Below are 70,899 nucleotides of genomic sequence, written 5' to 3' on the forward strand. Positions count from 1 at the left end.
TTTTTCCGTTTCAGTTTTTTGTAATTTTTTCTTGGGGAATTTTGAAAAATGTGAAAAAAATTCAAAACTGTCTGTGAAAAATGCTTGGTATTTTTCACCCACCTCTAGTTTAGGGTGAGGTTGTGGCTGGTGTAACAAGGAGGGCTGTGGTTCTGGCTTTAGATGAGATTTGGCAAATTCCTGGGGCTTGGGCTGGGGTTCGGGCTGCCGGCTCCCCCGCTGACGGGGGCGGGGCTCGGGCTGCCAGCCCCTACTGCCTGGCCCCGCTCTCCCTGGGGCTCGGGCTGCCAGCCCCGCGCAGAGCGCTGGGGTTCAAGCTGCCGGCTCCCCTGCTGACGGGGGCAGGGCTCGGGCTGCTGGCCCCAATTGCCCGGCCCCGCTCTCCCTGGGGCTCAGGCTGCCAGCCCTGCGCGGAGCGCTGTGGTTTGGGCTGCCGGCTCCCCCACTGACCGCCGGGACTCGGGCTGCCTGCCCCAACTGCCCGGCCCCGCTCTCCCTGGGGCTGGGGCTGCCGGCTCCCCCGCTGACAGGGGAGGGCTGGGGCTGCCGACTCAAACTGCCTGCTCTCCCCAAGGCTCGGGCTGCTGGCTCCCTGGCTGACAGGGGAGGGCTCGGGCTGCTGGATCAAACTGCCCGGCCCCGCTCTCCCCAAGGCTTGGGCTGCCGGCCCCCCCGCTGACAGGGGAGGGGCTCGGGCTGCCGGCTCAAACTGCCCGCTCTCCACGAGGCTTGGGCTGCCGGCTCCTTGGCTGACAGGGGAGGGCTCGGGCTGCCGGCTCAAACTACCCGGCCCCACTCTCCCTGGGGCTCGGGCTGTCTGCCCTGCAGCTGGGTCCCAGCAGAGTCCACTGGCCGCCATTAATGAAATTTTTCTTTCGAACCCCCTGAAACGTTCTGCGAACCCCCAGGGGTTCGCGAACCCCACTTTGGGAACCACTGCTCTAGAAAGATTAGTATGATTTATTATTAGACTAATATCAGAAGGAGGGAGAAACAACCCAGGAGAGGAGTAAAGACAAAGCCGTATCTGCTCCTGTGTTTGTATGGCACCTCGCATGTCAGGGGCAATTCCTGGCTGGTCCCAAAGCACTTCCATGATAAACATGAAGCTAAATCAATAAATAATGCTAATAATTGGTACTGGTTTCCTTATTCCTTCAGGTGCCCAATTCAGGATCCCCTGTCCCTGGCAGGTGACTATCTCCATCCCCACCTGAGTCCGGCACACAGCTATCACCTCCTGCCAGCGACGGACTTGTCAAGCATCACCTGGAGAAATGCTTCCCCTCGAACTCGGATCCCAGAGTGCAGGAAGCCTCCATTGCACATGATCCCCTGGGGCTGGAAGTGACAGACCCTGCAACACACACCGCCTCCTGCCTAGTGGGAGACTGCCCCCTGCTGGAAGGTGATGCCTATTGGATGTAACAGCAACTCCATGTGGAAGGTTTCATCCCTTTTCCAGTGGGGCTGCTGTTATTTTTGATAGGCTGTCAGGAGCGTCGCATGGAGCAGGGGGCAGGAGGGGGAACTTCAGCTAGAGAGTGCTTGTGGGGGGTAGGAGATGCTGGGTCAAGCCCCACCCCCACCCCCAGAGGGTGTATACCAGCTAGAGCCTCTAGGTATTACTGTAATACTCAGAATAATGCACACACCATAATGGGGATCCTGAGCTCAGTTGGGGCCTCTGGGTGCTACCATAATATTATTAATAATGCACACATACTAGAGCCCCAATCTCAATCAGGGCCTCTAGATGCTACCATTCTACCACTAATAATGTGCACTCCAGAAGAAGACCCTGATGTGGGTTAGGACCTCCTGCTGTTACCGTAATACTGCTAATAATGTGCACCTCACAATGGCATTGGGCCCTCTAGATACAACTTTTATACTACTAATGTGCACCCCCTAATGGGGCCCCGATCGCAGTTGGGGCCTCTAGGAGCTACCATAATATTATTAATAGTGGGCATGACATAATTTTGTTCCCCCTCCAAATGGTACTGTAATACTGCTAATAATGCACAAGCTTTAATGAGGCCCAATCTCAGTTATACACTTAACACAGGCTGACAACAGCCAGTCCCATGCTGGGAGTCAAGTTGGAGATTCAGAGGGCTCTGGCCAGCTCTCCCTTGTGTGTTGTTCTAGCCAGTGGGGCGGTGGAGCCAGTTTCCCACCTGCAGCAGGGCTGGAAGGCGGCTCTGGGACACAGTGGCTTTAAGACCGGATGGGGGAAGGGCAGATAGGGAGCAGCCCCCCAAGACCCAGTGCACAGGACTATGACCTATGAATTGACAGCCAGTCCTTCTGCCGCGCCCTGGCTGTCAGTTCTGTAGGGCACAGGTATGTTCACGTCCATGACCTCGGCATGGTGACGGGCGGGTGTGCCAGGGTGCGAGGGGTTACGTGAGGCTGGGCTGGGAGGGATGGGGGATGATGGGGTGGACGGGGAAGACCTGAGGAGGGGAAATAAACTGGATTCCCAGTAAAGACGTGTGAGGCTCCTTATTGGCTCTACAATCCGTGCGGGAGGCTGGCGGGAGCTTTTCACCAGCGTCTTCCGGGCACCACAAGGTTAATGGTATAGCAGGAGTCCCTGATACCAGACCCCTACCTCATTAGCTGCACACTCTGGGGGATGGGCAGGGGGAGCCAAGCTCTGAGCCCCTGAGGGAGCTCATATGGGAACATAAGCATCAACACCCATCCCAGGACCACAACTACCTGCCCCAGCCTGGAACCCCTCCATCCTGAGGGCTGGTGCCAGGCTGAGGGGTGTGCCAGGAGCTATGGGTCAGGCCAGGCTTGGTGGGAGTGTGTGCTAGGAAGTACAGGCGAAACCAAGCCTGGGAGGGGTGTGTGCCAGGAGGTCTGGGTCAGGCAAGGCGTGTGTGTGTGTGCGCCAGGAGGTCTGGGTCAGGCCAGGCCTGGGGTGGGGGGTGTGCCAGGAGTTTTGAGACAGGCCAGGCTGGGAGGGGGTGTGTGCCAGGAGGTCTGGGTCAGGCCATGCGGTCTGGGTCAGAACAGGCTGGAAGGGGGTGTGTTCCAGGAGGTCTGGGTCAGGCCGGGCTGTGTGCTAGGAGGTTTGGATCAGGTTGGGGGGGGGGCAGGACGTCTGGGTCAGGCCAGGCTGGGTGTGTGTGCTAGCTATGGGTCCGGCCAGGCTGCTGCTTGGAGGGTTTCCCCCCCCCCCCCGTCATGATAATCCGGTTCCCCCTGCTAGTGAATAGAGTACACCAAGCCCTCCCTGCAGTAACCAACTGTATCCACCAGGAGGCGCGCTAAACCCGCTTTTGGACAAAGAGCTGAGGTTAGAACCCAGGCCAGGAGTCCTGACTCTCAGGTGCCCCTTCTCCCGCTCTGACTCACTAGACCCCACTCCCCTCCCAGAGCTGGGACTAGAACCCAGGAATCCTGCTGTAAGCAGTGGGGAAGGCTCCCTCCCAGGTGACACAAAGGGGACGTGGCCCCCGCCCAGGCTGGAGTTTAGCTGCCCCCCCCAGGCGTGGCTGGTGCTCCCTGGGATGGGAGGGTTCCCCATGGTCAGCGGAGGCTGTCTGGGCTAGGCACGGGGAGGAGGATATGAGCTCATGGGGTGTTGGCTGCTCTCTTCTGCCAGCTGCTTTGCAGTGAGCTCAGCACTGGGCTATGACAGGCCATGGCCCCGGGGATGGGCGTGGGGAGGGGTTTCATATGATGGGAGGAAGGGATTGGGGCTGGGGCTGCAGCTGCTCAGAGGCTAATACACGTGGCTTCCTCCTTTGGACTCCAGCCATGCTAGGGAGTGGGGCCTAGTGGGATACAGCTGTGGCTCTCAACCTTTCCAGACGACTGTGCCCCTTTCGGGAGTCTGATTTCTCTTGCGTACCCCAAGTTTCACCTGACTTAAAAACTACTTGCTTACAAACCCAGACGAAATACAAAAGTGTCCCAGCACGCTATTACTGAGAAATTGCTCACTCTCATTTGTACCATATCATTCTAAAATAAATCCGTTGGAATATAAATATTGTACTAACCTTTCAGTGTGTCGTATATAGAGCAGTATAAACAAGGCAATGTCTGTATGAAATGTTAGCTTGCACTGACTTCGCTAGTGCTTTTTGTGTAGCCTGTTGTAAAACTAGGCAAATATCTAGCTGAGTTGATGTACTCCCTAGAAGACCTCTGTGTACCCCAGGGGTATACATACCCCTGGTTGAGAATCACTGGATTAGAGCAGGGGGCTGGTAGTCAGGACTCTTGGGTTCTATTGCCAGCTCTGGAAGAGGAGTGTGGTCTAATGGTTAGGCCGGGGGGGGCTGAGAGTCAGAGCTCCTGGGTTCTGCCCTCAGCTCTGGTGGAGAAGTGTAGTCTAATAGTTTGGGGAGGAGGGGGGAGGCTGTGAGTTAGAAACTAGGATTGCCAACTCTCCAGGAATTAAAGATTATGTCATGTGATGAAACCTCCAGGAATATGTCCAATCAAAATTGGCAACTCTAGTCAGGACTCCAGGGTTCTCTTGCTGGGCTCATGTGAGTATGACCATGAGACGAACTGGGGGTGAGTAAAGATATTTGTGTAAGTGTTTGCAGGACCAGGGCAGATTTGATTTAGCAGAACATATGGTAGTATCTAGAGCAGGGGTAGGCAACCTATGGCACGTGTGCCGAAGGCGGCACGCGAGCTGATTTTCAGTGGCACTCACACTGCCTGGGTCCTGGCCACCAGTCCGGGGGGCTCTGCATTTTAATTTAATTTTAAATGAAGCTTCTTAAACATTTTAAAAACCTTATTTGCTTTACATACAACAATAGTTTAGTTATATATTATAGACTTATAGAAAGAGACCTTCTAAAAACGTTAAAATGTATTACTGGCACGTGAAACCTTAAATCAGAGTGAATAAATGAAGACTCGGCCCACCACTTCTGAAAGGTTGACGACCCCTGATCTAGAGGCCCTGACCAAGATCAGGGCCCCCATCAGGCCAGGCACCACATAGCCAAGATTGGGGCCCCTATTGTGCCAGGCACTGTCCAGAAACACAATCTCTGCCATGAAGAGCTCACAGTCTAAGCAGACAAAGGCAGGATTATTCCACCCCATTTTACCTCTGGAGAAATGGAGTCACAGTGTCTGACCCAAGGTCACACAGGTAGTTTTTGGCAGAGGTGAGACTAGAACCTAGCTTGTTTAACTCCCCATCAAACACCATAACCACAAGGTCATCCTTTAATAGCCTGGGCATAGGGCTACTGTCCTCTGCCGGTGCTGACCATGGGATGAAAGCTGTCCTGAGAGATCATCTGGAGCCAGGATTTTATGGAGGAAGCAGCCATTCTGCTGGGCAAACTTCCCAGCCTTGTTTACAAGGTGTAACCAGCCAGATGGGCTATTTCAACAGCTGGGGAGAGGGGGCAGTAGAAGCAGGAGCAGAGCCAGTGAAACTGCTGAGAAGAGGTGGGTGCTGCAATGGAGAAGGCTCTTGCACCTTGCTCTGTGCTAATACCCCCCTCAGACCCCTCTGCATGCACTGTAGTGTCCCTGTGCCCCAGGGCCCTTGATCTTCCTCTGCTCGCATATCAATGCTCTCCACTTTCTCCATCCGCTGCGCGCAAGAGCCCCCTTCTCTGGAGCTACAGCACTTCATGCTGGGGAAGGAGGGCATGCAAGAGTTTCTTTCGCTGCAGCCCCCACCCTCTTTCTCTGGGATCTGGATTATTTAACTCTGAGAGGAGCTGTGAGTTTGGGGCTCTGCCAGCATCACGATAAGGGTTAGGGCTGGGTCCCTCCCGTTCCCAGAGAGGAAGCATATTAGCATGTTACATGAGCAGGGGAACATTTGCTGTTCAGGCAAGGAAGTTTCCTGGTTTTCAGAGCTTGTTAGGGAGTCTAGATTCCTGAGTTCTGCCCTCAGCTCTGGGAGGGGGAAGCGTCAGGACTCCTGAGTTCTATTCCCAGGTCAGGGAGAACACTGCTCACCCCCTACTGAGTGCATATGGCCTGCAGGAGCCTAGCTTCTGAGCAGATGTTGTAGGGGTCGGGACTCTGCCTAAGACCCTATTGTCTGAATCTCACTCCATGGCCATTTTCTTATTAGATGGAGTCTTCCGTCTCCCCCCGAGCTGGTACTTTCCCCCACAGGTGGGGACGTTAACCCCAAAGTCGAAGCCAAATCCTAACACAGTTCCATGCTGCCTCCCTTCAGTTGGACACAGGGTCATCCTTCACTTCCCGTCTCAAACTGATGCTGCATGCAGCAGCCCCCTGTCCCCCACCCCAGAGGCTGCTGCATCTCAGCATTAGGTGAGGGGCCCCTGTGTAAACAGCCCCCTGCATCCCACCCCAAAGGTGGCTGCATCTCCTCACTGGGTGAGGGAATCCCTGTATAGTCACAGTGCCCCACCCCCACGGCTGGGATCCCTTTATAAACAATGCCCCATGCCAGAGGTGGGTGTATCTCAGCCTCCAACAAAATTCAGCTGGATCCTTGAGGGGGCGGGAGAGGGGAATGACAGGGCATGAGAACTGCAAAAGCCTTTTGCAATCCCCGAGGGGTCAGTGAGAAGCACAAACAGGGAGTGGTCAAGCCTGAATTCTTTGGCTGGTTGGAATGTGAGCCAGGAGGGTGCATGGCTGGGCAGGGTTTGAGGAATCAATGCCATGATCCTCTCCCTGCGAGTCCTTGCTTTTTATTGCCTGCGTCTCCCCTCCTTCCCCAGCTCTGCCATGAGCTACAGTTTTCCTTTGCTTGGGAGCCCAGACAGCAAACTTTTAATAGCGGAAAAAATGAGGCGCTGGCCCCTTAAGGGGAATCCGCAGCCTCTCTCCTCCTGTTCTCCCTTATTTGGGAGGACAACTGGCCTGATTTTGTTCTGGTTTCTTGGCTTGGGTACTCAGAGGCATTTTTAGCCATCGGTATTTAATCCCCAAGCAGCCCAATGGCATCCCCCATTCCCACAGCCGGCTGGACAAAGGCTGGTGCAATGAGAGCGCTTTGGAGTAGGGCTTTGCAAAGAGCATTGCTTGCAAAGCTAGTCCTTTAATGCGGTTAGAGACATGGATATGGCTGGGCTGGATCAGACCCATGGGCCCACCCAGCCCAGTAGCCTGTCTCCAACATTAGCCATCATCAGACGCTTTGAGGGAAGGTGCAAGAAAACTCTCTAATGCACAAGCATGGAGCAGCTGGCCCCATGGGCCAACAGTCAGGTCAATTCTCTTTCCATTCCAAGGGACAGTAATAAATGTAACCCCAGGGTGGGCAGTGGAGTGGGGAGCCCCAGCACAGGATTGTTCTATATATCTATCCCTCACGCCTCCCGAGAAGGGCAGTGTAGTCTAGTGGGTAGGGCTGAGGTTTGGGACACCTGGTTTCTATTCCTGGCTCTGCTGTGCGACCTTGAGCAACATTCCTTTTCCCTTTTGTATCCCCTCCTGCTGGTATTGTAAACTCTTCGGGGCAGGGACGGTCTCTCCCTCTGTTTGTGTGTGCAGTGCCTGGCACAGTGGGGGCCCCGATCTCCGCCAGGGTCTGTGCCGTGCCTGGCACAGTGGGGGCCCCGATCTCCGCCAGGGTCTGTGCCGTGCCTGGCACAGTGGGGGCCCCGATCTCCGCCAGGGTCTGTGCAGTGCCTGGCCTGACACTACTCCAGTCTCAACTGAGACTTCTAATTACTACTGTGATAGAAACAATACTATAGTAATGTAATTATCATGGACCAGCTTTCTAGTACCAGACCAGGGCATTTCCAAGAGGCTTGACCATCTTAGGTCCACATCATCAAGCATGCAAGAGTTACAGATCATTGCATAATAACAGTCTGCTCCCGTGCCCCAAGTCTGATTTCACCCCTTCTGTGAGTATGAGGTCTGGTCACCATTTCAGGTAAGGCAGAGTCCCTCCTGGCTTCTCTTCTCTCCAGTCTGTTCTGATTCCTGGCAGCCATTGATGGTGCTAGGCATAAGCAGACTAAGCAATTGCTTAGGGCCCCAAGCAGCTCAAAGAAACCCCCTATTCATGTTTTTAGTATGTGTTGGAGAGGCGGGAGGAATATTCCTGCTTAGGGCCCCTAGCGCTGCCCCTGCTGGCAGTGGATGGCCTTTTGAGGATATCCCTGCTTAAATATAGGCTCTGACCCTGTGCCCAAAGTAGGAAATTCCAACCCCCAGCCATGCCTTTTTTGACCTACACAGTTAGCCAAAATTCAGGTTGTTTTGGTTAGGCGGAGAAATTGATGTGGAGTCAGGTGTCTTTGATGCAATCTTGTTTATTTACAAAGAATGTACAAAGTCCTGATCCCCCGAATCAAACAGCAGGGGGCAGTTTCTTTGCTCATAGTTCCAAGCCTTTTTCCAGCCAGTCCTCAGCCCAAAAATCTCTCTTCTCTCTCTAGGCTTTTACTCAGAGCCAGGCTCCTAATGCGTGTTCTGTCTGTCTCCTGGCCTTTTCTGTCTGTTCTCTCGGCTTCTTCAAACAAACAAACTGGCACATGACACAGCTGCAATCAAATCAATTCCCCCACCACTGAATTTTGTATCAGATCTTAATGGAACCCCAAAGTATTGTCTCCTGAGGTGGGGTCAGTTGAAAGTCATTCAGAGTTGATGGCCCTTGTTGGCTCTCTCATTGATAGGTAAGGTTAAGATTTTGTCATGTTTATTTTTAGTACAAGTCAGGGACAGGTCACGGGCAATAAACAAAAATTAATGGACGTCCATGACCTGTCCCTGACTTGTACTAAAAATAACTGTGACAAAATGGGGATGAGAGCCCGAGCCCTTTGGCGTGGGGGGAGGCAGGGGGGGAGGTCCAGCACCCACCGCCACTGTGGCTGACAGCTCTGGGGTCCCCCAACCTGCCCATGGCAGCTCAGAGCTCCGGGTCCCCCACCATCCATGGTGGCTGGGAACTGTGGGGGCTCCAGGGCCCCGCCGGCTCACAGCTCCATCCCTGCCACCCCGGGGCTGAAGCAGAATATGTCACAGAGGTCTCTGGAAGTCACGGAATCCGTGACCTCTGTGATGTAATCTTAGCCTTATTGATAGGCCTCTTCAAGAGGCTCCATATCTCTCCATCTGGAATAGACTGGCCTTGTCAAGGTTTCTCTGGCTTTTCAACCCATGTGACGATGTGGTTCTGGCGGAACCCAACTGAGAGTGCCAACTCAGGACAAATTGCTCAAACAGGGCAGTTACAGCCCAAGGCTGGGGTTTTTCCACCTCTAAGGCAAACCAAACCAGCCAGACTAAGAGGACTTCGGTCTCACCCCACTGGCTAACCGCAAGTCTCACAAGCAATCTCCTTAGACACTCCAGTTTCCCAGTATCACCACCAGTGCCACTCGTTATGGGGACAAATGGTTATGAAAACCAAGACCCCAGGAAAAGAAAAAGGTTCTCCTGATCCCAAAGGACCAAGCCCCAGACCCAGGTCAATATACAAATCAGATCTTACCCACAAATCACGCTGTTGCCAATCCTTTAGAATCTAAAATCTAAAGGTTTATTCATAAAAGGAAAAAGATAGAGATGAGAGTTAGAATTGGTTAAATGGAATCAATTACATACAGTAATGGCAAAGTTCTTGGTTCAGGCTTGCAGCAGCGATAGAATAAACTGCAGGTTCAAATCAAGTCTCTGGAATACATCCCCCGCTGGGATGGGTCCTCAGTCCTTTGTTCAGAGCTTCAGCTTGTAGCAAAGTTCCTCCAGAGGTATGAAGCAGGATTGAAAACAAAATAGAGATGAGGCATCAGCCTTATATAGTCTTTTCCAGGTGTAAGAACACCTCTTTGTTCTTACTGTGGAAAATTACAGCAAAATGGAGTCTGGAGTCACATGGGCAAGTTCCTGCATACTTTGCTGAGTCTCAAGGCATATTTGCCTTCTCTCAATGGGTCCATTGTATAGCTGATGGTCCTTAATGGGCCATCAAGCAGGCTAGGCAGAGCTAACACCAGTTTGTCTGGGATGTCACCCAGCAGCATAGCATAAGCTTGAAATACAGACAGTATAGAGCCAATATTCATAACTTCAACTACAAAACTGATACACACATATAGACAGTCTAATCATAACCAGTAAACCATAACCTTGTCTTAGACACCCCATTTGACCCCCTTTATACAAGATTTGCGTGCCACTACAGGACCTTGGTTGCAACAATGATCTATATGGTCCCAGATTATATCAATAATGTCACAACCCAGAACAACAAAATGGCTGTTAGGATGTAAAATGGGAACCAGGCTATAAAAATGGAAGTCATTTCACAAAGCAGACTTCACAATGTGATCCACCCTGTCAGTCAGGATGCCTGGGTTCAGTTCCTGGCTGTACCCCAGACACTTATTTTGGGCCAGGGTTTCAAGGGCTTGGGATTCCTCAGTCCTGATCTTTATGGAAAATCTGGCCAATTCTTTTGGTGCCTAAAGGAGAGCCCATAATTGCTCTGTGCCTCAGTTTTCCCTCTCTGCAAAATGGGGATAATGGTACATCCCTGTTTCACAGTGGGGAGTGCAAGGATAAATACACTAACAATGGCAAGGTGGTTAGATGCTACAGTCACGGGGCCATATAAGTACATAAGAACGGCCATACCGGGTCAGACCAATGGTCCATCTAGCCCCGTATCCTGTCTGTGACAGTGGCCAGTACCAGATGCTTCAGAGGGAATGAACAGAACAGGGCAATTACAGAGTGATCCATCCCCAGTAATTCAGTCCCAGCTTCTGGCAGTCAGAGACTTAGGGACATGGGGTTGCATCCTTTACCTATCCTCCATGAGATTATCGAATACTCTTTTGAACCCAGTTATAGTTTTGATCTTCACAACCTCCCCGGCAACAAGTTCCTCAGGTTGACTGTGCGTTGTGTGAAGAAATACTTCCCTTTGTTTGTTTTAAACCTGCTGCCTATTAATTTCATTGGGTGACCCCTAGTTTTTGTGTTATGGGAAGGGATAAATAACACTTCCTTATTCACTTTCTCCACATCATTCATGATTTTATTTATCTCTATCATATCCCCCCCTTAGTCACCTCTTTTCCAAGCTGAACAGTCCCAGTCTTTTTAATTTCCCTTCATACAGAAGCTGCTCCATCCCCCTAATCATTTTTGTTGCCCTTTTCTGTACCTTTTCCAATTCTAATACAGCTTTTTTGGGATGGGGTGATCAGAACTGCATGCAGTATTCAAGGTGTGGGCATCCCATGGATTTATATAGTGACATTATGATATTTTCTGCCTTATTACGGTTCCTAACATTCCATTAGCCTTTTTGACTGCTGCACATTGAACTATCCACAATAACTCCAAGATCTTTCTTGAGTGGTAACAGCTAATTTAGATCCCATCATTTTGTATGTATAGTTGGGATTATGTTTTCCAAAGTGAGTTACTTTGAATTTATCAACATTGAATTTCATCTGCCATTTTGTTGTCCAGTCACCCAGTTTTGTGAGATCCCTTTGTAGCTCTTCAGAGTCTGCCTGGGTCTTAACTCTCTTGAGTAGTTTTGTATCATCTGCAAATTTTGTGACCTTACTGTTTACCCCTTTTCCAGATCATTTAGGAATATGTTGAACAGCACTGGTCCTAGTACAGATCCTTAGGCGACATAACTATTTACCGCTCTCCGATCTGAAAACGGACCATTTATTCCCAACCTTTGTTTCCTATCTTTTAACCAGTTACTGATCTATGAGAGGACCTTCTCTCTTATCCCATGACTGCTTACTTTGCTTAAGAGCCTTTGGTGAGGGATCTTGTTAAAAGCTTTCTGAAAGTCCAAGTACACTATATGCATTGGATCACCCTTGTCGACATGTTGTTGACCCCTCAACGCATGCTAATAGATTGGTGAAGCACGATTTCCCTTTACAAAAGCCATATTGATTCTTCCCCAACAAACAAATCATGTTCATCTATGTGTCTGAAGTTAGGCTTACTGGCCTCTAATTGCTGGGATCACCTCTGGAGCCTTTTAAAAAAAAATAAAAAATTGGTTGTGATGGGTTGGGTCACAGAGACCGCCTTGGGACTGCCAACTGATGCGCTGAGACTACCTCTGAGCCTATTTTCCCTGGCAGCTTGGGACTTCAGTACCCTGTCTTGTTGAGCCAAACACGCTAGCCTGCTGCAAACACAGACCCAGGTCTGAACCACGTCCCCCAAAAGCTGCAGACTTAATTGAAAACAGCTTAAGAAGTGCTCCTGTCTCCAGCACCCAGACACCCAGTTCCCAATGGGATTCAAACCCCAAATAAATCCATTTTACTCTGTATAAAGCTTATACTGGGTAAACTCATGAATTGTTCACCCTCTATAACACTGATAGAGAGATATGCACAGCTGTTTGCTCCCCCAGATATTAATTACTTGCTCTGGATTAATTAATAAGTAAAAAGTGATTTTATTAAATATAAAAAGTAGGATTTAAGTGGTTCCAAGTAATAACAGACAGAACAAAGTAAATTACCAAGCAAAATAAAACAAAAACATGCAAGTCTAAGCCTAATACAGTAGGAAACTGAATACAGATGAAATCTCACCCTCAGAGATGTTCCAATAAGCTTCTTTCACAGACTAGACTCCTTTCTAGCCTGGGCCCAATCCTTTCCCCTGGTACAGTCCTTGTTCCAGCTCAGGTGGTAGCGAGGGGATTTCTCATGCCTGCAGCCCCCTTTGTTCTGTTCCACCCCCTTTTATAGCTTTGGCACAAGGCAGGAATCTTTTGTCTCTCTGGGTCTCCACCCCTCCTTCTAAATGGAAAACCACCAGGTTTAAGATGGATTCCAGTACCAGGTGACATGGTCTCATGTCCTGTGAGACTCCAAGCCTTCATTCTTCCCAGCCTGACTCACAGGAAGGCTTGCAAGTAAACAGAGCCATCTACAGACCATTGTCCTGGTTAATGGGTCCATCAAGATTCCAAACCACCATTAATGGCCCACACTTTGCATAATTACAATAGGATCTCAGAGTTATATTTCATATTTCTAGTTTCAGATACAAGAATGATACATCCATACAAATAGGATGAACATACTCAGTAGATTATAAGCTTTGTAATGATATCTTACAAGAGACCTTTTGCATGAAGCATATTCCAGTTACATTATATTCCACACTCATTAGCATATTTTCATGAAATCATATGGAGTGCAACGTCACACCCTCCTCCTGAACTTACTGCCAGAGACTTGGACACTGTCCATGGCGGAGGCAGTATACCTAAAATTCCTCTTTGGGCTCCCCTCTGGGGCAGACACTCCTGTGTCCCCCAAAAGGGAAGGTGACCCTGATCTAGCTGTGGGCTCACAGCTACCAGCTATGACAGATCCTTCTCTGGCCAGCAAAATCCCACCCCCCCTTCACTCAGGTTGGGCTTGTTTTCAAGTACTGAGTCCTTGGGGTCTGTTCCCACCCAGGGCCGCCCAGAGGGGGGGGGCAAGTGGGGCAATTTGCCCCAGGCCCCGGGCCCTGCAGGGGCCCCCACGAGAATATAGTATTCTATAATATTGCAACTTTTTTTATGGAAGGGGCCCCGAAATTGCTTTGCCCCAGGCCCCCTGAATCCTCTGGGCAGCCCTGTTCCCACCACAGCAGTCACCAGGACCCCAACTTCCAGCTCCAGTATACATGTCTCTGTGCACCTCTTCCACTTCATTACAGCCAGTTCATGCTTCTGGGTCTCAATTTGTGCTTGTCTCTGGGCCTCAATTGCTTTGTCTTTTAAGTCCAGGGTTTGCTGGTGGGCAGCCTTTTCTTTTTCCAGGGCAGCCTTTTCCCGGGCAAATTGCACATCAATTTCTATTTGTCTTCCCTTGAGACCATCACTCGATGAGCTGGGATACCATAGAGAACCCCCTCCTGCCAGAACAGGCGCCCCTCCACTCCTGTCTTGCTGAGTTAGACACTCTAGTCAGGTTCAGCAGAGACCCAGAGGTTGGGCCACACCCCTCTGCAGTTCACTGAAACTAAGATGCACTCAGCTCAGGGGTTTCTTAGGCCTGGTCCACACTACCCCCCCACTTCGGACTAAGGTACGCAAATTCAGCTACGTTAATAACGTAGCTGAATTCGAAGTACCTTAGTCCGAACTTACCGCGGGTCCAGACGCGGCAGGAAGGCTCCCCCGTCGATGCCGCGTACTCCTCTCGGCGAGCTGGAGTACCGGCGTCGACGGCGAGCACTTCCGGGATCGATCCCAGAACATCGATTGCCTGCCGCCGGACCCTCCAGTAAGTGTAGACGTACCCTTAGTTAACAGAGACTTTCCCAGTGCTCAGCACTCATATGGAGTGCAACGTCACATTGGTGTCACGTTAGCTATCCTCCAGTCTCCTGGTTTAAGTTATAGCTTACAGATTAGTATTTGAGTTCCTTCAGAACTCTTGGGTGAATACCATCTGGTCCTCGTGACTTATTACTGTTTAATTTATCAATTTGTTCCAAAACCTCCTCTACTGACACCTCAATCTGGGACAGTTCCTCAGATTTGTCATCTAAAAAGAATGGCTTAGGTGTGGGAATCTCCCTCACATCCTCTGCAATGAAGACTGATGCAAAGAATTCATTTAGCTTCTCCACAACAGCCTTGTCTTCTTTGAGTGCTCCTTTAGCACTTCGATCATCCAGTGGCCCCACTGATTGTTTGGCAGGCATCCTGCTTCTGATGTACTTAAAAAATATATATATTTTTGTTGTTAGTTTTTGAGTCTTTTACTAGTTGCTCTTCAAATTCTTTTTTAGCCTGCTTAATTATACTTTTACACTTGACTTGCCAGAGTTTATGCTTCTTTCTATTTTTCTCAGTAGGCCTTAACTTCCAGTTTTTAAGGATGCCTTTTTGCCTGTAACTGCTTCGTTTACTTTGTTGTTTAGCCATGGTGGCACTTTTTTGGCCCTCTTTCTATGATTTTTAATTTGGGATTATATATTTGAGCCTCCATTAGGGTGTTTTTTAAAAGTTTTCATGCAGTTTGCAGGCATTTCACTTTTGTGACTGTAACTTTTAATTTCTGTTTAACTGGCTTCCTCATTTTTGTGTAGATGCCCTTTATGAAGTTATATGCTAGTGTGAAGTAACTATGTAGACGGTCCCCAGAAGATGAACTAAAGGCTTGATCCAACACACGTTGACTGATGATTCCCAGCGACTTGATGGGACTCTTTTCACTGGCTTCAATGGGCATTGGATCACACCCTAAGTGAACTGCTTCCCCTTTGGAACAAGCAGTTTGCCAACACTTGGGGCCTTGCCAGGCTGTTTCTGAGAGTAGGAGGAAGAAGAGGATGTGAGGCGGGTATGTTCTCTGATGCAATCTTATTTATTTGCAAAGAATATCCACACTGTCCTGTATCCCTGAGCACAGCAGGAACAAACAACCAGCAGTGTTCGTGCTCACAGTTTCCAAGTCTGCCTCTCCAGTCAGTCCTAGAAGATCTGTCTCTTTGCTGCCTCCCAAGGCCACGCTCACCTCTGTTCCTCTTGCTGTCTGCTGGCTCTCTGCCTCTCTCATATGGTCACAGACTCAGCTTTCCAAGCAATCCCCCAGCCCCTGCATTTGCAATCAGTCCCAGGGAAACCCCGCAGCCAACATGGCTTAGCCATGCTCATGCTTTTCCATGCAGCTGTTTGCCTTGGGTGGTTTCTGCTGTCTCCAGCTCTCCTGCTCTATGGAACTTAATTGCTCCTTGTGTTTTTCCCGAAAGAAGGGTGGTTCGCACGGCCAGTGGCTTTAATCAGGCTGCCATTGATACCTGCCAGCATGAGTAGAATTGTCCGGGAGGAGGAACTGAAAGGAGCTGGGTGATGGGGCATAGCAGCAAGCCTTTACCTAACTGACTCATTCCAGAACTTTGCTGACTTCATCTATGATGCAAGAGCCCATTGACAAAGCAAGGTTCCAGATTGGCTGTTAATGATGCAGAGGAAGGTGAAAGGAGCGGCCAAAGGGGCGGAAATGGACGAGGGCAGCTCAAGTGAGGGTCGGGCGATCTCTCTTTATGTATATATATATATTTGGGGAGCTATAGACAGAGGTAGTGATAAAGGGGAAAATGTGTTTGTCCAGCACTGAGATTCTCCAGGAGGAGAAATGGCAGCGACTGTGGGGAGGGCATGATTCATTCCCAGACAGGAAACTCCTCAAACGCTTGAATAGAAATATGAGCATGATCCTCCCTCAACCTCCTCAGATCTTTCTCTCCACTCATTGTCTCTTCCCTGTTTCCTAGAAACATCAGAACAGATCAGTCCAGGATTACTCCCTTCCCCACCACACTGAATCAAACCAATGGGCCCATCTAGCCTGATATCCCTCCTTCTTCCCACCTAAGATCATCCCACTGGGGGTAAGCTAGCCCAGTATTCCCCCATCCCTTTTCCCAGCAGCCCCAGATCAGACCCATGGATCAATCTAGCCGGAAGACGGTGTCAGGGGATTTGATGGGATGATATCAGGCGGTTTGGGGGATGATTTGGAGCGGCAGCATCCAGCAGGATAGAGTCAGAGGGCGACTGGGGGAATGGTGTCAAAAGGTTGGGGGGACAGTGTCTGAGGATTTGGAGCAGGGCCGGCCTTAGGCTGATTCCCCCGATTGCCCGGAATTGGGCCCCGCACCCGCACCTAAGAGGGCCCCGCGCCCTAAAGAAGAGCGCCTAACTTAGGCACCTTTTAATTTTTTTTTACTCACCCGGCGGCGGTCCAGGTCTTTGGCGGCACTTCGGCGGCAGGGGGTCCTTCACTCGCTCTGGGTCTTCAGCGGCATTTCAGTGGCGGGGGGTCCTTCAGTGCCACGGAAGACCCGGAGCGAGTGAAGGACCCCCTGCCGCCGAAGTGCCACTGAAGACCCGGACCGCCGCCGGGTATTCGAATCGGGCCCCGCAGTTCCTAAAGCCGGCCCTGATTTGGAGGGATGGTTTCTGGACGATTTGGGGGATAAATTGGGTGGACTTGGACGACAGTGGCTGGGGGGCTGGTGTTGGGGGAATGGTATTCAGGAGGCATGGTGTTTAGGGGGATAGTGTCAGGAAGTTGATGGGTCATTTCAGTGGACACTGTCGGAGTTGGGGTTTGATTTCAGTGAATAGTATCAGTGGCTGGGGGGGTTTGATTTCAGTGGCAGTGTTGGGGGTTGAGGAGTTGATTTCGGTGGTCAGTGTTGGGGGGTTAATTTTGGTGATCAGTGTTGGGGGTTAATTTTGATGGGCACTGGGGGATAGGCAGGTTGATTTCAGTGGGTAGTGTCAGGGAGTGTGGGGTTGACTCTTTTGGGCCATATCATGGAGTTTGGGGGTTGATTTTGGTGGTCAGTGTCAGGTGTTTGATTTTGGTGGTCAGTGTTGGGGAGCTGATTTAGGTGGGCATTGTCTGGGGATTGGGAGTTGATTTCAGAAGGCAGTGTTGGGGTTGGCAGGTTGATTTCAGTGGGCAGAATCAGGTGTTTGATTTCAGTGGGCAGTGTTGGGTAGTTGATTTAGGTTAGGGTGACCAGATATGCTGATTTTATAGGGACAGTCCTGATATTTGGGGATTTTTCTTATACAGGTGCCTATTACCCCCACCTCCTGTCCCGATTTTTCACACTTGCTATCTGGTCACTCTAATTTAGGTGGACAGTGTCAGAGGCTTTGGGGTTGATTTCGGTATAGGGTTGCCAGTTTTGGTTGGAGGTTTCCTCACATGACATAATCTTTAATTCCTGGAGACGCCAGGACAATCCTGGAGGGTTGGCAACCCCTAATTTCGGTGGGCAGTGGGGGCTGGGGGTTGATTTTGATGGGGGAGTCAGGGGTTGGGGGAATGGTGTGAGGAGCGTGGGGGGAGCCGGGCCACCGGGGTGGCAGTGGTGAGGAGGCAGAGAGTGAAGATAGCAACCCCTCACTGTAAGTGTGGGTTTGGTCAAACCCCTGCGGCCCTTGAACACCACATGATCCTACATCAGCCAATGATTGAGGCTACTTTTGCCTCAGTAACTGTCATGGCGACTAGTGGGGGTAGGGGCGGAGATGTGAGAATTTAGAGCTACTGTACTTCCACCTCGGTAACTGTCATGGAGGGCAGGGAAAGGCAAAAAGCGGACGCGGAGGAGAGGGGCGGAAGTGACGCCACTACGATTGTAGAGCTGTGGCAAGGAGCGTTTGGAATGAGGGAGCGGGGCGGAAGCGGCCCAACTGACGGGCACCAATCAGCTTCTCGGGGGCGTGGCCGTGGGGATACGTATAAATGCAGGCTCTGAGGGGGGCGCTTCATTCAGTGGCAGGCGGCTGAGCACAGCGGTGGGCGTTGCTGGCCCGTTGTAGCGCTCCCGTCCCCGCTTGTAACGCAGCCTTCCCCGCCCCTCCAGTCCCCGCAGCCATGTTCAGCTGGGTGAGCAAGGACGCGCGGCGGCGCAAGGAGCCGGAGCTGTTCCGCACGGTCTCGGAGGGGCTGAAGCAGCTCTACGCCACCAAGCTGCTGCCGTTGGAGGAGTACTACCGCTTCCACGACTTCCACTCCCCCGCGCTGGAGCCGGCCGACTGGGAGAACAAGCCCATGGTGCTGCTGGTGGGGCAGTACAGCACGGGCAAGACCACCTTCATCCGGCACCTCATCGAGCAGGACTTCCCGGGCATGCGCATCGGGCCCGAGCCCACCACCGACTCCTTCATCGCCGTCATGGGCGGCGAGACCGAGGGCGTTGTCCCTGGCAACGCCCTGGTGGTCGACCCGCGGCGGCCCTTCCGCAAGCTCAACTCCTTCGGCAACGCTTTTCTCAACAGGTGAGCGGCGGGGGGCGGCGCGGGGGCCTGCAGCGTCGCTCGCCGCCTTCCTTCAACATGTGAGGGGCGGGGCGGGGGGCCGCGGCGCCCCTCAGCGCCTTTCTCCCCAGGTGAGGGCTGGCCTGGGGCCTGCATGGCCACTCATGGCACCCCTAGCCTCCAGCTTAGCACCGTCCTCAACAGGTGAGAGCCCGAGTATGGGGGGACCTGCAGTGCCCCACTCACCTGCAGGCCCCCCCCAGCGCCATACTCAATAGGTGAGTCTGGGCTCGTGGGTGGGCATGAGTGGCACTGCATGGCACTCCCAGTTCGAGCTTAGCACCATCTCCAAGCTGTCACCTCCTGGTGTGGAGGCCCCAGGATGGGTAGGGATTGGGGGGGGAGCCTGCCAACAATACTTGTCAGCCCCAGACTTATGGCAACCTTCTTCGTGCAGAGCCCTGTACCAACTCCTGCATAATACCCCCCTCTCCAAACCTAGCGTTAGGGCTTTCATCTGTTGAGGAACATGGTCACTGGGGTGGTACCTTGGTAGGTGGGGATGGGGAGCTGCCATTGTACAGTTAATGCTGAGCTTGACCTAACTGAAACCACCCTGGGGCCTCCACCCCCGGACTATTTACTGAGTCCTGACAGGCCATAAACGTTTACAAGTGGGTCCTGAGGCCAAAAGTTTGAGAACCACTGCTCTAAGGCATAGTTCTTGGATGCCTCACCCTATAAACTGCAGCCAAATTCTCTTACAACTCCCTCCCTGCCCCCTAGGCAGTCTTCTGTCTCTGAATGGCCTCAGGCAGAAGGGGATTTTTGTGCAGAACTGCATAGTGATGCCTTCCTGTCAGTGTCTCAGATTTCAATACCAATGTTATCTTGGCCACCTCTGAATGGTGCATGGAGGGGGCTCTGAACGAAATGACTAGGAACTGACCCTAAACAAACATGAAACTGACTGGGTGATTTCCCAAGCTGAAATGGGAGAAAGAGAAATTAATATTAAAGCAAGTTAACTTAAACATCAGATTCCAATCCTCTAAACCTAAGAGGATAGTAACTCTAAGACGGGACATAATTCATTAGTCTTTTAACATGACAGCGTCCCTTCATAACTCAGAGCCCACTTCTCTGCTCCTGCAAGGGAGTTCAGGAGCTCCCTTGGATGCAGAGGTATTGTAGAGTACTCCTGTCATGTACCTCTGCTCCTGGGGCTGGCATGAAGCCTCTGTACCAGCTGGGAAGTCCCTTCTTGCTCAGTACTGTTGGCACCTATAATAGCTGTTGACAGTGTAAAGGGGCCTGGATCTAACTGAAACACCCACTTGTAGCTCTCCAAGCTCTTAGGGTAACATCCCTGTTTTAGAGATGGAATAACTAAGAGGCAGGGTTGAAGTGACTCAGCCAAGCCTGCCCACAGCTGGGGGTAAAACATAGGTCTCCTGATGCCTGCTGTAACTTTGAGATTCTTGAGACTGTCACCCCAAAGCATAAGCAAACAGTTGCCAAGTCTAACTTCTCTCAAACTAAACCAATACCTGTTTTAGGGTGGGTTTCCCCTTGGGCTTCCCTGGTCTTGCGCAAAAGTGTGACCTCAATAATACGGGGGGGGGGGGGGCATGGAAATGTTCTGATGCCCTAAGGTGCTGATTGAAGCCTAATGCTAGTGGACATTTCCTAGCATGTGGCTGCTTCTGTAGTTGAAAGGGGAGAGAGTGTCACAATTTTCTATTTTAATCTCGAAGTGAAACCCATAAGGAAGTGGGTAATTCAGGCATATCCAGCCACAGGTTCTCATAACACTCATAATCATCCAGAAATGGGTTCCCTGCCCTTGGTGATAGAAGATGATTTCATAGCTGACCACAAGGGCATGATACAGGAAGGCATGAATGAAACACTTGAAAGCCATACTAGTGGCATAGCATGCAGCTTGAACTCGTGATCAGGGCCCCTCTCTGTTCATGGCTGCTTCCTCTCTGCCCAGAAGGCTGCCTTTTGGGCAATTCTAGGTCAGGATCTACTAGCTGTTTTTGGGCTGGCTTGTTTATAAACCAATTCTAGATGGCATTTAAACATCAGTGTTAAATGGGTCTCTGGAATGTTGGCCTCTGATCTCCCTGTTGGAGGAGAGTGAAGAGTGTTAATGCTTAACCCAAGTTCTCATCTTGATGGCCTAGTGTGATTAAAAAGTCTTGTGTACTGCAACTTTAATACACTGTATCCTTTTAATCTGTTAACTGTCCTAGCCAGTGGGTTCTTCAGCTGGCATGTAACAAAGGTTTGTCTCTTGCATTCATCCTAAAGCTCCTTAAAAGAGCACAGTGGGTCTCTAGGCTCAATAAAGGAGTAACATGTCCTTGTTTTTCCTACCTCCACTGCTGTGCTATAATCACCATGCTAAAGGTGTCTGTGTATGAGCAGCAAGGCATGCAGTTTGAAACTAAGATTTTGTGTGTGTCTGGAAGATAATGTAGAAATGTCCAGCTTTTAAAACTGCTGTCTCTTTTGAAACACTGGGGATTAAGGCTTACAATGAGCCTTGTGCAGGAGTTGAGAGATTTCCTGCCTCTATGAAATCCATGTCAGCTCAGCAGGATTGCTTTGCTGTTGTAGTTGATCAGACTCTTCCTTTCTGCATAGCTAGCTGAAATCTCCTCCCAACAGAAAGGAGCTGCTGACTCCACTGAGGAACTAAAATTGCTATGGACTCAACTTCTGAAATAAGAACAAGCTAAATATCTTGCCAGTTGGTCTGCCTAGTGGAAAAATAAATGAATTCCAGCAAATTCTCCCTCTTTTAGATGACTCATTTTCAAGAGAAGATCTGATCAAAAGTTAGGAAACAGTGAATGGCAGCATTAAATTACTGATCATAGTATTGTTGGAGTAGTGGAAAGGTTAGGTGTGGAATTCTAAAGTCTGGCTTTCTTTCCTTTAAAAAATGTGCTGTTTTGGCATCAAGCTTGCCACTCTGTCAGCAGCTGGAAGGTATAAAGTACACTAACTTGCAGTATTGACTGACATTTCCCGTTAATATTCTTAATGACTCACATTGCTGCTTGCATCTAACATTTCACTATTGGGCTTAAAGTTTTCAGATACCAGAGAGCAATAGCTTAATTAAAAGTGACAGATTAGATGTTGGGCTGGTCTAAATTTAGAACTCCATTGATGCTGATCTACACCAGCTGAAGAGTAAGTCTATTGTCTTCATTGGGGTTTAATAGAAATCTCTAAATAACAGCACTGCTCCAGTATGGCTCCCTTGTCTTTAGCCTTGTAGACTTACATGGTGGCTTTATGCATATAAGGCTGAAGAGCAGGTGTGTTGCTCTGTAGATGATACATTAATGTGACACTCCAGGTTTAATTTAAAGAAAACTGATAATTGGTAGCTTAAAATTGGTCACTATTGCTAGTAAATCTGCCAAAGAAGCTACAGACTCTATCCAGTTTTTCACATACTTAGAATGCAAGAGATGCACCTCCTTAAGGTAGCCACTTCTTATAAGACAGTGAATCACAGAGGTGGAGTGATTTATAGATGCCCATTCTGCTAGTGCTGTACAAACATAATAAATGACAGCCCCTTCCTCAAAGAGCCTGCTGTCTAGCTTAGCAGCCCTCCTCCCATATACCTGAGGCTGGATTTATGCTCACCATACCCTGTTTGGTAAAACTCTCTTCTCCCCTCCCCCCCCCCCTTACAGATAGGGGAGTTAAGGCAGTGTCTGCTGTGGGAGCAGAGGGGAGGGAGGCTTGCCCCTGGTCACATAGGGAGTCTGACAAAGTAGGCAATTGAATCCAGATATCCTGAGCCCTAGCCTACAGCCTTGACCACATGGCTGGGCTTCCTTGTTTTTTTTTTTTCTTGCCTCTGATCTTTTACATACCATAGAAGGAAAGTGCCTAGCCTCTCTAATTGAGTATCTCTTCTCATGTAGGTTCATGTGTGCCCAACTACCCAACCCTGTCCTGGATAGCATCAGCATCATTGACACACCTGGTATCCTCTCGGGAGAGAAGCAGCGCATAAGCAGAGGTAATTGTTTGTTCGCTTTAAATGCGTACCAGTGCCTACATTGTATGAGAATTTCCAGACTGGATCTGACAGACCAGTGGGACCATTGAGTCTGAAGTGTGAAACCGGGGATACTACATAATATAAAAACAGACTAGCTTGAGCCAAACTTGACTATCCCTCCGTATTTTTGGCCTCTTCTAGAGATCTGGTCTGAAGTACATGTGTGCAAAGCATTTGGTACAACAGCAGCAGGTTACGGCTCCAAGCAAAGGCAGTTGGATTTGTTTCACCTTAAAGGCTAAATAGCTTGACATTCTTAAGTCATCCACTTAACCTTCCTGGTTCTCTGTCAGCCAAGGCTTGAGATATTTGCCCCCAGTGTCAACTCCTAGTATAGAAATGATTGGCATCACTGCAAATCATATTGCACTGGTGGCTAAAACTCCAGTGCTAGTCTGGCTTTCTGGAGCTGTCTGTCTTGGGAGCTGTGAATATTTTCTGGTTTTGGGGTTTGGAAGAGAATAGTGTCAGTAGAGGTGATTCCCTCACTTGGAAAATCTGACCAAAGACTAGCTTGAAGTAGATCTGAGGCGCTGAGACTTAACTGTGAAGCTGACAAAGTGCATCTGATGTCCACTCCAGAACCATAGTATTAGGGCAAGTCCAGTTCATCTTGGGAGGCTAGCATGGCACCCCCTGGATGCATGCAGGATCGCTTGTTGGGTTGTCAATGCTTTAAGGCCGTTCAGAAGAGCAGCCTGGTCTAGTGGCTAGGGCATTTAACTTGGAGTTGAGAGAAGTGGTTCTATTCCTGGTTCTGCTGTGACCCAGGGCAAGTCACTCTCCTCTCACCCTATCTGTCCTATTTAGAATAGAGGCTCCCTTGCTGTGTGTGGGGCTAGTAATTTTAATAGAAATGAAATAAGAGCTGGCTGTTGGGAGTCAGTACTCCTGGGTTCTATTTCTAGATTGATGAGGAATGCAGTGTAATGGTTAGAGCTGGGGAGTTGGCACTCCTGGGTTCTAGTCTCATCTCTGCCTTTGCTCTGGGGTAACTAGCTTCATTAATGTGCCTCTTTCTGTAGCATAAAATGGGGATGACACCCTCCCACCTCAGTTAGTTGTGAAGCATGCTGCTGAGAATGCTAAGCACTTCAGATCATCTCAATGAGTTACTTAGCTGAGCCACTTCTCAAAATGCATGTATATGGTCTGTTTCCTTTCCTCTCCACTGTACTGGAGGTAGGGACAATGGCTGACTGAGTTTGCATGTCCCTGCTCATATCAGAAAAGCTGCACCTGTTCATCTCAATCTAATTAAACTGACATAAACCTCAGATGTGTTTAGCCCTTGCTTAAAATTGTAACTCCTCTTACAAGCAGAACCAATTTAAAGCAAGTGTTGAACAAGCTTGTTCAAATCCCTAATGTGGATGCACCAGTGTAAGCTAGGGGCATGTATTCACTGTGGAGATCTTAGATGACCAGCACCCAGGATAGTTAAGGCCAATTGTCAGCAGCCATGCTGCAAGCCATACTTGCGCTACTGTCTTTGCAGCTGTTGCATTCCCCAGGTCACTAGGATGTGTGATGGCACATCCCATGGTGCTTTGTATAACAATCTATGCTACTTTGTCTCTGAATTGTGAGAATTCATCTGTACTAGGCGCACAGAGGGAATTGTGGGAAGTCATTGGAGGACTAATAGTACTTGAGTTATTTAGCCTGTCCTCACTGCAGGGTGGCTTACCCAGCCCAAGTGAAAGCAGAACCTGGACTCTAATCCCCAGCCAGGCCAGCTGAAAGTCCCAGTAAACCTGGGTGAGAGGGTTTTGTGTATGAATGGGAGTGGGGCGCTAGGGGCAACACATGGCTAAGAGCTTGGGCTAACTCTCTGCAGCAATAGGTACCCAAAATAGATGGGAGACCTCAGTGCCGTCATGTTACTCTTGGGATGATGGACAGAGGAGATGGGACATAGTTATGCTTGAAGGTGTTTGATCTATAGACATTGCAGAGGTGCTTGAAGCTGTGGCTGTTAAACATGGCAGTGGTTTCATGTCCCCTCTCCCCCCCATTTTCCCCCAAAATCAATAGGGTTTTACCCATTGATGCCTACAACATTCCCTGAAATGTTGTAATTAATCAGATGTACTGGTCAAAAGTGATCATGTTGCGTCCAGACTAACACATACCATGGAGTTGAATGTAGGGCCTCACTAGTTCAGCAAATCAGCCCTCTGGATGGTAGGTCACTATTGTCCCTGTCCTACAGATTTGGGTGGAAAACCTGAGGCACACAGTGGAAGTGATTCGTGTAAGGTGGGTGAGCAGCAGGGATGGGGAATAGAATCCTGGTGTCCTGATAATCAAATAACTCCCTGGTCTAAACCACTAGACCTACTGGCTATAGAGAGGAGAACCCAGGAGTCCTGGCTCCCCATTCTGTGCTCCAGTGAGTAGTCTCTCTCTCCCATCCTGACAAGTGACACTTCACAACTCTCACTTGACTGACTCCCATTCTAGTATTCTTCAGCTTAATGCTTTTACCACACTGACTACACTACAAATTCAATGGACCATTTTCTAGATTACTGCTTGATGTGTGCAGTGATGCTGCCTCTGAAATGGCTTCCTCAGCTGTAGCCTGCAGCACCTGTTGGCTTTAGCATTCCAGAGGTCTCATGGCACCAAGTGGCATCTGAGCTTGGAAGCTAGCTTCCCTGTAGTGAGCCCCCATCAGGGAGCAGTGTTCTGAGATCTTGCTTGTGCATTTGAGGCACAATTGGTTTATACATTTGATCCTCTTATTGTGACTGTAAGGGACTGGGGGAATGCTTGTCTTACAGCATCCCTTGGCTGTAACATGACTGCCAGACTTGAGTCACTATCTACATGGCTAAATATTGAGGGGGAGAATTTGGCAGGCAGTAATTTCCCATGGCTGGGTGTTCGGAGTAAAAATAGGATCTGTTCTACGTAAGTGCATACATCTGAACCTGTTGTAAGTATAGTCCCATCCTTATCACCAGAATACATAGCTCTAGGACAGCTTGGAGTACCTTCCAGTCATGCATGAATCATCCCAGGTGGCTTATTCTCTAACCTCTCCCTTGGGGGGGCAGGGGTGTGTGCATGCATGTAGTGATGCTTACAGGGTTCATGCTGCTCTCTCCATATTGGACCAGGGAGGTCAGAAGTGCACTGTGCCCTTGGAGCTCAAGGTGGTGGAATTTGGAATGGTCCTTAGTTCCTGGGGGATTTTGATAACCACTCTGACTCTCTTCCTGAGAGAGCTGTCTCCTGCATGGATGCTTAAGGTAGAAACCTGAAGCAGCATTGTCAACCCTAGTCCCCATCCCAGAGCTGTTGGCTCCTTTAAGTGCCTGGAGTGCCTTGGGAGAAACACCAATATCTTGACCTTCATCTGAGAACCCGGTGTAAAGAGGGCAGGACAGGCTGACTTCTGATTGCCCTGTTTGCATGCATAGCTCCTAGAAGTCACAGCTGAGATTGGGGCAGGGGCCATCTTTGTGTGCACAGTGCCTGGTACAATAAGACCACAAAGTGAGAAAAGGAGTATTTATCCCCATTTTATGGAGGGACTTGCCCAGGTCTGCAGAGTTGGGACTAGTGCTCAGTACTTGTGGTTTTGGAAGTGGGCTGGGATTCACAAGACTAGCCTTCCTTTCCTTCTAGAGCAGAGGTCCCCAAACTGTCATGGAGGAACATTCAGGGGTGTGTGGCAGGGCCAGGCCAGCCCCCACAGAGGGCAGGGAGGGAGGGCACCCAAGCCCTGCTCCATGCCTGGCCCTGCCCTGCCCACAGCCTTGGGCTGACTGCAGCCCAGCTGCAGCTCCACACCTGGCCCTGGTCACAGCCCTGGCCTCAGACCCACCCTCAGCTGTGGCTCCAACCTTGGTCCCCTTACCTCTGTCCACTGTCCCACTCCTGGCCTCACCCCAGTGGGTGAGTGGGGGACATGACCCTGAAAAGTTTGGGGATCACTGTTCTAGAGGCAAATGCTCTGTACTGACCTGGATCTTCTGGCTCCCAAGCAGCATAAATATTTACCTCTAGCCCCACTGGTTCTCAACATCTGACTCTCAAAATCTCAGGCCTGTTATTGGTCTATTGACCTAGTGCTGGCTATGATCCAGGTCTGACTCTAGCAAGTGCCTGACCTTGACCTAGTATTTCAGTTTCTTTCTATTGGCTTCTCAGTGTTTCTGCCAAAGGATTTCACTCCTCTTCTGTACCCCACACAGCTTCAAAGCACTCCACTGTGACTACTCCCCAACAGAGAAACTGGGCTTGTCACTTCTGTGCTGAGGCTGGTCCCTGCACATTCCCTTCTGTGTCCATCTCTGGGCTTGTTGAGATCTTTGCTGTCTTGTAACTTAGCTTGGCTCTTCCTGAGTATCAAAATCCTGGCTTTGATTGCATTGCTCCAGAAGCTCCTGTTGTATTTGTGGCTTCTTGGTTATGGCAAAGGCCGGAAGGAAAGTGTCTTGCTTAATCACATCAGCCTTTCCAAACCCTCCTCTGAGAATTTTTCCAGTGACTAGTAATGCCTGCAGGAAACTGCTTTCAAAGATAAGGCTCTTGCTGCCCCTAATCAGAAAGAAACCAGGATGTAACACTAAACAAAGCACCATGAATTGTGGAACAATTCTACCCCTCCCCCTTACAAACCACAATTTGTTGGTAATGTAAGAGTTTAGCTGTCTTATTCCTGTAGTGAGACTTTTGGGCCACTTTAGAGGGATAGGCAGGTCACTTGTTTCAGAAAACAAGGTCTGAAATTCCTTTTTTTTAATTTCTAAACTTTCATTGGGACATACTCTGCAGTGTCTGGTCTTGTGCTAGTGCTTCAGGTATGGCTTGCATGGGGGAAGCCTGTGCTAATGATGCAGGTACATAGTTGTGATTCTCCATAGCTGATGGCTTCTAGTCTCAGGCTGCTAGGTGGCCTATTTATCTTCACCTGTTCCCTTTATAGAGACTGTTGCACTTGGTATAAATTCCTACATGTCAGGACGGTGTGTATGCAGTCCAAGCAATGACTGAGGGTATGAGGACTTCAGACATGAGAGGCTGGAATGGTGCTTTCAGGTGGTACAAAGAATCCTGACTTAGCTGCCTGGCTAGCATGTGCTCACACACGCCAGGGTCTGTCTGTCTGATCACCAGATTTGATGTAGAAAAGGAATTTCCCCTAGGTCAGATTATCATGGACCTTGAGGTTTTTTGGCCTTCTGCAGCAAGGGGTCTGGATAACCTGCTGAGATCACCTAATGTCTCACCTAATTCCCTGCTGTCACAAGGGCCTCAGGCATTGGTGGGCCTTGGGCTATATACACACTACAGCTCGTGGGTATGTCACTCAGGAGTGTGAATAAGCCATCCCTCTGAACTACTTAAGTTACACTGACCTAAGCACTGGTGTGGGTGGTGTTACAACATTGCTATCACTGCTCATGAGGGGGCTGGAGTAATTATGCTGAGGGGAGAGCTCTCTCCCATCAGCTTAGAGCATCTGCAGTAGCACCTCTGCCATGGCACAGCTGTGAGTTCTGTAGTGTGGCCACAGTCTTGGTCTCAGGAGACTTCTGTCCCAGACACAGAACATGAGGACTGAAATGTTTTAGTTTAACTGAAGTCATCAGACTCAACATAAGGGTATTTGGGGTGAAGTTTAATGGCCTGTGGTACACAAGAGGTCACACTATATGAGCTATTCTGATGGTCCCATCTTGTCTTAAAATAAGGTGATCTGACCAAGTATGGCCCCAGAAACAGTCACTATTAATGTAGAGTTTTCTCAGCTGATTAGAACTGTTCATGGTGTGTTGCCCCAGAGGAATACTCATTGGAGGAGCCATCTGCTGCATGGAAAATAGCCTTTATCCAGTCTAAATCCTCCCCAGTGTTCAGATCTTAACCAATTAGCATTCCTTCTGTTGGAGGAGTCTTGAACCTTAGTTGCATGAAAGGTGCCAGATTAGGTGCTCTTGAGATTTCAGTCCTGTTCTCAGGTATTTCTGAAATGCCTGCCATAATGGTTTAAGGAGTTTTCTTCATAGGCAGGAGTGGTAACTTCATCTGTGCCCTATGCTGTCCCTGTGGTTAAAGTGCTGGACAGGGTGCAAGATATTTGGCTTCAATTTCCAGACTCTGTGACCTTGGGGAAAGCTGCTTTATCTGTTCTCTCTGGCTTTATAAGTGGGAAAACTGAAGCATAATCTTTACTTTCCAGGGAAGGTGGACTAGGAAGAGATCATCTTCTAAGGTTATGAAGGGGCAGACATGGGTGGACTTGCTGACACAACCAGCAGTTCTGTTGTGTGACTTAGACACGCACCTTGTTCATGGGCTCAGACCCACCAACTCCTCTCACCTCAGATGCTAGTGATTTCCCATAATCTTGGCTAGGGATTAAACCCACATTCTAGAGTGAGTGGCCCTGCATCCTTTCCACCCCATGTGGTCTGAAGCAAATGAATGCCCTTGGATAGTCTGCCTGTAAAGAGCTTTGATTAGTGCTGGACTGCTATGCAGAGAGGCTGGCTTGATCTACTTCTACCTGATACTGGCTAACACTTTCTTGTGAAGGTCTGCCAAGTTTTCAGTGGCAGAACTGAGACTGGAAGTTGTAGAGAGCTGTAATTTACTCTTGACTCAGCAGGGGAATTTAGACTCAGGAATCCTGGCTTCCCTGGTCTCTGACAATACTGCTAAGGCATAAGTGCATATCAGAGCATTTCAAGAATGCACAGGTCAGCTGGGAACTTGGTGTTTAGAACCGCTTTTAGCGTAGCTTGCTTAACTTTCTGTTCCTGATTTACATAACTGTTCTGCACAGTATTGCCTTCCATTGTGGGTCTTGCTGAGTCACAGGAAATCTGGAGTCTGCTACATGCAAACTTCTATTCTGTGTTGTAAGAGCATTGCTCAAACCAAAAACAAATCCAGTCCACATAACTGTGGAGTAGGAAGGGTGAACATATATGAAGGCTGTCTTTTGCAGCTACAGAGGTGCTGTGGGGATCTAAGTCCTGTGCATGGCTTAATATTCTAACATAAGTATACTTCAAATGATCTTGAGTTGGTGTGATGACCAAGCACTGGACTGGCAGTCAGATATGAATTCAGTTCCCTGCTGCTGAACACCTTTTGGTCCAGGGCAGTCCCTTCCCCACACTTACTGTCTTGTCTGTTTAGATTGTAAGCTCTTCTGCATAGGTTCTTGCTTAACCACTGAAGGTGCTCCAATAGTATAGTGGTGATTTTGGGGCAATAGGACGAACATCTGTCACGTGTTCTTTCATCCTTTCTGGTCCTAGCCCCAAAGAGCTGAACAGATGGGGATTAGCACAGGAGTTCAAAGAAACATTAAGTTGGTATTGGTCAGCATGATGGGTAGTGGACTCAGCACGCCAGTGGCCTAACCATTGTCAAGTTTATTGTAGGCATCACAGTGAAGGGTTTTGAAGGATAATCTTCATTAAAGAAGGCAGGGCAAAGAGATGCACCTTGCACTTAGAGTGGAAGGTGGTGAGATTTGGGATGTGCCTTTGCTCTTGGGAGAGTTCGTTCTGCAATCTCAGACTAACCTCCAAAAAGCTGTCTCCTGCACAAGTGAGAATGTGGAGAATTCCACTGGGCCAGAGGAACAGAAGTGGGTCTCCATCCAGGAATTTTAGACAGCCTTCTCATGCCCTGGGTCCAGGCCACGGTGCACCTTAAGATAAGTACTGAGATCTTGACCTCTTGATTTCATATTCTATGGCAACAGTTCTCAACCACAGCTTTGGGGACCCCGGGGGGGGGGTGTAAGCAGGTTTCAGGGAGTCCACCAAAATAAACCAGAGAGCAGGGCCAGCATTAGACTCACTGGGACCCAGGGCAGAAAGCTGAATCCTGAGCCCCACTGCCCAGGACTGAAGCCATAGTCCAAGCAACTTAGCTTTGCGAGGCCTCCTGTGGCATGGGGCCCTGGGCAATTGCTCTGCTTGCCACCCCATAATGCTGGCCCTGGTTTTAATCAAAACTGAAAAACAGTTGTGGTGCAGGTGGGCCATGGAATTTTTATAGCATGCTGGAGGGGCCTCAGAAAGAAAGGTTGAGAACCCCTGTTCTATGGGATGTCAACGTAGAAAAGAGGTTTGATGCACTCATGGTAACTGAGGTTGCTGAGGAGATATACTCTAATGTTCTGTATCTGTTGAAGTTGCCTAAAGGCTTCATGCCCTAGTGGTGTAGTCCAGCCAGAAAAGATGTGAATAAGTGAGGCCAGCTCATCCACCAGCAGGGGGTGGAGTCTGAGCCAACCAGAAATGGTAGAAAGTATGCTGCTACATGAGTTTAGCCCAGGGGTCGGCAATCTTTCAGAAGTGGTATGCCGAGTCTTCATTTATTCACTTTAATTTAAGGTTTTGCATGCCAGTCATACATTAACGTTTTTAGAGCTCTCTAAGTCTATAATTAAACTATTGTATGTAAAGTAAACAAGGTTTTCAAAATGTTTAAGAAGCTTCGTTTAAAACTAAATTTAAAATGCAGATCTTGTCAGTTTAGTGCAGTGGTTCTTAACCTGGGGTGTATGCACCCTCTGGCAGTGCAAGATGCCCTTTCTAGGGGTGCAAGACATGTGAATTTTTTTAGAAGGTAAATCATCAAACACAAATTAAGCACAGGCACATAAGTACAACTACTTTGTTTCATCAAACCTATGTATTAACATCATACTTTTTTAATGATTACTGTAATATACAAACTTTAAGTTTTCAAGTTTTTAAGCTAATTGTAGTGTAACTTTTGATAAGGGTGCAAGAGCATTTTTTGAGAACTCCAGACTGTCATGGGCTGAGTGGGGCCAGGTGTAGTATATTAAATTGCTCCCCCATAGGAATGTGCTACTTATGGTGTACTACTTGGGGCTGCCAGTCCTGACTGCTCTGAGTGGCATGGTAAGGGGACTGGGAACAGGGGTGGTTGGATGAACATGGGAGTCCCGGGGGGGGCTTGTCGGGTGTGAATAGGGGTCAGGGCAGTCAGGGGACAGGGAGCTGGGGGGCTTGGATGGGGGGTGGGGTCCCAGGGGGCAGTTGGGGAACAAGGAGTGGGGGGGCTGGATGGGTGGGGATTCTGAGGGGGATAGGCAGGGGGTCCCAGGAGGGTGCAGTCAGGACAAGGAGCAGGGGGGGGGGGGTGGGTCAGGGGTTCGGGGGGCAGGAAGTGGGAGGGGGCAGATAGTGGGCAGGCTGTTTGGGGAGGCACAGCCTTCCCTACCTGGGTGTAGTGTATTAAATTTCTCCCCATAGGAATGTGCTACTTACGGTGTGCTACTTACGGCTGCCAGTCCTGGTGCTCCGCAAGTAGCACATTCCTACGGGGAGAAATTTAATACACTACGCCAGCAGGCAGAACCCCAAACTGGCAGCAGGCTGTGGTCTGGTGTTCCGGCTGCCAGCTGGGGTCTTGGCCACTGGGATCCTGGCCAGCATGCCAGTAAAAATCAGCTCACGTGCTGCCTTTGGCACACATGCCGCAGGTTGCCAACCCCTGGTTTAGCCTCTGTGAAATCCTCTGGATATGGACTGAGTCTATCTAGGACTTTGCACAAAGGGGCCCTGATCTGAATTTTGGGGCCTCAAGACCTTACAGGAATAAACTGTAGGATTCCTTATGGGGAGAGTCATTCACTTTGGGGGGGGGTCTTAGCAGCTGGTGTATCTGCCTCAATGCAGATCCTATTGCCCTGGTGTGCATGGCTTATCTTGGAAGTTCACATTGGTGGCTGTGTTGGGGTTTTGGACAATGCCTAAGATGAAATTTTTAAACAGCTGAATTTGGCTGCCCTCTGCAACTCATGGCTTGCTGCATAAACTGTATTCTACCTCTGACTTGTACCAGTGAATTCTGGGGCCTCTAATGCACCAGTACAGTACTTGGCAGCACCATTAATAGAGTAGAGACTGCTTGTTAAACAAATATGAACCCCTTTGTAAGGGGAAAAGCCAGTTGAACAAGGGCTTCCCAACACCAAGGGAGAGCCTTTTTGTGTAGGCTGGCCCTGAAGAAAACATCCATCAGTGATTTTTTTTTTTTTGAATAGCGTGGGATGGGGTGTGTGTGGCGTGGGGGTGGTGCTGTATAGCGGTCAGCTCAAGATGCTACAGCCAGTTACTCTCCACTTGGTTTTGCCTTTGGGAGCAAATCAAAGGGGTCTGTAGCCCCTGTAGCCCAGTGGTCACCAACTGTTCAATCATGATTGACTAGTCAATCCTAGAGGATCTCCCAGTCGATTGCAATCTCCAGCAGTGCAGTGTGGCTGCCACAAAGGCAGGCTCCCTGACTACCCCACACCACTCCCAGAAGCACCCAGTGCAGCCCTTGGGGTAGAGGGGGGGCAGGGGTCTCCCTCTGCTCCTGCCTGAAAGCACCACCCCTGCAGCTCACATTGGCCAGGAGAACTGCAGGGGTGGTCCTTGCAGAGGGGCAGTGTGTAGAGCCACATGCCCACTGACCTCCCCCCTCCCTCTGGGCCATTGGGGCGTGTTGGTCCCTTCCAGGAGCAGCATGGGGCCAGGGTAGGTAGGGAGCCTGCCTTAGCCGCAGCCATGCTGCACTACCTATGGGAGCTGCCAGAGGTAAGGGCTGCCCAGTAGGCTGCACCCCAGCCCTGAGCTCCCTCATGGAGCCTGCACCCCCAGCCCTGACCCCATCCCAGAACCCTGGACCCTCTCCTGCACCCAAACACCCTCCTAGAGCTTGCACCCCTCACCCCCTCCTGCACCACAACCCCTACCCCAGGCTCAGCCCAGAGCCCCCTCCCACACTCCAAACCCCTTGGCCCCAGCCCAGAGCCCACACACCCTCCCAAACCCCCTACCCAGCTCGGTGAAAGTGAGTGAGGGTGGGGGAGAGCAAGCAACAGGCAGGGTGGGGGGAATGGAGTGAGGTGGGCCAGGCCTCAGAGAAGGGGTGGGATGGATCCTGGGTTGCCCTTAGATTTAAAAAGTGATCTTTGGCATAAAAAGGTTGGAGATCACTGCTGTAGTGTCTAGCACCTCTAGGATCTGTTGCACAAACATAGCTACATACCTTTGGAACATCTTCCCCCTTGTAACATTCCACCATTCACCACTGAAACTAGCTTTGCCAGTGTTAACTTCAAGGCCCTGCCCACAGATAAGGCAGTTACTTCAGCCTCTGATGAAAATGTTACTCTGAAATGCAGCACATTTTTGGGGGAGCCCTGGATGTGAGAAATCAAGCAGAACCACCCAGGAACTTGAGATGAGCCTACCAAGTGACCAATTGCAGGATGCAAAAAAACCCCTAAAAACCTACATTGTAACACTTTATTAAACTACATTGCAAAGTGGCAGAGTAACTTATTACAATGCATAATGCACTGCAGCTTGTTTACTACATGATATAGTCTCCTGTCCTGTATAATAACAGAGAAGATAACAGCTCTGGCTAGCCAGAAATGGGATCACTGAATGAGGAGCAGCAAATTTCAAAATGAAAGGAGAAACTCCTCTAAAAATGTAGTTTCCTGTGGAACTTGGTGTCACGTAAGGAGCCTAGCAGAGTTCCAAGAGTCACTTATGTGCCCAGGGAGAACCTTCAGTTGTTACATTATCAGCTTTTCTTGTAGTACCCAAAGCCCCAGACATGGACAGGACCCCATTATGCCAGGTACTGTACACAAACAGCTCAAAGATCCCTGCCCCTAAAAATACAAGCAAAGGACAAGAGACAATAGGTGGATGCTCAACTAGATCAGGTCTCAGTGGATCAAGGACTGTCCTGTCTCTAGCATCCAATTCAAAAGCTTGCAGGCTACTGGGGGTGGAAAGTGGGGAATAGGATAATGGACTTGATAGATACACAGGTCTCTTACAGTTGAGACAAGGTCAGTGAGGTAATCCTTATTGGACCAACTTCTATTGGTGGAAAAAGGCAACCTTTCAAGCTTACACAGAGCTCTAATATTGTGGGACCAACATGGCTACAACACTGAAAACTTACAGTTCTGCAGAAACATGGGAAGTTTGTGGGCCACTGATTCTGCTTGAATTTCTGTCAAGGGGAAGGCAAGGACTTTCCATAAACCCTACTTGGCAAAACTTGCCAGCCATGGCACACAATTTACTTGTGTTCCTTGTCACCATGATATAACCCAACCTTACCTATAGATTGCATTGCTCCACTCACAGGAGAAGCAAAGACAAATCTGCTCCCCTTGAACAGTCCCATGCAGTGTCCATGACTTTTCTTAACCTCTAATTGTGCTCTACCCAGGAGCAACTGAGAGGCTGTGGGAGAAAGTTCCACATTTGACCAAACAGGCCACAACTTCCTCCTGGAGTTGTTAAAGGAGAAGTTTCTTAAAACATTCTTTTTTTTTCTCTTTTTTTAAAAAAGAGCAGACCCATAGTAGGGATCAGACTTGCTGATTCACAAGCAGCTGTGGGATTGGAATGTGTCTAACATTCCTCATGTATTGTAGGAGTGCTGATCTCCAATTCTCTCCATTCCTGACTCTGCAATTGACTAATGTCTTGTAATGTGAGTCTAGGCAGATAGGTTGGTTCTCTCCCCACCTGCACAATGCACCCTGTACTCACCAGAATATGGTAATACTGAGTGCTTTCCTCTGTGGGGAAATATGTCAGGTCAAGATTGTCACAGCACTGTGTATTGTACCTGTCAGGTGTGGTTCAGCAGCAAGGGAGCACACAACACAACAGACAGGCCTCTAAAGGGCTGCATTCTTTCTGCCTTGCTTTAGAGGGGCATAATGCCTTATCCATGTTCTGTGCAGGTTAAACCTCCAGATCTCCCATAAGAGGGGGGGTGTACTCTCAGGCTTATGTTGCCAAAGGTCCCAGTATAGTGAATTTGGCTGAGCTGGTGATAAAACCCAAGTGTCCTGACTTGATTCCCCTGTCCTTACCACTAGCCATACTGCCACAACTTCAGCAACCCTTGGTTTTTTACATTGGCCTTAATGTGTATTGTACTTTGTAGTAAATAAGATTACCCCAAACTTCTAAAACCAGTTGGTCATACAAAACAGGATGGCTTGTAGCTGTCAAGAAAGCCAGATTATTCACAATATAACTTCCAGTATGTAAGTGACCAGCCCAAGCACTGGAAAAGTAGGCTGGGGCTTCAAGAAATCCTGAGATTTTAAGACAGATCTGTTTGTCATCGGGCTTGAGGCTTTAGTAGTCCTACTTTCAAACTCTCCCTTCTAACCATGAAGACCATGAGACTTTAAGGAGTGTTGTATAATATGGTTCTGGGAGCCAAGGCTTTAAGACAGTTGTCCCCAACCTTTTCCATGGGGCGGGCGCCGGACGACTAGCTGCCGAGGACTGTGGCTGCTGGACAAGCAGCTGCCAAAATGCCACCATGAAGCAGCAATGTCAAGAGGCATCGCCGCTGAGGCATTTCAGCAGTAGCACTTCTTGACGTTGCCGCTTCTCGGCAGCATTTCAGCAGCTGCTTTTTCGGCCGCCAGCAGGCGGGCGCACATGGATGCCTCAGTGGGTGCTGTGGTGCCCGCAGGCACCACGTTGGGGACCCCTGCTTTAAGAAATGACCTCTTGTGAGTCGGCAGTGCTGATACAATGCAGGTCTCTGCCTTTTGAGGTTCCTCCAGAGCAACTGGCAGCTGTTGGTATATTGGCTTGTTCATAGTGTTTGCTCTTAAAGGACAGAATTCCCCTTTGGCTTCTGCAGAACTACACGGTTGGTTACTTCCCGTTTTCAGTAAATTGAACTCATTTGACCAGTCTGAGTAAATAGTTCATCAGCAGAGCAATGGACTTTAGAGTACTTACACTCCAATCCCGTGTACACAGCCACATGGAGGGGGAGGCAACTGTCATTCTCCCATGACATAAGGGATTCCATTCTGCTGTGCAACTAAAAACTTGAGAAGCTCTGTCTTTGAATCTGGGGGAGGTAACAGTCCAGTTGCCTTGCTCTAGTCACTGGAGTGGACTCCTGGGTCCTATTCCTAGTGCTGCCAGTGATCTTCGCTGTGATCTGTGACAAGTGCCTTCCCCTGTGTCTGGTTTCCCCTCTACTCTCTGTACACTGCAAGCTCTAAGTCAGGGGTGTCTAGGCACAATGAGGCAATCTTGATCTCAGCTGGTGCAGGCCCTTTAGGCACTATTGCCGTACAAATTGACTCTGGAGTACATCACATCACTCCTTTCTTGATACCAGGTATATGGAGCCTTTGTATTTGAAGTGCTCTAGAAGGGCAAGAAGTGTAAATGCTGTAGGATGCTTACCAATGCCACCTCTTCTGAAATTTAGTCTGAGTTTTTGAGCTTAGGGCAGGCAATATAATCTAGTGGGCAGGCACACTGGATTAGGACTCCGACTTGGGTTCTGTTCCTAGCTCTTCCCCTGGCCTACTGTGAGACCTGGAGAAGTCATCCTCCTCCCCCCCCCATTTGTGCCTCAATTTCCCTATTTGTAAAATGAGTGCTTCCTTTGTGAAGTGCTGAGGCCTGTGGATGAAGAGAGGGGAAAAATCAGATAGTGTCAACATACTTTGCATAGCAGTAGGGCTGCTGCTTAGAATGATCGATTGAGGACTCTTCTTAATAGTGAATACTGTTGAGTCCCTCTGAAAGCCCCAGAAACTACCAATCTGTCTTTGCCACAGTCACACTAGCTAAAGGACTTTATTCTCAGGAGACTGAGATTTGAGTCACTTTATAAAAAGTATGCTAGCATTTAGCAAAACACTTATACAGCTGAATGCTGGCAATTCTCAGGATGGATTGTTAGTCTCGACTTCAAGAGCGAAGTCAGTATCACTTCTCCATGCTGTCCTGGAGAGGAAGGATGGATGGTGTAGTGTGCTTAGGGAGCTATCTTAGGACTTGGGAGTTGAACCCAGGTCTCCCAGCTCAGACCTCCCATGTGACCTTGGGCAAGTCCTTCAGTCTCTGCCACTATCTGTACAATAGGGATAATAGTACTGCCCTGCCTCATGAGGTGAGAGGCTAAAGGCATTAGAGATTGAGGCCTTTAAATATGGGAAGGGGAGTGATGACTGAAGTGACTCTTCTTTATTGAATGAGTGGCTAAAGGTTAACTCTCTCCTCTGTGCAGAGGATCTAACATCTGTTTTACACTTGTATTACAGTAACCCTTAGATACTGTGTTATATATATAATATATATATATATATATATATAGCAGTGGCTTTCAATATGTGATCTGCACATTGAGGGGTCCATGAAAGACTTAAACTGAAAACTGACTGAATAGAATTCAGCAATATATACACAATAGATTTCCAAATGGGTCTGCCGCCTTTTAAAATTTTGTAGGGGTCCACAAACCAAGACTGTAAACCACTGAGATACAGCATCTAGTGTGCAGAGTTTCTAACTCAGTCCAAATAGACAAAGGATTATTATTTACCCGGAGGGAGGGAGGGAGCTGAGGCACAGGAGAAAGGACTTGGCCAAAGTAACATGGAGTCTGTAGAAGAGTTTGGGAATCATAGACTTAAGGTCAGAAGGGACCATTATGATCTGAGGGTCCCAGTTCAATGTCTTAACCCCAACCAACAATTCTCTCGTATGTAGAGATTCTGCTGGCTGATCATGGAGTCTGCCTGGTATGCAATTACACCTTTTTAGTGAAAAAGATTTAAATGTAGGCATCCTGATGTCTCTCCAAATGCACAAATAAAGGATGTTACAGGAGAAGAGAGCACAGCTGCCACCTTTCACACGGTAAATAAGCACCCTGACTTTCACAATAAGCCAAAAATCCAGCTAATCCCATTTCAAAACAAGCCAATCCCTAAGAACCCCGACACTCTGACTAGATCCCCAGCGTGCAGTCTGGACTGTGGTGGGACTGCTGTGCACCCCTGATTCTCCCCTCCTTGCCCAGAGCCAATCAAAAAAAAAAGCTACTAGCCAACAAGCAATTCACAAGCCAATTAAGCCAAAAAGAATCCCTTTTTTATTTTTGATGGGGGGGAGGGGGTGTTGAAAGTCAGCATGAGTAGTCCTTCCTGCCTTGCGAACAGTGACATTGGATTGTTTTGCAGACCAGTATGGTGGTAATATGGCTGCCATGCAGCCAGGCTCAAGCTGTGACTTGGGCCTAGGAGGCTCTCACTGTACTGCACCTAGCACAAAGGTGCTGTGATCTTAGTTAGGGCCTAGGGGCCCTAGGTAGGTGGCACTTTCCCTGAGTTATAAGTAGGGTTACCATATTTCAACAATCAAAAAAGAGGACACGGGGTGCTGCCCTAGCCTTGCCCCCTCCCACTTCCTGCCCCCCCTCAGAATCCCCCTACCTGTCCCCTGACTGCCCTCTCCTGAGACCTCCCCACCCTAACTGCCCCAGGACCCCACCCCCTATCTAATCCCCCGTTCCCTGTCCCTGGCCTGCCCCAACCGTTCTCTACACCCCCTTCTCCTGACAGCCCCCGCATGAGGCTGAGGGAGAGCTGCGAGCTCCTCGTGCAGCCAAACACTTCCACACTGCTCTGTGGGGGAGAAGGGAGCGGGGGAGGGGGAGGGACTCTGGCTGCTAGAGGCCCCAGTGGCTGTGAGCGGCTTTCAATCAGGCCCAGCCGTCCAATCAGCCGTGCCACACTCTGCATGAGGGAAAGGGGGAAATCCCAGACATTTCTACTTTATTAGAAATCCCCCCGGACGGCCATTTAAAGCTGAAAAAGCTGGATGTGTCCAGGGAAACCCAGACAGATGGTAACCCTAGTTATAAGTAGATGTGGGTGATTTTTTTGTCAAACTTTTTTCAGTGAAAATGCAAATTCAATAACATGTTTCACAAATTCATAAGACCGGGTGGGTGCGGTAATATCTTCTCTGAGAAGCTTTCATGGCAGTTTTGCTGCATTGTTTTAAAAAAAAAAATCTGACTCAAACACTGTTTGAACAAAACACTTCAATGTCCTTTCTCAATTTCCTTGAAGCTTATTAAAATTCAAGACACTTAGTTCAACCCAAAACAAGTTTCTCTTCAAAATTGCCAATGGACCAAAAAGTCCTTGTCCAGCTCTAGTTCTCACCCTGAGGTGCAGTTAGTGAGCTCTGTGGCAGTAGGTGCAGTTTCCCAGATGAGATGGGGAGCAAAGCTTAGCTGGCTCACAAATGGGAGACAATCCTTTTGTGAAGACAATTGTAGGGTGTTAAGTTTGTTGTCCTAGCAAGATCCTAACTTCAGTAACTACATCAACCTTTACAAAAATCCCTCCCTTGCAGTGTGTGGGATATGTTTGCATAGTGTTGCTGGGTGCTGTTCAGTGCCTTCACTCCAGAGGTGGCAGCACTTTGCGCTAAGCAATTCTTGTGTAACTTGCATATCTGCTTGGGGCATCCTGTGTTCACATGGCACTGCACTGCTGGAAGCAAGATTTCTTAGACTGGAGTGCATCTGCTACTGCAGGTAGCAGCTGTACAGCACTATCTCCAGCATTACTAGAAGTTAAAGTAGCAGGCCATGCTCCTGCTACAGAGTCTGATTGCAGACTCACTCGCATGGGGTTTGCAGTTCCAGGAGGGTTTTCAGTCTCAGGAATGTGGAGAATGCTCAGTCATTCCTGTGGTAACCACTATTTCTGCTGACACTAACAGCCTAGTGGCCAAAGCACAGGCCTGGGACTTGGGAGATCTGTAATGTGTAGGAGCCCCAATCATGGACCAGACCCTGTCAACACAGTTCCTGCTCCAAAGAGCTTTATTCCTAGGTTGGCCACTGGCCTGCTGGTTGATCCTGGGACAAGACACTTTCCTCCCTTCCAGGTCAGATTTGCAGAAATGGGGGGAGGGGTGGGCCTTGTGCAGGCAGAAGTTGCCTTCTGCAGCATGGGTCATCTGCTGATATCACTAGGTGTCTCACTGCAGCAATTCCCTGCCATTGCAGGGGCCTCTGGCATTGACAGCCCTTTGGTTTCCTCTTGTTTTCTGACTGGGGCTCACAACAGGTTCATCTCCTGAGGGCTGAAATGCTTTGGTTTAACTCAATTGTTCGGTCTGGTATAGGGGTATCTGGTGAAACTGAATCTCCTGATAGAGAGGAGGCCAGACTAGATGATATGATAGTCCCTTCTGGCCTTAAACTTTCCCTTATCTTTAAACCAGGGGTAATGAGATCTTTCTGAAGATCTTTGAGATCTAAGCTTGGGAAAATAGTGTGTGGAGAGCTCAGCATCAACACTTCACCTATCTAATCCTGTGGCATATGTTGGGGTTCTGGAACATTCAGTTTCCTGGATGTGTAATATAGCTTGCACTGACTGGTGGTAGTTCATCTGATCCTGTTGTGCTAGGTGGTGGGCACAATTCAGTCCCTGATCCAAAGTGTGCAATCTAATAAATGACTTTGATTGGAAGTTCTCTGAGGCAGTTTGTGTAGTGCATAGCACAACTTCTGTTCCATGGCTGGTGTTGGGGCTCCTAGGTGCAACCCCAACACAAATAAGACCAAGATGTGAGAGGAAACTGAGGCATGGGGGGCAATGATTTGTCAGGGTCAGTGACAGGGCTGGGAGTGTAGATCCAGAGTCCCAAGTTGATGCTGTCCTCTCAGGCCGCTGCCTTAGCTGCAGTCCTTGTGTAAAAACATCCCTCTCTTGCAGGTTATGACTTTGCAGCGGTACTGGAGTGGTTCGCAGAGCGTGTGGACCGTATTATCCTCCTCTTCGATGCTCACAAGCTGGACATCTCAGATGAGTTTTCAGAAGTGATCAAGGCCCTGAAGAACCACGAGGACAAGATCCGGGTGGTGCTGAACAAAGCCGACCAGATTGAGACACAACAGCTGATGCGGGTCTACGGTGCCCTCATGTGGTCACTGGGGAAGATCATAAACACCCCAGAGGTGGTGCGGGTCTACATTGGCTCCTTCTGGTCCCAGCCACTCCTCATCCCTGAGAACAGGAAGCTCTTTGAAGCAGAAGAGCAGGATCTCTTCAAAGATATCCAGTCCCTCCCCAGGAATGCTGCACTCCGCAAGCTCAATGACCTCATCAAGAGAGCCAGGCTAGCCAAGGTACGGTGTCCCAAGCATTCCCTCTAGTGAGCCACAGACACTGCTACATGGGTGGGATTCGGTCTAGATGAAGCCTTCTCTGAACGAGGGTGATACTTCACTAGCATTAATGCAGCATTTCAGAGTTCCCCTGACCAAGTGCAGGGATGTGCCAGGTGTCTGCAGGCACCTCTCCCCCCCCTCCCAGATTGAGATCAGAGTCCCTAGCAAAGATGGGGGAGGGGGAGACATTACACTATTCACTGCAGAGAGCCCTAATGAGACAATAACTGCTCCACAGAGCTCAGCCTGGATATCCACAGGGTGGGAAGAGACACCAAGAGGGGTAGGGGCTCACTCAAGGTTGCATAGCAGTTTAACAGTAGCCCTGGGAATAGCAACCACCAGTGCTGTCTCCAGCTCCCTGCTCTAACCCACTAGACCACATGTCCCCCCAGAGCTGGAAGAGAACCTAGGAGTCCTGACTCCCAATCCATGTTTCCACTGCTTTAGCTGTGTCAATACAACCCCCTAATGTAGATGCTGCACTGGTGCAGATAGTATCTGGCATTTAGTGCAAGCTCCTAGTACAATAACAGCCATGGCTCCAATCCAAGAGTAGGTGAGGCATAGCTTGTACTGCCTGCTAACCTGCAGTGGTTTGTTCTCACCACTCCATTCAAACTAATGGCACACTAGTCCCAGAAGTATGGGTTTTGTGATAAGATCGAATAGGGAAATTCTGGGTTCTATTCCTGGCTCTGCCACAGCCTACTAACTGACAGCTGCATTTTACAGTAGGGAAACCCCTCAGATTAACATCCTTTGCTGGAAAGTTTTGAGAAAGATTATGGAAATTTCTGAGCCATGCTGAGGAAATTCCACCTTAAATCCCAGTGGCTTTAAACTCTTTACCTTGCAGAGGACTCTGCGCTGTTCTGGGCATTATCTATTTAAGGCATCACTCTTGCAGATAAGCTATTTGCTTGCAGATAAGCCTAGCTAGCTAAACGAAACCTGGGTGGAGAAGTGCAGCTCTTTATGGAAACACAGCTGTTTTTATGGCTCTGTTTTCAGTTTCTCTTTGAACTGGCTGGAAGGAGCTGTAAAAACCTTGATTGCTTCAGAGAAATCATAAGGTTCAGCATTGACATGGGTCAGAAATAGCTCCTGAACCCAGAGCTGGCACTAGGCTTCTCAAAGATCCAAACTGCTGCTTGATTTCAGCCTTCTAAAATCAGTGCAATTTCAAACCCTAACTCTGATTAGTCTAACAGATCAAATTCTTGTTCTGTGTCCATGACTGTAGTACTTAAAACATGCTGTAACTTAATGTAAGTCAGCAGAGATGTATAGGAACATAAATGGAAGGGACCACCTGGGTCATGGCTATCCAGTCCCTGCTATTGTGGGCAGCTGTAGTCCCATCCTGGTCAAACTGATCCAGCTCCAAACTAGTTAGGTTGTCTGATCCCTACTATTCCTACTGGGAGGCTGTTCCAGAATCTCCTTCCTTATTTCCAGCCTCAGTGGATTCCTGGTCAGTTTCTGTTCTTTGTTCTTGTGCCAATATTGTCTTTGAGCTTCTATAGCTCTCTTCCCTCCCTGGGGTTTACCACCAAATGTATTTAGAGAGAGCAATCAGCCTTTGTTTTTCAAAGGCTAAACAAGCACAGCTCTTTGTCTCCTCCTTTTGTAAGATCTGCTCTTCATTCCCCTGATCAGCCTAAGAGTCCTCCTCTGCATCTGTTTCAGTTTGGATTCATCTTTCTTGGATACTAGTTTGTAATAACTCTCCCTGTAGAGTTAATTAGTTCAAGTGACCAGGTGAGATGCCCAGCACACACCTGTTCTCTCAGACACTGACGCAGACATTTCACTTAGATTGCCATTTCCCCATCTACTCTCAGTAGACTCACCAGTTCAGGAGGGGAAGCTTTACACTGAATGTCTAATCCTGTCATGCCAGGCTACACCCCTCAAAGCAAGTCTATGTACACTAGCCACCTGAAATGATGCTTTGGGATGCAATGTGGGCTAGTGACTAAGGTACCAAGTGGGAGTCAGAAGACTTGGGTTAAATGCCTGGCTGTGCCACTGACTTTGTGGGAGGGGAAGAGACTGCCCAGCTTAGTCGACTTGGCTTGAAAGCAGTTTGAGAGGCTGTCTGGCATGTGACTAACTTGCAAGTTGATCCCTCCCCCCTAACTTGACTCTTAGGATTCAGTCATTTTTATACTCTGATCCAAATAGCACTGGTTTGACAGACTGCCCCAGGCAGGATAGCATTTCCACAACAGAAACTCCATCCTTGTCCTGCCACACAACCACTGCAGGCATAAAAGCCACCAGTGCAGCAACATGTGGGGAAGGGGGAGGACATCTTACCATTAAATGAATTGTGCCTCCAAAGGGCAAGAATCCAGTTTCACCTGATAAGCATTCCAACCCTTCCAAGGTCCTTGTGATCCCAGCATGCCTTGCAGATGGAAGAAGGCTTTGAAATCACTGCTGCGCTAAAAGCAGAGAAGTTTGAGCAGATCTCAAAAATGAATCCAGGAAATGTGCCTGAGCAAGTCTTGCTGGCTTAGCAGGACTCTTCAGAGACTAAAGCAGGTCCTACACTCAAAGCACTATAGGAATACCGGTCTACTGCACTGGCTAAGCACTACCAGTATGCATTCAGCTATACTGGGAAAACTGCTCTTGTTGGTATAGCTCATTCCAGCCCTTCTGCACAAAATGGGCTACACTGGTAACACTGTTTGGCACTTAGCATAGGTGCAGCTCACACCAACCTGCTAATGAGGTGGCAGGTCAGTATAGCTGTGTAGAACAGGTGTGATTTGCCAACATAGCTACAGTGGCAGCAGTCAGTAGACCTGGGCGAAGAGGTGACTTGTCAGTCTTCAAGGCCCTACATGAGGAAGAAATTTCTGATAGTAGGTGGCTCTTCAGTCAAGCAAAAGGCTGAATGAGATGAAGCAAGACATTCAAACTGGAAAGGTGCAAATGTTTCCCAGTGAGGGTGACTGTTGCAAGAACTCCACAAGGAATGTGGTGGGTTCTCCATTAAGTGGCGTCTTAATGGACTGCATGTTGCTCCAAACAACTCCATAGCTTCAAACAAATTATGGGCTCCATATAGCTAGGTGAAGTTCTCTCTATTTTAGTGCCTTACAATTCTAAATATACCTGTGGCATCCTGGAGCCAGTATGACTTATCCCCATTTTATAGGTGGGAAAATTGAATCAGAGCAGTAAAGTGGCTTCTCCAAGGTAAGACTCAATGCGGTCTCAAGTCCTAGGTTAGTGCTCTAACTATTAAACCATCCTTTTTGTCTGGCCTTTTATGCAAGAGGCTGGGCTAGATCAAGGGTCTTCTGACCTTAATATCTGATGGCTTGGGCCTGATGACTGCTCCATAGGCCATTATCACCCATTCAGTCTTAGGATAAAACTATCAGAGTGCCTCAGGAACTGAAGTCTCAGTGAAAGTCAGTGGGGTTTAAGGAACTTAGATGCTTTTAAACTTGATCCCTAGGCTAGTGCCAGTTAAGCCCACTTGGTGTTCCATGGGGAATGAATTACTAGGTCTAACCTGTCACTTAGGAGACCTGGGTTCAAGTCCGGCTCTGATGTTGAGGCCCAGAGGGAAGAGACTTGCCCAGTTCCCCACCTGTAAAATGGGGAGAATCCTTCTGTACTTCAGTAGTGAGGATAAAATCCATTGTGATGCTCAAATGCCCATATCTAAATAGAGATGGAGGATTTCATGGGGAATGTTGAGCAAGAGGCTGGGAAGCAAAGCCACTGCCACTGCAGGTCAGGAGTGAGGGGGACCAACAGTCTGTGGCTAAGCTTCCCCACAGGCTGGGATCTGAGGCAGTGGTCCCTGGTGGGTACATAAGAACAGCTATACTGGGTCAGACCAAAGGTCCATCTAGCCCAGTAGCCTGTCTTCCAACAGTGGCCAATGCCACATGCCCCAGGGGAAATGAACAGAACAGGTAGTCAAGTGATCCATGCCCAGCTTCTGGCAAACAGAGGCTAGGGACACCATCCCTGCCCATCCTGGCTAGTAGCCATTGATGGACCTATCCTCCATGAACATATTGAGTTTCTTTTTTGTAAGACGCATATGCAAGTAACAAACAAGAAGCATGCTACAAACCCTCCCTGTGTTAAAATCAAAATCAATGGAAGTTCCCCACACCACAAGGGCCTGCATGACTGGGCCCAACAATGGGAGCTTTGCTTTTTAACACAGTAAAGGAAGGGGACATCTGAAAGCAGGAAGGTAAGTGATATGTAAAGCCTTATGGCAGTGACTAAGGATCTTATTGTATCTACTGATATACTGGCAAGAGTTTAACAAGAGAATCCTCCAAACATTTTCTACCTCCGTGAGACATGTTACATTCCCCCCTCTTTTACTCAAAAATTTACTCCATAATCTGTCTTCTCCAAAATTCCTCACCCTTTCTGACTTCTTTAGATCCATCAAGTTTCCTTCCCCAGCACCTGATGGAGGTTCTGTTAGGTGATTCTGTTCCTGCCCTGTTGGGTGACCCTTCCCCACCCCTGTACCTCAGTTTCCCCTTGCTAAAGTGAGGATAAAGCTACTTGCCCCATGTATGGAACTACCTTTGAGATTGAGTCATGGGTTTTGTGGCGTGAATAGGGCATCTCACTGGGAGTCAAAACTCATAGGCTCTATTCCTGGCACTGAGAGGAGTGTGGTCAAGTGAGTTAGAGCAGCGGTAAGGCTGGGAGCAAGGATGCCTGGATTCTACTTCCTGCTCTAGGAAGGAATTGGGGGTCTGTATTAGGGCAGGGGAAGTGGGAACATTATGCTGTCAACCAAGCATCATAGCTCATCTCTTCCTTTCCCTAGGTCCATGCCTACATAATCAGCTCTCTGAAGAAGGAGATGCCCAATGTCTTTGGGAAGGAGAGCAGAAAGAAGGAGCTGGTGAACAACCTGGGCGAGATCTACTTGAAGATTGAGCGGGAGCATCAGATTTCACCTGGGGACTTCCCCAATCTGCGCAAGATGCAGGTGTGAAGTCATGCCGTGGGGCCTGAAATGCAGTTTACATGGGGGGCCTTGAGCCATCCTGATAGGAATTTTCATCAGACATTTAGGCCCAGTCACTGATGCACCTGATGTTAGCTAAGGTCAAGTTCTCGCATGCCCCAGAGACTCCTGTTTGCTGGTGGCCTTATCTGGCTAGCCTCTGGCATGGAAGTGAATTCCATTAGTGCCGCCCCACCCCCCCACTATGGATGATTAGGACCATCCCTGTCTTACCTGGTCCTCCTGCTGCTGCACAGGTGACTTTGTGATTCCAGCTCAGAGTTTGGCCAAGACTTCATGTTTAAGGCAGGGCAAGAGATTCCCTCCATGCCACTGTTAAATCCAGCATAGCACTGGTACAAGGCAGTGGCTGGGCTTCTATGGTAGCCTGGAGGGAAAGTGCTCTTGTCCTCCAGGACTAGGGCTCCTGAGAGCAGGGCTAATCTGAAAGGAAATGTATTCTCATGGGAAGAGCATGGGGTGCCTGGAGCCAAAACTCCTGAGTTCTGTCCCCAGTGCTGGGAAGAGTGGGGTCTAGTGGGTTAGAGCAAGAGGTGCTGGGATTTGGGATTCCCTGCATCTAAAATACTTCCTGGAAAAATAGGCTAATCCCCTGTCTGGGATGACTTAAACCCCACTCCCTAAGGAAGGTGAACAGGCCTCCATGCAGGTCACACCATGGACTGTTCTTGGGGAGACCCAAACAAGTTGCCAGCTTTCCATAGATGTGGAGAGTCCCTGGCTTCTTGCTTAGGAATAAGGTTTCTTTCCCCATATGCCCTTGACAGTAACTTCCCATTCCCCATGGTGCAGTGTGCAACTTGGAAGCTGTCCTCCATTCCATAGGTGGCTGCAGACAGTGCTTCACATACCACTTATAAAGTCTAAGGCCTGGGTGTCTGGGATGAGGGTTGTATCCAGGGGCTGGGGGAGTGGTCCAGGAGGGGACAGATGGCTTGAGTGGGTGCAGCTCAAGGTGGGCACTGGGGATGGGTTGGGGATGGCCTGGTTTAGGGGCATATGGGGGTGTATTTCAGCCTGATTCAAGGATGGATGGGATTGGGGGGACAGCTGGGCATGGCTGAATGGGGGCAGGGAAATGTGGGCATTGATGGGTGAGTTGGAGTTGCTGCCTATTGGGTAGGATAGGGGAGCAGCCTGCTCCCAAGTGCCAAAGACCACCCTGAATGCTGATCTCTGCCATCTTTCCCAGGAGCTCCTGCTGAGCCAAGACTTCAGCAAGTTCCAGCTCCTGAAGCCCAAGCTGCTGGACGCAGTGGACGACATGCTGGCCAATGACATTGCCCGGCTCATGGTGATGGTGCGGCAGGAAGAGTCTCAGATGCCCACCCAGGCGGTGAAGGGCGGGGCCTTTGAGGGCACTATGAATGGGCCCTTTGGCCATGGCTATGGGGAGGGGGCTGGTGAGGGCATTGATGACATTGAGTGGGTGGTAGGAAAGGACAAGCCCAGCTATGATGAGATCTTCTACACCCTCTCACCTGTCAATGGCAAGATCACAGGTGCCAGTGCCAAGAAGGAGATGGTGAAATCCAAGTTGCCCAACACTGTCCTGGGCAAGATCTGGAAACTGGCTGACGTGGACAAAGATGGATTCTTAGATGACGAGGAGTTTGCCCTGGCCAACCACTTGATCAAGGTGAAGCTAGAAGGGCATGAGCTGCCTGCAGAACTGCCCCCTCATCTTGTGCCCCCCTCCAAACGCAGACATGAATGACTCCCCAGCATCCTTTAAGGGGGGAGGGGGGGATGGGCAGCCAGATGCCTGGATTTCAACCTCTAACTCTGCTAAAGATCCACAACCCCTGAGAGCTGGTGGACAGTTTGAATTTTGCTTCGAAAGGCACTGGACTTACACCTTCCTTCCAAATGCTCCCATCTATGGGAGTGATAAGACCTGAATGAAACCCTCATACATGTCGTATTGTGCACAAGAATATTTTTAATATATTCAAGGCCACATTTGTTCCCCTTCTGTCATTTGGGGTGCTGCTCCAGGAGCTGCTAATGCAACTGGTTTGTCTTCCTAAGGTGTTGAATGAACGGCTCCTTGTGGCAGGGCAGCATGGCTGAGCTGCAAACATCAGTTCAATCCCCCTGCCTGGGAGAACTGTTCACAATGGAATCGGCTTTACCCTTGTGCTGGGATGGCACAACTGTTTTCCCCAGCTGTCTTTTTTTTTTTTTTTTTTTCCTGGGGGAGCAGGCACTGTAACTTCCCGTAGTGGTGAAGCATTTCTAATTCTCTTTGGAACGTGGTCCAAACACATCAGTTCAGTTCTCAGCTGACTTTCCCCAATGTACAGAGCAGTTTTTATGCTAATGACCCAGGTGGTTGGTTTTAAGATAAAGTTGGGTCATTTCTCCAGGGCTTCCTGGTCTCCCCATACAGAAATGTTCACAAGTAAATGAGTGTTAATTACACTTGGCTCTAGCTACCAAAAATGTAGACTAGTTAAAATTGGAGAGGGGTTCTTAAAGGAAAATGGACAGACCTCTTTGGTGGGGGAACCCTGGTGCTGCTTGTTGTGCCTTTCACTCCTGGACTCCTCTTACAGAAGACAGCAAGTCATACTTGCTTTGAATCCCTCTCAGAGCCCTCACTTCCTTTTAGACACCTCCTTTGCTGACTTCTTGTCAATTTCACAATCCACATCTCAGTTCTGGGAAGCCTGAATTTCTCAAACAGGAAGATAGTCTATTCCAGAGGCTGCCTCTTCCTTAAAATGCCACAGGTCTGATACCTCACTGTTCCAAGCCTTCTCATCAGTTGCTCCAGTGCAGACTATTCCCTCTGGTTTTGCCCTCGTCTAAGTGATGTGCAAGGTATTGCCTAATCTGAGCCTGTTAATCCTCACCCTGTGTAACTGACACACTTTGCACTGCATCACATGGTCAGGTGTTCACTTCTAACTCTTGTCTGTCTAGAAATATTTATCCTGAGAAGCCTTGGAATTAAACACGAGGTGGGGTAAAGACAGTTACTCTGGTAGCGTGCTCCAGTCTGATGCTAGTGACTATCACTAAACTCAGCCTGTCTTTGTCAACCTCCAGCACTAGATCTGGAACTGTTAGCAAAGAACTTGTGGGGAAAGGGTGGCCATCTTCCTGATTCACTGCTGCACAGGCTGTGATTGCAGTTCCTTAAGTTGCCTGAGTTTTTTGGCCTTCTCTGTCAACTTCAGGGCCCTGCCAGCAGCCCTCAAACAACTCAACTGCTTGCAATTTTAACCATTCTCTGTATCAACATTGATTGAGGACCTAGTCCAGAGACTGCAGCCTTTAGGGGCACCTACAGTTAAGTGCACTGAATCCTTCTGGGATTGGGCACCCAATTTAGGCTGTTCTCAAACCTTCAAGAGGCAGAGCTTCCTGTGAAGCAGCGTTAGCACAGTGCTGGAAGAGTCCTAAAGGGTTTGCCACAGCATCTCCTGCCAGGCTGTGAGATGGGGATGGTTAAAGTGGAACACTCTAAGAGATGTGCCTTATTCTTGTGACTGTTGGAGTGGAGGCAACATGGTTAGGTGGGTTTCTTAGTGCTTTCACAGGCAAGCAGCTAAAAATGCTTTGCCCAGGGTTCCCTATCAGCTACTTAACAGCCTGACTCTGCTCAGTATGTACTTGTTTGTGGGCTGACTCCACTGATGGAGAATCAAAAGCTTTTTGGTATCAGGTTGCCAGGGGAGGAGGAAGGGGGCCCAGTATTTCTGGCTGAGTCCATGTGACAGTCAAGAGACTAAAGCTCTGATACTTCAGGTAACTGGCTAGAATGTTCCCAGCTTCCTGGGCTTCTCCATGTGGACTCCTGTGCCAAGGGAGTGTCAGACTTAAGGACTGTGCTCCAACATCTGTTAACTATGTATATTAATTTTCCTCCTGTACAATGAAGCAGTTCTCAATGGGGGGGGGGGGTGCCTAGGGAAGGGCCTCCCCTCTTCTGATGCACAGGCCTGGGGAAGTGCACTCTGTTTAAGCCTGTCTAAATCTTTTTGAAACATTAAAATGTATTGGCAAGATCTGCAGCTCCTGAGTCTGCGTCCTGTCCTGGGAAATGCTAGGGGAGGTGGCTTCTGAGCTTTCTAACAGATGGACCTGTGCTGGCAAGAGCTTCTACCAACATGGGGCTCCTGCAGGAGCATCTCCCGAGCTGGGGAACTGCTCTTCAGTGCAGGCCCAAAACACCAGCCTAAACTTGACCATGGACCCACATGTGGGAGGTGGCCCTAACATTACATGGTTTCTGTTGGTGGAGGGAGAGGTGGCCTGTGTATTGCTCCCTGTAAAGAGAAATAGGGTCAGCTACCACTTGGCTTAGTTTACCAGCTAGAAAGTTGGGATAGGGTGAGCGGGAGAAGGGACTCCACTAAAATCAATGGCAGAACTGGGAATAGAACCCATGTGTCCAGAGTCTGATACCCTAACTGCTGAGATGCTGCTTGCAGTCTAAGGAAGGAGGATTATTCCACTTCATCCACTTTACAGATGGGGAAACAGAGCCAGACTTGCCTGAGGGAAGCTGAGATTTTTGAACCAAGATATCTGGCCTGCCAGTCCAGGGCCTTTAACCACAAGGCTACCTTGTCTCTCCCTAGTGCAATGTACCCCATGGGGAAATGTGTATCCCTCCTTAAGCACAGTTAACTCTGCTCCTGGATGCAGCTGTTGTACCATGTTCCAGCCCCTGTAATGGGGTGACGATTCCACTGGGTGAGAGCAGTAAGGGGAGTGAGGAAGGGCATACAGCACAGAGCTGGAGGGAAGAATTGAAGTGTGGGGAAACCTGATCAGATGAGCAGGAGCTGTTGAGGAGCAGGCTCTGGCATAGCTGTGGGGTTGAGGGGTAGGAGTGCAGGAGCTTGGGTTGTTTGGGAAGGGACAGACTTTGGGCAGTGTCTGTTTGCAACCAAACAGCTGTTGAGCCTGTCTATAGGAGGAAGCTGCTGATGCTCCGGACCTTCAGGGCTTGTGCCAGGGCATCTTCCTACTTCCTGGTGTGATCAAGTGCCTGTGTACACATGCCCATACCCTTCCTTTCCCACAGCTTCCCTCCCTTCCCAGCTGGTGGAGGGGATGGGATTTTCCTGAGACCTGTTCTGCATCCTCCTCAGTGGGCTGTCCTGGTCCCAGAGTGTTGATCCCTTCTCAACATCCAGCTCCTATTGTTACCAATTGTCCATTCCAACAGGTGGTGGGGAGGAGGGGCTGCTATGCAGTGGGGGCAGTCCCTCTGTCAGAGGGAAAGGATGGATTCCTACTTAAGGTGAGAGTCTACATGCAATGTGGGGGGCGGCGTGTCCCGGCAGCATGGCAGAGAGGGAGAAGCTTGCTTGCAGGGCTACTGCTGGGAAGGAATGGGCTGGGGGGGGCAGTGGCACCAGTGTTGAGACTCTTGGTGAATTCTGTGGGTGGGAGGGGTAAAATGCAGCTGCCCTTTGCTGGGTGGAATGTAGGAACATATAGTGGGTGGAGGCAGCATGTAAGGAGACTGGATCCTGCTGCATGGAATACAGTAAAGGGAGGAAGGGTGGGATGCTGCTGCCCTCTGCTGAGTGGAATGGATACTGCACAGCTGTTCCAAAAGCCCTGTACAGCCAGTATCCAAGAGAGTGGAGACTCCTGGTCAAAGCTTACTCCTTTAAGAGCTGCAGGATCTGAGTCCTGCCATCCTTGGCATGCAGCCATAGATGCTGGAGTTCAGCTGGAAGGGTCTTTGTACTATCTGCTGCTGAAATGCAGCAGCCATTTGTCTGCAGGGAATTATGGCTTTAGGGCTGGATATTAAGTGGGGGGGGAGTTTGACACCAGCAGCCCTGAACAACTGGGGGTAGGGGATATGCAGCACTTGGCAGGGTTTAGAGGCCCACTCTGACTCAGTGGGGGCTTTTCAACTGAGGGAGGGTAGAATCCAGGATTGGGCCCTCCCATTAAAAATAAAAGGGCCTGATTGTACTGCACCCACTGGGAGTCTCGGGTGGGCGCAGGCCTAGAGAGGGGAGGAAGATGGGAGAGCATGATCTTGCCCCTCTTGGCCATCTGATTGGGAGCAGACAGTTCACATGTTCTCAGGGTTTCCATGCAAGTGCAGGTTAATCAAAATGCTTTGTGGAAATGTCAGTTTCACCAACTGTTGGGATGGGGGGAGAGTCAAACTCATTGAGACTCCCATATTCTAATTGATTGGGTTTAGACTTTAATATTTTAAATAGATTCTATTGTAATTTTCAACAGGCAATACAGTATGTGTATTGTGTTCATACTAGTCAAAAAGTCCTTTCACTTTTGAGCTGAATCACAGGTTGATGGTCCTGAATCAAACTTCTATTTTGTGGGAAACTTTGCAATTTCAGCTTTTTTGTCCTAATTTGGAATGGGAGAGGGGGGGAAGCTTTGTAAATGGTGGAATTTTATGCAGAGGGGAAGTTCTTAGCATGAGGTATTTTCACTAATTTGGTGAGGTCACTTCCTAGGCTAGAACTCCCCATGTATTCTCTATGCTGGGAATAGTGTGTGGGGGATTCCTGCTCAAGGCTGGATTGCTTCTACAATCAAAAACAGCTAGTGAGTTGCTGTAGGATAAGAACTTCTAATATGTGCCTTTAACCCCTTCCCTGCTGCTGACTGCCACCTCCTACTGTCAGCTGAACTGAGTCCCTACTTTTTTTTTTTTTTTTTTTTTGCTGACCCTATGTTTGTCTCTCATCCTTAGCCCTTTGTAGGGAATCCCAGCATTGTGTGTGTGGCGGGGGATCACAATCATTAGATCAATCTTTACAGCATGTGCTGTGAGGTGGGTAAGTATAATTAGTGGCAGCAGTGGGAGAGTGGCTTGCCTGAGGACAAGTGGAGGAGTCTGGTGAAAGTAGGAATAGAACCCAGAGTCCTGACTCCCACCCCCGTCCTTTTGCTATAAGGACGTCACCACCTCCCTGCCTGGCACATGTTGTCTGGGAAGGCTCTACAGTGTTTTGGGTCAGATGAGCTGCGTGGGTCTGGCATCAGTTGGTGCTGCTCTAGCATGAGGCCCTGTCTCTGCTTTCTCCTAATGAGTGGGCACAGCGTTCGTTGGTTGCTTTCTGTTGTGGTGGCCTGATGGCAGGGAGAAGTCTCTCACTTCCTCCAAGTGCCAGCTGGGAGGGGGATGGAGTCTGGGCTTGGAGTGAACCCTTAAGTTTCCTTGGGTTAGCTTGATCTTAGCCCAATAACCTGCCCTTAGTTCAGTCATCCAGCAGGGGGTAGTGTTGCTTCATGTAAGCTTCTTCCCACCCCCTCTCTTCTCTCCCCCTCCATCCCTGCCATGGCCTCTCCTTAAACTGTGTAAGGAAACAGCACTGCTGTTGGGCCTATGCATCTTGGTGTGATGGGGGACCCCAGTCAGGTTGGGGAGAGCAGTCTATGCAGCACTTGGCAGCCTGAGGGGCCCCGGTCTCTGTGTTGTGGCCTCTAGGTGCTTCACAATATAAAAGGGAAGCCAGAATAGCCAAGGGGCTAGTACAAGGGACTGGAACCTAGGACACCTGGGTTCTATTCCTGGCTCTGCCCCAGATGCCCTGTGAGAGCTTGAATGAGTCCTCCTCTCCCCTCCCCTCCCCACACAAAATGGCTGTTTCTCCTTCCACCTTTTGTCTGTTCAGACTGCAAGCTCTTTGGGGCACAGGGTCTAGGCAGTGGATGATCCGAGTTAAGGTTCTTTAGATGCTGCCTTGATACTAATAATGGACATGCCATGGTGGGGCATCAAGTGCCAGTGGGTGCCTCTAGGCCAGTGATTCTCAGTCTATTTACCATTGTGAGCCACAGATGCAGGTCTCTGTTTTAATCTGTATGGCCCTGAGGATGTCACATGGGCCACAAATGTGTGCTAATTGGGTTGCAAGCAGCCCATGGGCCACAGGTTGAGAACCACTGCTCTACGCCCTACTGCACTGCTGGTGGTAACCCACGCTGCATAATGTGGGCTCTAGCCACTATCCTAATGCTGCTAGAGAGGGCTGCATTGGCCTTAATATCTGAACAGCTGCCTTCTCCTTCCCAGGGTGGGGAGCTGAGAGGGGTCTGCCTGAGACCCTCCACTTTGCCCCCAGCCCCAGATTGGTCACAGTCAAACACCAGTCTTTCAGTGCCTCCTGACCTGGTGTGAGATGAGTTTGCTGGGTCAAGTGGACATAGTGTACTTAGATTTCCAGAAAGCCTTTGACAAGGTCCCTCACCAAAGGCTCTTGCGTAAATTAAGTTGTCATGGGATAAGAGGGAAGATCCTTTCATGGATTGAGAACTGGTTAAAAGACAGGGAACAAAGGGCTAGGAATAAATGGTAAATGGAGAGGGGTAACTAGTGGTGTTCCCCAAGGGTCAGTCCTAGGACCAATCCTATTCAACTTATTCATAAATGATCTGGAGAAAGGGGTCAACAGTGAGGTGGCAAAGCTTGCAGATGATACTAAACTGCTCAAGATAGTTAAGACCAAAGCAGACTGTGAAGAACTTCAAAAAGATCTCACAAAACAAAGTGATTGGGCAACAAAATGGCAAATGAAATTTAATGTGGATAAATGTAAAGTAATGCACATTGGAAAAAATAACTCCCACTATACATACAATATGATGGGGGCGGGGGCTAATTTAGCTACAACTAATCAGGAAAGAGATCTTGGAGTCATTGTGGATAGTTCCCTGAAGACGTCCACGCAATGTGCAGCAGCAGTCAAAAAAGAAGAGAGAATAAGACATATCTTATTGTCCTTGTATAAATCCATGGTACGCCCACATCTTGAATACTGTGTACATATGTGGTGGTCTCATCTCAAAAAAGATATACTGGCATTAGAAAAGGTTCAGAGAAGGGCAACTAAAATGATTAGGGGTTTGGAACGGGTCCCATATGAGGAAAGATTAAAGAGGCTAGGACTTTTCAGCTTGGAAAAGAGGAGACTAAGGGGGGGATATGATAGAGGTATATAAAATCATGAGTGGTGCATTTACTTGTTCCCATAATATCAGAACTAGGGGCCACCAAATGGAATTAATGGGCAGCAGGTTTAAAACAAAAGGAAGTTCTTCACACAATGCACAGTCAACCTGTGGAACTCCTTGCCTGAGGAGGTTGTGACAGCTAGGACTATAACAGGGTTTAAAAGAGAACTAGATAAATTCATGGAGGTTAAGTCCATTAATGGCTATTAGCCAGGATGAGTAAGGAATGTCCCTAGCCTCTGTTTGTCAGAGGGTGGAGATGGATGGCAGGAGAGAGAGAGAACTTGATCATTACCTGTTAGGTTCACTCCCTCTGGGGCACCTGGCATTGGCCACTGTCGGTAGACAGGATACTGGGCTGGATGGACCTTTGGTCTGACCCAGTATGGCCATTCTTGTCTTATTTGGGTTGCCAGTGAGATGGGGTCTATCTCAGCCTGGCCCTGATGGGGGGTGGACTGGTTCCTCTGTGGCAGAGCAGAGGTGGGGAGAACAAGCATGTGCCATACCTCTCTCATTCCATCTTCCTCTTTTTCATTCTAATCTTAATCTCTCTCCCCCTCTTTTCTTTCTGTTCTCCGTTCTCCCTCCAGGGGCTCTCCTGTCTGTCCATCCACCCCCGGCCCTGGCTGGCTGTCACTCCTCCTCACCTCTTCATCCCTTCTCTTGAGCCAGCCTTCCCTGGGACTCTCCTTGTTTGCAGCTTTGCCTCTCCAGACACCTCCCTGCCCGCCCCCTCTAGTTTCCGTTGGCCGTCCTCCATCTATCCATCCCCCCCGCACTTGCGCCCATCTCTCCTGCCATCCATCTGTCCATTCCTCCCCATACACACCTTCCTTCTCTCTATTTCCCCCCTGGCGTCTGTCCGTCCGTCCTCCATCCACTTCCATCGGTCTCTTTCTCCCTCTCCTCCCCCCCCCCCCCGCATTTTCTTCTGCCCCGCTTTCCCCTTCTCTCCCTCCCCTGCCCTGGGGGCGTGGAGCTGTCAGAGCACATCTGGCACAGCTGGCCCCGCCCCTTCCCCACCTGGCCCAGGTGTCGGTAGCTCCCTCCCCATTGGGGGCCGGCCGGCAGGGGCGGGGCCCGGGCTGCGGGGAGTGGGGAAGGGCAGGCAGGCAGCGAGGCTGGAGCGGCCGGAGTGGGGCAGCATGTGCAGCCCGGTGGAACGGCGCCTGGCCGGGCTGCGGGAGCTGCTGCAGGGGCCCGGGCTCGAGTCACTGCTGGACGTGCTGCTGTGCCTGTACCGGGAGTGCAGCGGCGCCCCCCTGCGGCGGGAGCGCAGCGTGCAGCAGTTCCTGGAGTGGGGTGAGTCTCCTGCCCCCAGAGCGCCGTGCAGTGTGGGCTGGGCAAGGAGGAAGGGGGGGGTCGTGCCCCTCGAGTCCCAGGTGATAGGGGAGGCTGCCCCTCATAGCTCTTGCAGTGAAGGAAAGAAGCCTGTCCTGTAAGCCCCCCTGGCCCTGTGCAATTAGAGGGGAGCTGTAGGATGGGGGGGGGCTGCCCTTAGGGTGCAATGGGAGAGCTGACCCTGGGGTGCAATAGCAGGATATACTGCCGCCCAGCACTCTGCAATGCAGGGTGGGATACTGGAAAGTCAGGAAGGGGAGAGGACTTGCTCCCCACCATACGTGATAGCTAGGGGTGCCCCCACCTTGTGTAATGGGTATCCCTGTGGTGGGTGGGGGCAAGGCAGGAGTGGCTGTGCCTGAGTGCCCCCTTACTCTGTGCAGTGGGGGTGCAATGTGCCCCCTCTGAGTGCCCCCTACCCCTGTTCACTAAGGGGCAGGGGGAGGAAATAGAGAGGTGTGAGCATGTAGCACAAACTCACACACTGCCCCCTGCAATGCTTCCCCCACCCCCTGCCCTTTCCTCCCTCTGGTCTGTGCTGATTGAGAAAGTAGCTGCTTTTATTTATTTATATGGGGAGGTGGGCACTAAATGACCCACTAGGGACTAGTCTGAGACTTGGCAAACTCATGTCATGCAGCCCCCTCAAGAAGTTGGCTTGAGTCTGGATCACTGCTAGGTGCTTGGGGCTTGTCAATACAAGGAAGCTATTCTGGAATAAGGTAGGGTGTGAATTTAAAGCACAATAGTTATTGTGGAATACTCTGGACTAGCAGTTCTGGTTAATCGCCCTGTGCCACCCCGGCCTGGCAGGGCTCTTGTCATTACAGTATCAGAGCCTCCTAGTCTGGCTGGTTTATCCTCAAAGCATCTATCGGCTAGCGAACCACTTACAAATGGGGCAAACTGAGGCAGAGAGGCTGTAGCGTGTTGCCCATAGTGAGACAAGGAATCAGTGGCAGAGCTGGGGATAGAACTCAGGTCTCCAGTACCTTAACCGCACATCCAGCCGTGCTAGACGTGCGGCACTGCTTTGGAGGACGGTGATGGATTGAGAGGTGGTTTGATCAGTGTACAAGTATCTCCAGGGAGAGGAAACAGCAGGTACTAAAGGGCTCTTTAATTTCCAGCTCTTGGTTCTTATTCTACTGTTCTCCACTAGATTAAAGTCAGAAACATTCAAGTTAGAAATAAGACTCCAATGTTGCTCAGGGAACAAACTCTGAAAGCAAGGGATGGCAGGGGGAGGGATACTCCATGTCTTGATGTCACCCACTCCAAACTGGCTGCCCAGCTGGAAGATGCTCCAGTCAAACGTGGGTTCAGAGATTCCATGACCTAAAGGAACCGTTGTGGTCATCTGGTCTGGCCTCTGGTATAGCGCAAGCCAGAGAACAGCTCCAAAATCATTCCTAGAGCAGATCTCTAAGAAAAACACAAGTGATGGGGCTCAGTACAGGGATAACTGCTGTGGTATTCTTTGGCCTGTGTTATACAGGCGGTCAGACTCGATGCTCTAATGATCCCTTCTGGCCTGAATCTATGAATATTCTTGTCATAGCATGGCAGGAGCTCCATTTTAGTTCAGGCTGAGACATTCTTGCTGTTTAACAGCCAGTTTTTCTAAGTGCTGAAAAATCCACCTGCTGCCTTTATTTAAAAATACAGAATACCTGCCTTCTAACCATCCAGCTGTGTTCTCATGGAGCCTTTGCTGTAGCATCTGACCACCTCTCTCACAGAAGGAAACCTACACATTTGATACCAGAGCCTGTAAAAAGCTTGTAAATTTCCTGTTTGGCCCATCGCCACCAGCATATCGGCTCCCAGCAGACTGGTCCCTCTCCTGCTCCAGATACAGAGCGAATGATGGGAGGGCTCAAATTTTCCGAAGTGCATAAGGATTTCTGGGTGCACAAATGGAGACATTCCTTAAAGGAGCTTGATGGAAGGGGTCCATTTAAGGTGCATCCAGTTGGGCAGCCCCCAAATAACTAAGTGGCGATTTGAAGCTGTTTTGTCAACAAAGGAAGGTCCCTGCCCCAAAGCTTGGACTAAACAGAGGAAAATAGGACAGGGGAGGGATGCTGCCAAGTGCAGAACTTTGGTTCTGAGAGTCATTTGTACATCTACTGTAATGGATTGGCCGCAGCATCGCCAATGCTTGGGGTCTTTTTCTGTGTCCTGCTGCCAATCTCTGAAGCCCCAGGGCTACGTTCATTTGCACCAGCTGTGGATCTGGCCCCAAGACTGGCTGCAGCCTGTAGGTCCTAGTAAAGTGTGTTGTAGTTCCATGCTCACTCCAGTGGAGGATGGCTGCTCTTGCACCACAGACCAAGCCTCCTGAGATAAGTCTATCAACTAATAAATGGGGGGGAGAGGGTGGATCAGGATCTCCTGGCCTCCTAGCACAAGAACAAGGGCCCACAGTGAAATCTGAAGGTAGCAGTAAAGACAAGTGCAAAGCACTACACGTTGAGAAGGAAAAAAATCAAATGCACAGCTATAAAATGGGAAATAGCTGGCTAGACCGTGGTACTGCTGGAAAATAATTTGGGGGTCGTAGTGGATCACAAATTGAATGAGCCAACAGTGTGGTGCAGTTGTGTGGGTTTAAAAAAAAAAAAAAAAGCTGATATTATTCTGGGGTATATTAACAGGAGTCTTGTATGTAAGACCCAGGAGGTCATTGTCCTGCTCTGCTTGGCACTGGTGAGGCCTCAGCTGGAGTGCTGTGGCCAGTTCTGGGTGCCGGGTTTTAGGAAAGATGTGGATAAACTGGAGAGAGTCCAGAGCAGAGCAACAAAAATGGTAAACGCCTTTAGAAAACCTGACCTGTGAAGAAAGGTTTAAAAAAAAAAAAAAACTGGGCGTGTTTAGTCTTGAGAAAAGACTGAGTGGGGACCTAAGTCTTCACCATCCTCCTTAAAACAGCCCTTAACGTATTTGATCAATTGTTCTCCATGTCCACTAATGGTAGGACTAGAAATAATGTGCAGCAAGGGAGATTTTAGGTCAAATATTAGGAAAAAATGTTCTAACTCTTAGGGGACAGCTCTGGAACAGGCTCCGAGGGCGGTTGTGGAATCCACATCACTGGAGGTTAAGAACTGGTTGCAACAAACACCTGTCAGGCATGGTCTAGGTTTACTTGATCCTGCCTCAGTATTGGGGCTGGACTTGATGACCCCTCAAGGTCCCTTCCAGCCGGACATTTCTATGATTTTATGAAACTCACAACGGATCAAAGGATAGAGTACTTCTTTTAGACTATGGTACTTGCTGCCACAGGAAGTCACTGAGGCCAAGAATTTACCAAGTTTCAAAAAAGGATTGGACAGGTTATATGGATAACAAGAATATCCAGTTATAGCTAATGTTTGCAAACTTTGGCAGGGATATTAAACCTCAGGGTTTAAGCTCATCTTTTAATTTATTAGTAATCAGGAGGAGACCTTCATTGGGAATATATTATCCTACATCAGCTCCCTCCAGCATTCCTGCATCTTCCTCTGAAGCATTAGCGGGTGGTGGTGTTTGTATTGCTATAGTGCCTGTAAGTCCTAGTCATGGGCAAGGGCTCTGCTGTGCTAGGCGCAGTACAAACACTAAACAACAACTCTGTTCCTGTCCCCAAATTATGATGATCTAAGTTCTGGGTTAGATAGCCCTCTGGTCTGATCTAGTCTGGCAATACCTATCTTCCCAGGTCTAAGCCCCGTGTCTGCCCCTCCCTTGTAAAACTGAGGCTGATAATTCAGCAGCTGTAAAGGGTGGGTGATGACATTTCATTAGCTAATTGTAAAGTGCTGTGTTCTCTCCTTCCACTCCCTGAGAGCTGGTTTGCAGGAAAACAGGAATCTCTGTGTTGAGAGTTTGCATCCACTCCCACTGCTTACGTGTATTCTCCATGCTGGGAGTGATTTATGCTGCAGGAATGAAGATTGGAGGTGGTGTGGGGGGGAATGATCCTGCTTCCGTGTTCTTTGTTTTTGTTTTAAGTCCTTTCTTCACAAGTAAAAATGTGGGAGAGATTCAAAATGAGAAGGCATGACTGTGTGCCCTCCTCCTGTGTGAAAGTAAGATCCACATCAGGCCCTAATGTCTTGCCATGGGGGTGTCTGTACCCTGTTTGCAATACCATTGCCCTAGCACTCAAGCTGACTGAAATTTGGGATTTCTGGTTTGCAGGACATGTCAGACTTGCTGAAAACTGTTAATTTTAGAAATACGGAAACACTGTTTCCAAAATGTAATACCTATCCCAGCAGGTGCTCAGGGGAAACTGCCATGATTCTTGTCAGTTTCATTCTGCTCTCCACTGAATGACGGGGTGAAGCTGACCTGAATCATGTGAGCAGCTGCTGAGGACCCTGGGGATTGTCACTCCTAGGTGTATCTGCCATGGTTCTGGGGACCCAGGACTTCCAGCTTACCAGGTCAGCTGGTTCCCTGGGCTGCCTGGGGAGCCAGCTGCCCCAGGACACTGGCTAGTAGTAGGGAGCCTGAAAGTCCTGGCTAGAGCAAGGGCTTCCAGGCTCCCTTCTGGGGGCTGAGAGCTGAGCCACAGTTAGAGTTGGGGGTCCTCAGGTTCCCTTCTCCATTGCAAGGTGCCTGGAAGCCCAGGTATCCCCAGTCTGGGGCAGTCCAGATGGTGGGGCTGCCCCAGGACCACAGACCCTGGAAACCTGGCTCCCCAGCAGCATGCTGGGTGATCTGGCAAGAACCCTGCCTGCGATTTGACAAACAGTCAAACCCAGAGAGTATTTGCGAAACACTTCAAATTCACCAATTGGCTTTTTTTTTTTTACAAAACTTGGAAAATTTCCATCCAGCTCTTGCTAGGACATGGCTTATTGGGGATTTTTAATGGTTTTATGTAAGTTGGGGGAGTGCTTTGTGACTTAATGAGTCAGGTGTGTCCTAAAGGAGACATTATGCCCACAGGGGTGCACTGGGCCTAGCTGTGGGGGGAGAGTGGACAGATCTGGTTATAGTCTATGATGTCCTCTTGCTACTCTAGTTACAGTTGCACAGAGAACCTTAAAAATATGATCTGGTGCAGCAATGGCTGTCTGAGTTGGCAGAGAGCCTGAAACGATAGCTCTGGATACTGCCTGCTAGCTCTGCTAGCCAGCAATGGTACTTCAGAGGTCAGCATTGTTAACTGTCTCACCACTGCTCAAAACATATGAGACTGGAGGTGGCTCTTATCAGGGCCAGCTCCAGTGTCTTTGCTGCCCCAAGCAGTGGGGGAGGGGGGGGAAGCTGCGGCTTCATTCTGCGGCGGCAATTGGGCGGCAGGTCCTTCCCTCCGAGAGGGACTGAGGGACCTGATGCCGAATTGCCACTGAAGAGCTGGACGTGCCGCCCCTTTCTGTTGGCCGCCCCAAGCACCTGCTTGCTGCGCTGGTGCCTGGAGCCGGTCCTGGCTCTTATGGAAACTGGCCTGCTGGATAACGCAGGCCATAGAATTGCATCCAGTGGTTCCTGTGGTGCAGATCATTAGTCTTTCCTACACTCACTCCAAAAGGAAACCCTGATAAGAAACGTGGCCAAGGGACAGGACACGTGAGTTCCATTCCTAATTCTGCATTGGCCTGCTGTGTGACTGTGGGCAAGTCCCTTCCCCTCGGTGTCTTTCCCATCCCACCCTCTGTCTGTTTAAAATGTGAGCTCTTTGGGACAGGGCCTGTCTCTTGCTGCATGTCTGCCCAGTGCCAGGTGTGATGGCAGGGCTGGTTCTTGGTCAAAAGGTCTAGGTGCACTGGATTGGACTGGGACTCAAAGACCTGGGTTCTAGTCCCTGGCCTGCTGGGTGCCCTCGGGTGAGTCAATTGCCCCTTTCTCTGCTGCTATTTCATCCTCTGTAAAATGGGGCTCCTGTTATTCTTTTGTAAAGTGGTTTTGAGATCCACAGATGAACACTGCTATTGCTGCAACGTTAAACAATTATAACTACCAATAGATCGTTCCGGGTCCTTTAATTTTAACAGACCTCTAAAATTTGTCACTTGGAGGAAATGAGAAGCAGGCAGATAATCAAGCTATTGACTTTTTGGGTCAAAATAATGCCATTCAGAAATAAAAGCATAACTTCTGACTGATTTTTTTTTTTAAGGCCAAAAGGACCCATTGTGGTTCTCTAGTCTGATTTCTGTGTATCCCAGGCCCTAGGATATCTCTGAAGTAACTCCTGGTTGAACTAGGACTGCTCTGTTAGAAATACATCTTGTCTTGATTTAAACATTGCCACTGATGGGGAATCCACCACAGCCCTTGGTTAATTATCCTGTCTGTTAAAACAGGCACCTGGTTTCATTCTGATTTCGTCTCACTTCTGCTTCCAGCCATTGGGTCGTGTTCGACCTTCATCTATTAGACTGAGGAGCCCATTTTCAAATTAGGATTCCTCATGTTGGTACTGCTAGACTGGGACCAAGTCACCGCTTCACCTTCCCTTTTGTAAGCGAAGCCCAGTGAGCGCCAGGGCTTTAAGGGATGTGTGATAAGTGGTGAAAACACCTCCAGCTGTTAAATCTATTATGGATAGAAATAGTCTGTCTTGATGCATACTGCAGTCAGACCCAGCAGCCTTAGCCATGGATCAAGCCCCATTGCGCTAGGTGCTGTACAAACCAAACAAAAGATGGTCCCTGCCCCGAAGAGCTTACACTCGCACTAGTCTGGCTCTGGCCCAGCGGCACGCTTTTAGTTATTTTAAAAGGAGTGTGACTGCATTTTTGGAAAACCTCAGGTTAGTTAAAAATAAGCTCTTCCGAAAGGTTCAGGCCAGTGGCCTCCTTCCTTGGATACCTTAAGTTCTCCCCTGTAAATAGCTGACATTTTCCAAACAAACGTTCATCACAGCTTTTGCAACCCCAGCTTTGAGGTACAGCAGCCTCATGAGATACCAGCTGTTCTTCTGTGTAGGCCAGTACCACCTCAGGCCCCAGAAGATTGGGGGAGAAGGGGCAGACAGCGGGGGTGGGCCAGTTGCTGCCCAGACCCCTGCACTGAGATGGGGGAGATGTCCTGTTCCATCTGACTAAGCGCATGGGGCTGTCCCTGTTGTGCTAGACGCTGCCCAGGCCTGCCTACTAGCAGAGGTATGTCCTATGGGGCTAGGTTCTGTGCAGCCTCCTACCAAGAAGCACTTCCTGCCCCAGAGAGCTTCCAGTCCAAGCAGAGTTCACAATTAATTAATTTTCCAGACCAGAAAGGGGTTGTTACAATCTAATTGGGCCTCATGCAGCGCCCTGGCTGGAACACCTGCTGCTTCCTGTGTTGAGCCAACAAGCTGGGGAGGGGCCCAGATCTATCACGTTGGGACAAAATATGGAGGCTTGATTTCAAAGTTCTGCAGGTGCCGGGGGAATCCCCCCCCGGGTGTCCAACAGACAGAATTTGCTTCAAATTCACATGGGGAATGCATAATTCCACTCCCAGCTGCTGGTTCTTTAACCCGGGGGAGGGGTTGAACTGGGGCTCCTTTGCCCTCCCAGTTGAGAATCGTACTCTTAGTTTACCGAGCCATTGTGGATGGAAGGCCTGGTCCCTGAAAGAGAGGGATGGCGTCACCGGGGAAGCAAGGGGATGAGGCGTGTGCTTCACGTTCAACACATACAGGACTGGAGGCTTCAATCGGCTAAAGAAAAACTTAGTTGTCCAGTCTTATTGCTCAGGCCTGGCCTACCCACAGATTTCGTACTGGTGGTTGTGGGGGTATGTATGAGAGAGACATACCACGACCTTGCCTAGCGTGGATGCTCTTTCATAGAGTTTAAGGCCAGAAGGGACAATGAGATCATCTAGTTTGATCTTTGGTGTGTCTCAGGCCCTTTTAACTTCACCCAGCTACCTCTGTACTTAGTCTAACTCAAGTCATTGAGCGAACGCATTTCAGTCCTTGGGCACCGGACCCCTTGTGAGCCCTGGGCCCAGAACAGGAGACCACCAGTGCCTGATCCCCTGCCATAGCAGGGGCCTGAATGAGGTGAGACCAGGACCAGCTCCAGGGATTTTGCTGCCCCAAGTGGTGGGGGGGAAAAAAAAAAGAAAAGAAAAGAAGCCGCGATCGCAATTGCGACCGGCGGCACTCCAGCGGCAGCTCCACCGCGCTGCTTTCTTCTTCAGTGGGAATTCGGCGGCAGGTGCTTCCCTCCGAGAGGGACCCGCCGCTGAATTGCCGCGGAACAGCCCGATGTGCCGCCCCTTCCCCTTGGCTGCCCCAAGCACCTGCTTGCTGGGCTGGTGTCTGGAGCCGGCCCTGGGTGAGACATGCCTAGATGATCCCAGCAGGTGACCCCCACCCTATGGTGCAGAGGAAGGCAAACCCCGCCCCCTGCCAATCTGATGTGGGAGAAATTCCTTCCCAACCCGAAATCTGCTGATCAGTAAGAACCTGAGCACGGGAGCAAGATCCACCACCAGGCATCAAAGCCAGCAAATTCTCTGGACCACCTCAGAGCCCTAGTTTGACTCGTGTCCCGTCTCCAGCTGTAGCTGATCTTTGATCTGTCAGAGGAAGGTGAGAAAATCCCAGCTACATTTGGCCAATTGTGCAATGGAGGAAAAATTTCCTTCTCTGTTCTGCAGGTGCCCCCTGCCTTAGACTGGTCTAGCTTATTCCCTTTCCTGTGTGGCAGTGGGTTTCAAGCTTTCTAGGCTATGTACCCTGCATACCCCCATCTGAGACAGGGTCATAAAATACCTACAATTCCATTGCCAAGTCTTACTAAATAAAATGCGTTGTCCACCATTACAGGATTTTTTGCGCATACCCCCAGATGAGAACGCATGTACCATGGGGTTACGCGTGCCCCGGTTTGAAAGCCACTGCTCCATGGGAATAATTGTCCTAGTAGATGTACATTGATAGCAGTAAAACTCTGGCTATGTCAGGTGCATTGTGCCACTTTAACTACAGCAGCAGCGTTAAAGTGATACAACTACTGTATGCAGACAAGGGCTTAAAGCGGGGATGGCCAACAGACGGGCTGCAGGCCGAATCCAGACCACCAGACGCTTTTGAACGGACTGTGAAATCTTGTTGTTTACTTATGATCACTATTGGGTTTTTATTATTTTCTCAGGCGTCTGGACCTTGACACAAAAATAATTGACTACCCCTGGCTTAAAGAGCAGGCACACACTCTAAGCTAGTAATTGAGACAGCTGGGCTCTAATCCTGCCTCTGCTACTCCTGTAATACAGAGGATGGAGAACGCTCTTGTTCAGTGTCTGCTTGATGTAGAGAAATAGCAGGAAAACCACATATTGTCTCTCCTAGCGCAATAACGAAATTGGCCACAGTAGCTTGTCCTCCGTGTGTGTGTGTGTGTGTGTGTGTGTGTGTGTGTGTGTGTCTGCTTCAATCTTCAGCAGATTTTGGGGTGTTTTGTAATTTGTTTGGAAGAACAGCAATTTTAAATCGATCTTAAAAAAAAAATCTTTGAGGCAGGGACCATCTCTTGTTCTGTCTGGACAGTACCAGACACAAGGGGTCCAGGTCCATGAGTGGGGCTCTTGGTACTGTTGCGATACATATAATAATCTAAATATTGCTTCCTTGGCTCCTTATTTGACAGACCTCTTAAGATCTCCAGCAGCCCATAGAATCACCCAGTGGAGACAAGACTTTGCTTTTTCTGCCACAGTAATACACCAGAAAGGGATCTGAGAATCGCAATCATCCAAGGCAGCATCTCACTGCGTGCCGCCTGCCACTCCTGTCTGAAACTCTCGGCTGCACCAGCCTTTTTTAAAAACATCTATGATGTAACTCTTACCTCTGCTGGCTCCTTCTTGCGAGGCAGTGGAAATACGATTACTCACGCTCCCCAACTGCCCAGGACTCGTTTTTCAGGTTTAGGCGCTGGCTGCGTTAGGTAAAGCACTTGATCTTGCTGTAGGATCCAAAAACCTCAGAAAACCATGCCTGGTACTTGGCAGGAAATTACCTTTTATTTTTTGTTAAAGTTAATCAATCATTTTGGCGGCAGGGCATATTCTCCCTGGGACCACAGCAGATGCTTGTGCGACTAACTTGAAAGGAAACTTGATTTATTTCAGCTCATGACCTGTATTTCAGAGATGATCGGCTGTTAAAAATAGCTTTTGAAATCCCCTCATTTTTACTGCGCCTTGGTTTGTACGACAGCAGGGGCTGGAAGCCCTATGAGACAAGGAAGGGGGCCCTGTTGTGCCAGGCACTGCACCGACCCTGATCCAGATTGGGGGAGGACCATTATGGCAGGTGCATGAGCAGTAGTAGTAAGGTACAGCCAAAAGACACCGACCAAGATCAGGGTTCCCTTATGACATACATATTATTAATAGTACTATGGTAATGCCCAGAGGGTCCCAGTGAGAGCAGGGGCCCATTATATGGTATGCAGTAGTAATATGGTACTGTCTTGCTCTAGCTCAGACGAGGGGGCCTGCTGTCGGGCCAGGTGCTGCCCCCTGGCTGAGACTGAGGCCCATTTACAGCATCTGTATCATTGCCTGCACTATAGTAGGGCCCAAAGGAGATCAGGGCCCCTGTTGTGGGGAGCACCACTGCCCAGACCCAAAATCCCTTGATTGTTTTGTTTTAACACCTTCTCCTAGGTAAGAACAACTCATGCTCCATCCCCAAAGCCGGGCCAATGATGGCTTTCTGGTGAAAGCACTACACTAGCCTGAGGAACACCTGGCTTCAAGGGCTGGCTCTACCACACAGTTCTTGGGAACCCTCAGCCAAGTCACTTCATCTGTGCCTCAGTTTCCCTTGTCTGTAAAATAGGGACGGCTTATTCACTCCATCTGCCTGGACTGTGAGCTCTTCAAGGCAAGGCTGGTCTCCCATTGTGTCTGTGCAGCACAGCTTGAGGGGGGCAGGGATTTCCCCAGATCGTGGTCGGGAGTGTGTGTGCAGCATGTGGCACAACTAGGGCCCCCAGATCTTGGTTGGGGGAGGGGGAGGATGTCTGTGCAAGCACCTGGCTTGGTGGGTCTCAGATCAGACACTTAGGCACTGCTGCAATACAAACATCTCCCTGTACCTTTTGCTATCAGTGAGTAACTGCCAGGGCTGAGTGGGGATGAGAGCTAATAAATTTTAAAAAAATTAGCACAAGTGTCAACTGTGTGTGCATATGTGTTCCTGTCGTCAGGGTAACCTGGCTGGAATCTTGGTTGGCAGGTAATTTTTGGATCCAGCACCGCCTGTTGATTTCAGAGGGCTCTGTCTGTGTCGATTGACTGATTGACTGGTAAAAGAACTGAGGCTTCCTGCAAACGCCGAGCTGTTAAAAAGGGACACTACCAATTTTTTACCATTGCCTGTCCGGTTCCGGCTACATCAGTGTCTGGTTTGCCTCAGCCTTGCACTGGATTTGCTGGAGCACTCCTGAAAGGAATCCGGGGCCCTTTGCCACCACTTTGTGTTCAAGTTCCATTTCAAAACAGGCATGTGGAGGGTTAATAAATCACTAGCTGTTTTAATGAATAGCTGATTGATTGATTGTTACAGCTGCTTATCGCTGTCTTTAACCCCTTGTGTGGGGTGTTTATAACACAGGACAGCTGTTTGTCACTATGTTAATGTCCCATTTAGCGAGGTTAATAAGTGTAGCTAACTTACTAGATGTGTTACGATAGCACATGAAAGACCAAGAGTGGGAGCCTGTTATGGGGTGCACGTTATTAGTAACATTACAGTAGAAGCTGGGACCCCACCTGAGAGCAGGATCCCCATTGGGCCAGGTGCTGTACACACGTATGGTGAAACCATCCCTGCCCAGCCGCGCTCCCACTCGCAATATGGGGGGAAGGGAACCTGGGGCACAAAGGGGGGAAGGGACTTGCCCCACATTACACAGGGAGTCTGTAGCAGAGTGGGGACTTGAATCCTGATCCTACAAGGCCCAGGTTAGTGTCCTAACCACTGAGCTAACCTTCCCCTGTGGAGGCCTTTGAATCGTGGTGCATGTCTCAGATGGGTGTTAGGGCTGTTTTTTGTTTTCCTTAGGGTCCAAAGTTCACTGTTGAAGTAGTTGCGGGGGGGGACGACAGAGAATAGAGCTAGTGAGAGTACATGTGTGGATAGCTGGGATGTGTGTGTGGCTGGTGTGAGAGCACGTGTGTGGATAGGTGGGGTGTGTGTGTGCATATAGCTATGTAATGGGTGGAGCATAACCATGTGCATGTATGTATGTGTATACACAGCTGGTGTAAGAGCATGCATGTGTGTGTACTTCACTTTCCCCACCACAGCAGAAAGGGCAGGTAAAGGGTGTGTAACTGGGGGTGTTTGTGGTATGGAATCCTCCTCCTTAATGCCCGTCACTGCAGGAAGCCCTGTGTTAAGGCTCCATCTCGCAGCCCTGCTGAGCGTGCACCCTGGGATGGCAGCATCAAGCCTCGAGCTGTTAAATGTCTATTGAAGGGGGTTGTTAATGATCAACTGTACAGAGCAGAACAAATGTGAGTCACACTGTAACCCGCTGGCTTGGGGCTCGGTCAGCGGGGCTCTCTCAGGAGTCAGTGCTGCTCTTATGAGTCAGGACTCTGCCAAAGCCTCTAACTTAACAGCTAACAAGATGGCAGCTGTAGCGGCTCCCTGCCCTAGGATGCGTTGGGTTAGTCTGAAAGGTATTGTGGCTTGAAGAGTAAGTGCAGAGAAGGGAGAGGGAAATGGAGCTGTGGTTAAAATACAGGCTGGGGAGTCAGTATCCCTAGTTGCACCAGAGAGTGGGGCCTACTCTTTAGGGAAGTGAGGAGTGGGAATCAGGACTTCTGGGTTCTATGGCCAGCGTGGGAGGGGATGTGCATGGGGCAGCAATTTATGGTTAGAGCATGAGATTAGGTACCAGGGGTGTGGGGTCTAGTGGTCAGAGCAGGGGGACTGGGAGCCAGGACTCCTGGGTTCTCTTGCCATCTTTGGGATAGTGGTCTAAGCACAGCAGCATGAAGAAGGATGGTCTTGTGGGTAAGTCACACAGGCATGTGTTCAGTTCCTTGCTCTGCCACAGGCTTCTTATGTGGCCTGGGGCTACTCAGTCCTCCTCTCAGCATCTGTTTCCCCATTGGTGAAACATGGAGAAGAATCCTTCTTTTGTCTAGGGAGAGTGTAAAGTCCTGGGGGCATGAATGGCTTGGTATGACTGAGAAGCCCTGATCTTGGGGGGGGGGGGGCACTAATCTTTGTTGGAGGGTGTCTATGTAACAGGGTCCCCAATTTCAGTGGGGTCCACCCAGTGAGTGAATGGGAATCTCTGCAATGCCCAGCATGATGGGGGACCACCAATCTTGGTCAGGACGGTGATGGGCTGGCGTAATACTGATCGTACGGGAAACCCCACTCCCCCACATGCCGCATCAGCCTTGTGACTCATGGGGGAACATGTATGTCAGCTCTCTACTTCCCAGTAATAATGATAAGCCAGGAATGAATTGGCTGGTCTGGCCGGACATTCCAGCACCGTGATGCAGGAGCTTTGTTGACGACCTGGTGGAGAGCTTTTCAGTAACTGAATCGCTGTTAAAGGAAGCTGCGCAGCTGTAGCAAGTGGGAGACCTGGAACTATTTTATCGACAGCTTTGCTGACACCCAGAAGGGTGTAAGGGAAGGTGTGAATTTTAACCAATACAGTTATG

The 70,899-nt window shown here is 49.4% G+C and overlaps 2 protein-coding genes across 2 annotated transcripts in view; both read left to right on the forward strand.

The window, feature by feature from the left end:
• The first annotated feature begins 18,266 nt into the window (after positions 1-18,266).
• EHD1 (EH domain containing 1) lies at positions 18,267-49,121 on the forward strand. Its single transcript, XM_024193587.3, has 5 exons — positions 18,267-18,760; positions 22,699-22,796; positions 41,449-41,861; positions 46,738-46,902; positions 48,134-49,121. Exons 1-5 carry the CDS (start codon positions 18,357-18,359, stop codon positions 48,656-48,658), a joined length of 1,605 nt encoding a protein of 534 aa, XP_024049355.1. The 5' UTR covers positions 18,267-18,356; the 3' UTR covers positions 48,659-49,121.
• A 7,938-nt stretch (positions 49,122-57,059) lies between these two features.
• Positions 57,060-70,899, forward strand: part of CDC42BPG (CDC42 binding protein kinase gamma) — a 56,101-nt gene continuing 42,261 nt past the window's right edge. Inside the window, exon 1 of the mRNA XM_026650350.1 lies at positions 57,060-57,216. Within this exon, the coding sequence (XP_026506135.1) occupies positions 57,060-57,216 (157 nt within the window). The remainder of the gene's footprint in view (positions 57,217-70,899) is intronic.

The sequence above is a fragment of the Terrapene carolina genome, unplaced genomic scaffold (assembly GCF_002925995.2).
Source record: "Terrapene carolina triunguis isolate 2854851 unplaced genomic scaffold, T_m_triunguis-2.0 Scaffold89, whole genome shotgun sequence".
NCBI lineage: Eukaryota > Metazoa > Chordata > Testudines > Emydidae > Terrapene > Terrapene triunguis.

Bases quoted from the DNA above. Each gene is read 5' to 3' on its own strand.
- EHD1 (XM_024193587.3), top strand. From the start codon at position 18,357: ATGTTCAGCTGGGTGAGCAAGGACGCGCGGCGGCGCAAGGAGCCGGAG. The intron at 18,761-22,698 runs GTGAGCGGCGGG...CTTCTCATGTAG, and splicing joins GGCAACGCTTTTCTCAACAG to GTTCATGTGTGCCCAACTAC. The intron at 46,903-48,133 runs GTGTGAAGTCAT...CATCTTTCCCAG, and splicing joins CCAATCTGCGCAAGATGCAG to GAGCTCCTGCTGAGCCAAGA.